The sequence below is a fragment of the Macaca mulatta genome, chromosome 9 (genome assembly GCF_049350105.2).
Source record: "Macaca mulatta isolate MMU2019108-1 chromosome 9, T2T-MMU8v2.0, whole genome shotgun sequence".
In the NCBI taxonomy this organism is placed as follows: Eukaryota; Metazoa; Chordata; class Mammalia; order Primates; family Cercopithecidae; genus Macaca; species Macaca mulatta.
Window position 1 is genome coordinate 144,542,032 of NC_133414.1, and position 55,260 is coordinate 144,597,291.

Sequence of the window (55,260 nt, forward strand, 5' to 3'; positions counted from 1 at the left end):
GCCAGGGCCTCGTCTGCATCTGACTCGCCCACACCTCTTCCCTGAAGCCCGGGCAGCCAGTCTACACGTGTAAAACATGCCCGTCCCGAGATGCACAGCCCAGCCCATCCCTAGAACCGCCCGCTAGCCAGCTTTCTGCATCTGTCTCCTCTTCTGTTCTCATTACAAAAATCGCAGGTGCTCACCGCATATTATTAAGAAAATGTAAAAAAATCTGAAAAGAACATTAGAATTACCCATAATCACCCCCACCGGAGATAAATCCATTACCTCTTTGGTATATTTCCTTTTGGGACGCACACATATAAACCCGAATGTTTATACGTAGACCAAGTGAGAGTGGTGGGAAGCACCTGGCCTGTTACATTCTGTGGCACTTGCACGTGCAGGGGCCTGAGGGGCTGCAGCGTCCTCCCTGCCTGGCACAGCCAGCCACAGGGCCTCCCTCCTGCAGCAGGGCAGGCAGGACCTCCTGCCCATTCGCTCGCCCCAGTCACTGCCTCTGTCCCCGCCCCCTGCTGGGTGCACCCATGAGATGCATGCCCGAGGGCAGCGATGCGCGGCAGGCCCATCCCCAAGGGCCCACAGCACAGCCGCAGTTAGAAAAGGGACTTCTGACGCAGCCAAGCTCATGCCTGCAACAGACTTCAGGGTCTGGAGAGGGTTGTGTTTGCGCTCCTTCTGGAAGCATCCTGCTTGGACCCTGCCAGTCCTGTGGTGGCCAGAGGTCCTGGGGCCAGGCTTCTGTCTTGGCCCTCAGGTACGGGCATTTGGGGAGAGGTGGCAACAGCAAGGACACAGTCAGGCCCCAGCGTGTTTGTGTCCTAGAGAAGCGGAGCCGGCCCTCCCTGGAGGCCACTCACGAAGCCAGACATCCCTGGGGCAGTGGATAAATCTGGAGCAGAAGTGGGCAGGTGCCCCATCCACCTGCCCATGCAGAGACAGATGGGACCACCCAGGAGGGCCAGGCCAGGCTCCTTCCTCAGGTTCAGGCCCAGCCCAGCACCCTTAGTCTGGTGTGCTCTGGCCCATGACACAGACAACCAGAACCGGGCTGCTCACTGTCAGCGGCTGGCCAGGAGCAGACCCACTCCAAGAGTCTCATGACCCCTCTCCCACCAGCACCACTGCCCCCAGCCCTACAACACAGATCTTCCCATCTTCTGGAGCTGGTGTGGCTCTGATGGTGCGTTTCCAGAGCCAGCGCCCAATGCGGGCTTCTCGGCACAGTGTGGGTGAGCCCCAGGGGGTCCTGCTGGCCCTGGGCTCTGCTATTGCTGAGCAGTTGACTCTGTCCCTAAGAATAGGAGGAGACGAGTGCCTGGAGACCAAGCACAGCTGGTCACCCCAGAGCGCAAGGTCAGTGGGCCCCGTTTCCTGCCCGGTGAGTCTGGCTGTCCCGGTGGCCTCTTCCTGCCTCAGCAGCCCTGGACTGAGAGCAGCACGTGACCAGCTGGACGTGGGGGAGGGACTGTCACTGAAGCAGAAGCCTCTCAAAGGCTGTGTTCAGCTGAGGGCGGGTTCCAGAAAGTGACAGAATCTTCCAGAAAAGATGCCACCAACATCCCCAGAATGGCTGTGGTGAGTGTGGTGGGCTTCTGTGCCACCAGCATGGGCCTTGGCCAATCCGAGCTCCAAGGCACACCCAGAAGAGCTCCCTGAAGTGCCCACAGCACCTCTGTCTGTCTCCACAGAGACCCCAGAATGAGTCATGACACTGCGCTCAGAGGTGACCAAATTCCATCCAGAGCACATGCGATGCGCATGTGTGCCTGCGTGCGGATGTGTGTGTGCCTGCGTGCGGATGTGTGTGTGCCTGCATGTGGATATGTGTGTGCCTGCATGTGGATATGTGTGTGCCTGTTGACCTGTGTGTGGATGCGTGTCCGTGTGTGCCTGTGTGGATGCATGTGGATGTGTGTGTGTGCCTGTGTGTGGATGCATGTAGATGTGTGTGTGCCTGCGTGTGGATACTTGTGTGGATGTGTATGCCCATGTGCATGTGTGCCTGCATGTGTGTGTGCCTGCGTGAGGATGTGTGCCTGTGTGTGGATATGTGTGTGCCTGTTGGCCTGTGTGTGGATGCGTGTCCATGTGTGCCTGTGTGGATGCATGTGGATGTCTGTGTGTGCCTGTGTGTGGATACTTGTGTGGGTGTGTATGCCCATGTGCATGTGTGCCTGCATGTGTGTGTGTCTGTGTGTGGATGTGTGTAGATGTTCATGTGCCTGTGTGCCTGCATGTGGATGTGTGTTCACGTGTGTGCATGTGTGCCTCTATGTGGATGTGTTTGGGTGTGTGCCTGCATGTGTGCATGTGTGTGCCTGTGTGTCAATGCATGTGTACCTGCGTGTGAATGCATGTGTGTGTGTGCCTGTGTGTGGATGTGTGTGTGCATGTGTGCCTGCATGTGGGTGTGTGGGTGTGTGTGTGCCTGTTGGCCTGTGTGTGGATGCGTGTCCGTGTGTGCCTGTGTGGATGCACGTGGATGTGTGTGTGTGGATGCATGTAGATGTGTGTGTGCCTGCGTGTGGATACTTGTGTGGATGTGTATGCCCATGTGCACGTGTGCCTGCATGTGTGTGTGTGTCTGTGTGTGGATGTGTGTAGATGTGCATGTGCCTGTGTGCCTGCATGTGGATGTGTGTGCACGTGTGTGCGTGTGTGCCTATGTGTGGATGTGTTTGGGTGTGTGTGTCCCTGTGTGTGGGGGTGTGTGTGTGCCTGTGTGTGGATGTGTGTGTGTGTGTGCATGTGTGCCTATATGTGGATGTGTGTGGGTGTGTGTGTGCCTGTGTGTGGATGTGTGCATGTGCGTGTGTGCCTGTGTGTTGATGCATGTGTGCCTGCATGTGGACGTGTGCGTGCATGTGTGCCTGCATGTGGATGTGTGTGCGTGTGTGCCTGCGTGTGGATGTGTGTGTGTTCATGTGTGCCTGCGCTGCCTTGGCCTGGGACCCAGAAACACCCCAATTTAGTGGAAACCATCCCGTCTGGTCTCTGAGAGATGCATTTCAGACCTGCTGAGTCTCTGGCCAAAGTGAGTCATGCGTGGGAACGAGAGCTGGCCTCTGTCTGTCCCGCTAGAAGGTCCCGTTCAGGCAGCGCTGGGAGCACACATAGGATCAGTGCCTGCGGCGGCTGCCGGTGGGTCCACCCCTTCTCAGGGCTCAACCCAGCTGGGCTGACAGCTCAGAGCTTCGTACTCAACTGTGGGAGCCGGAGCACAGGCAGGGCGCCCTGACGCTGAGGCAGGAGTGGAGGAGAGGCCTGGTGAGGCAGAGAAGGCTTCCTGGAGGAGGGGACTGGAGCTGGCTTGTGCAGGGTCAAGCCAAGGTGGGCCGGGCATTTTGACAGGCCCACCAGAGCTGGGCCCAGAGCGGGAGAGCATGTGGCTCTGGGGCGGGCAAGAATGGGAGGGCTGTCTGGGGAGGTGACGCTGGAGGGTGCATCAGAGGCCCTGGCAGGTTCAGGCACCATCCCCGGGCTCAGGGCATTCATGGACGCATCAGTGGAATGTTGCCTCATGGTCACAGAATGGCTGCCCACTTCCAGCATCCCATGTGCATTCCAGGCAGAAGGAAAGGGTGAGCATAGGGCAAAGACCCTGCCTGCCGTGTCAGCCCCTCTTTCAAGGTGATTTCCTGGAATTCCACTGGGCAGACCTGCTAACATTGACTGTCACTGTCTTGTGTCTGTGAGGGAAACTGGGTGATTGTTTTCACTCCCCACCCCCAACCCAGCGGTACTGAGCCTCTGTGATGAAGAGGAAGGACATAGGCATTCACTGGCACCAGCAGCCTCTGTCCCTTCCCTCCCAGCTCCTCGCTCCGCTGTGGTAGGTCTGATGGGGCCTCCTCTGTCCTCAGGACTCAGCCTCGCCCAGCAGGACAAGCCCCTTCCTCCCCACTGCAGCATCGCCATTGCTGGGGACTCTGTCCTTGCTGCCCCACACTCATAGCACATGACGATGTGGGCAGAGTCCAGGTGGGGACCACGGCGACCTGCCTGCTCTGCCCAGCAGGCTCTATGGGAGAGGAGCTCCCATCAGGGGCAGAAAAGCCCCCTCCCTTTGGCCCTCTTTCTCCTTTTTGCCCTCACCCAGGGCCAGGAGGGTGAAGCCTGACTGTGGCCCCACCCCTCCGTGTTTGTTGGGCACCAGACCCTTCTGCCTCCCCTTCCTCTCCCCTTCGCTGGCCTGCTGTCTCCTGAGCGCTCACTGTCTGGCTCTGCGGCCGCCCCCAGGTGTCACCATGTCCTCCTCCATTACCCTGGCCTTGGCGGCCTGGGCTGTGGGGGCTGGTGGGGAGGACCGGGGGGCATCCTGGGCGGAAGGCAGTGGCCTGGGGAGGGTTGTGCAGAGGCTTCCGGAGAGCTGGTGGGATGTGACACCTTGGCTACAGTCCTACAGTCCTTCTCTGGCGTCCAGGCTCCTCCCCTGGTGACAGGGAGGACTTCCTGGCCTGTGAGACCCCTGGATGTGTGAGCCTTCGCCGCTGAGGAGCTTTCTCCACTCTGCCTGACACAGCAAATGAGGACCCAGGGCCCAGAGAGTGCCCAGGGCCCCTGGGCAGGCCAGGCTGACACGAGCCTCTGGCAGCCGAGGCTGCCTCGCTGTCCCTGAGGCCGGGGTCACCTGACCTGCTGTGGCCCCTCCCCTCTCATGCCCAGCCCCCATGCTCACTACAGGAGTGGGAGCCCCTCCCAGACCCTCTAACATCTCACCTTTCCCAAATTAGGTCCAAAGGCTGGGACTCCCCCCTCCCTAAGGGGACACCCCGCTTGCTGCAGGTACATCCTGGGATGCTGCTCCCTGGCCCGTGACCCAGCCCAGCACCCACTGCCCATGGATGGGTTTGGAGAGGCAAGGAGCAAGGGCAGGAGATGGGGCCTTCACCCCACCCCACCACCACCTGGCACTCCCGGAAGAGCTGGAGCGCTGCCCTCACCTCCCACTACCCTCACCCCCAACACACGGGATCTGGGCCCACTGTCTCCCCCCAGCACACGGGATCTGGGCCCACTGTCTCCTCAGCAGTGTCCCTGGGCCACCCTGTCTGTGGCCCCAGGCACCACTGAGGTACAGGCCCTGGCTCTCAGGACCTCCCTACCCTCTGCCATCTGCACTCCATGGGTTCCCTCACATGGGGCCGAGTGATGCCCAGTACCAGGAGTCTTTGCAGGGCCCAGGGCCCCGTTCCTCGAAGATGGCTCAGGACCAGGGGTGGTTGTGTGGCAGGTGCCAGGCCTCTTGAATCGGCCTGTAGAATGCTGCCTGCGGTGGGACAGGGCCTACTCCGCCAGCCCACGGCATGTGTACCCTCGAGGCTAGTGGAAGAGAAAGGGAAGTTTCATGTTCTAATTTTGATTTTTGTCTAGATATACTCATAAAAGTGAGAACTCAAGTAGCATAGGAAAGGCTGGGGCAGCACTTCCTGAGCCCCCATGTCCACTCCTCACCCAGGAGCCTCTCCCTGAGCCCGGTTTCTGGTCCTAGAGCCTTAAGCCTGGCAAGACACTTGCCCCGCCGCTCCTGCCCCACGCCTCTGGGGGTGTCGGGATGCTCCACTTTGAGCCGGGCTGAGCTCATCTCCACCTGTCCTCCCTGCACTCACGTCAGCGGCCTTTCCAGTCCTGCCGTCCTGGTAGGGTGCAGTGGCCCAGGCTCCTGACTGGCTAATGCACTCCCCAGGCAAACGGTGCAGCAGAGGGGATCACAAATGGCACAGCCAAAGAAACGAATTCCAGAAACGTGAGCTGGTGGTTGGAAACACTCATGTGAGCAATTGAAAAGACCATGAAACCATTACCAAAATTGAGAGCAGAAATGGAATTTAAAATGAAAGTGCGTAAAACCCTGATCCAAGATTTCTTTTTATTTTTTAAGCTTATTTGCTTATTACAAAATGAATCTACTTTTTACAGAACAATTACAAAATATTGACAGCCAAGCATGGTATTCTAATCCAGCCCACCCCTCACACATTCAGGGGCAGCTCCTGTTAACCCGGGATCCCCTCCTCAGGGCTGTTGGCAAGTGTGTGTGCATGTGAGTGTAGGTGTACGTGTGAGTGTAGGTGTGCATGTGTGTGTACGAGTGTGCATGTGCATGTGTGCACATGTGTGAGTGTGCATGTGTGGATGAGTGTGTGCACGTGTGTCCACATGTATGTGTGTGTAGGAGTGCATGTGTGCATGTGTGTGTGTATGAGTGGGCATGTGCGTGTGTATGTATTCCTGTGTGCATGCATACATGTATGTTAGTGTGCATGTGTGTGCACACGTGTGAGTGTGCATGTGCACACATGTGTGTGCATGTGTGCGTGTGTATTCTTAACCCAAGGGAGTTGCTGCTTACCACTGGATCATAACCAGATGTTTAACCAGTCTCCGGAGGGAGGACATTTAGGTTATTTCCAAATGCAGCAGGGAGCAGGGGCACTGGGGAAAGGGGAAAGGAAAAAGCGCTCAGCGCAGGGAACTCGTGATCTTGTAGAGACAAACGGAAACATTTACACACCAAGGGACAGCAGCAGAATGCGGGGGACGGAATGGGGGGCTGGAATGGGGGGCTGGGATGGGGGACCGGAATGGGGGGGCTGGAATGGGAGACTGGAATGGGGGGCTGGAATGGGACGGCTGGAATGGGAGGCTGGAATGAGGGGGCCGGAATGGGGGGGCCAGAATGGGAGGCTGGAATGAGGGGGCCGGGACGGGGGGCCGGAATTGGGGGGCTGGAATGGGGGTGCCGGGACAGGGGTTCAGAATTGGGGGGCCGGAATGGGAGGCTGGAATGGGGGTCCGGAATGGGGGTGCCGGGACGGGGGTTTGGAATCGGGGGGGCTGGAATGGGGGGGGCCGGGCCGGGGGGCCGGAATGGGAGGCCAGAATGGGAGGCCGGAATGGGCGGGCCGGAATGGGGGGCCGGAATGGGGGGCCAGAATGGGAGGACTGGGACAGGGGGCTGGTATGAGGTACTTGACTCTTCCTTGTGTGGGGTAGGACACGTCCATAATAAAATGTTTAAAAAGAAGGGAAAGGACCAGAGCACTTCAGAAAAAACGAAGGAAACCACGTGGGAGACGTCACACGGTGTTGCCCGCCCCGTGGGCTCCCAGCCAGCAGGCAGGGCAGGGTACACACTTCCTCCTGCCTATCCGAGGGCCCCGGGACTGACCACAGGTCCACATGGGCAGCCAGGTGGTCGCGGGAGGACGGGGCCTGAGGATCCAGCCCCAGACGACACTGCAGGCCCCGGCAGGGGAGGGTGCCACTCTCACCTCTGCTCTCTCACCTCCGCTCTGCCTGGCCCATGGCTCTGTAGGCCTCCGTCCTCTAAGGACTCAAACTTTTTAATATAAAAATAAGTTGCAGGCCAGGCACGGTGGCTCACACCTGTAATCCCAGCACTTTGGGAGGCCAGGGTGGGCGGATTACCTGAGGTCAGGAGTTCAAGACCAGCCTGGCCAACATGGTGAAACCCTGTCTCTATTAAAAACACAAATTTTAGCCAGGCGTGGTGGTGGGCGCCTGTAATCCCAGCTACTCGGGAGGCTGAGGCAGGAGAGTTGCTTGAGCCCGGGAGACGGAGGTTGCAGTGAGCTGAGATCGTGCCACGGCACTCCAGCTTGCCTGACAGAGTGAGACTCTGTCTCAAATAAAATAAAATAAAATAAAATAAGTTGCAGTGACAGCAACGAGTTAACTCTTTAATGGGGCTTTAATTTTTAAATGAATATTTCTGAGCTGTTGGCGAGCTCAGCTGAGGTAGGGTGGTTGCCACGGGTCCCTGATTCCAACCTGGCTGTGGGCTGGGACACGGCTGCCCCTAGTATGAGTAAGGCTCAACAGTGAGGGATGTCCAGTGCCCAGCCAGCAGCTGGGGTATCTGTGGGGTGGGGGGCTCCCCCATCGCCCTTCCCTCCCCCTCCCCTTCCTTCCCTCTCCTCTCAACCCCAGCTCCTCTCACCCTTCCCCCTCCCCCCACTCAGGACTCCTCCCCAGCTCACTCCCTCCCCCCACACTCCGTCTCCCCTCTCCTCAGGGCTCCCTGGCTTCCCACCTCTCTGAATTCCCCTCCTCCAGATCCTCGAGGCTCCCTGCCCATTCCCTCTGGGGTCCTGAGGTCTCCAGGGGCCACTCTGGCTTCCCTCCTGCAGACCCACTCTCCTAGGGGAGCAGGGCGACCCCACACAGATACTGATGGGACAAGAGAACCGGCTCTGCTAAAAGCCTCCTGGGGCGGGGGCCGTGGGGGAGGTGAGAGCTGTCTCTGGCCTCGAGGCTGAGCAGCAGCCCCCAAGGTGTCCTCTGCAGAGAGGGCCAGCTTCAGGCCTGCCACCCTGCAAACCACAGTGACCGGTTCTGAGATTCCTCCATTTCTGAACACGAGCCCAGCAAATGATGGAGGTTCTGGCCCCAGCCCCAGCCCCAGCCCCAGCCCCCGCCCCAGCCCTTGCCCCGGCTCCGGCCCCAGCCCCAGCCCCAGCTCCTCCTCAGCCCCAGCCCTAGCCCCAGCTCCAGCCCCGACCCCAGCCTTAGCCCTGGACCCTGCCCCAGCCCCGGACCCTGCCTCAGCCCCAGCTCCTCCTCAACCACAAGGGCATCTCCAATTCCTCCTGAAGAATTCAGTTCCCTCCTCTGGGCACCTCTAGGGCCCAGCTGGGCCCAGGGTGTGTTCTACAGTGGGGGGTGGTGGGGAGATTTTGTGACCCCACCCTCTCTGCAGGGCACCGCTGGTGGCTCTGGCCTCGGCCCCATGCTGTGCCAGACACACAGAGAGGCTCGGCCAGTTATTTCCAGGAGGCCAGGTAGGCAGGAAAGGCCCAGGATCCGCCAGGACTGGGGAGGGAGGCAGGAGGCTTCTCTGGGTATAAAGCAGCTGAAATGTGGAGTTTCCTCCCAGGAGCCGAGAGGCAGCTGCAGGGCGAGCTCCGGGGGGAGTGTGCAGCCACTGGAGCTCCATCCTGGGCAGGGGTGGTGACGGCTTGAGGATGGCAAGGGCTGATTTGCTTTTAAAATTGTTGCTATGTGCTGTAGTTCCCCTGTTATTCCCAAACTCTCAGGAAGCACCTACTGGCCACGAGGTAGTCTTGCTTATGGGGCTGGGGATGAAGAAGAGTCAGGTGCAGGTGGGCGGAGCTCTGGCGGCAGGAGGCTGAGGGCGGGGTGGGGAGTAGCAGCAGGGGATGGGCACCAGGCCCCTTCCGTTTTGGAAAGAGCCGCGCCCCGTGGGTGCCGATGGTTAGGAGACGTCTTAGTCGCATGCCCCCAACGATTGTGGCGTTTCTCTGTAGTGCGTCCATGGGCCCAGCGCCTGGCATGCCCTCCCTGGGAGCTTGCTGGACCCATGACCAGGGGTCTGGGAGGGCAGAGGACAGGCGGGTCCTGGTGGTAGGTTGGCTGCTGAGTTTCCCTATGATGTTTGTCCTGCTGGTGCCCAGAGCCCCTTCAAGGTGCCCATCATCAGGGGAGAAGTGGAGCCACAAACTGCCTTTTAACCCTGGGGTCCTGCCAAAAGGTCTGGGTGTCCTGGGGCCTGTGGCCTGGGTTGCAGACGCAGCCAGTTCCCTCCAGGCATGGCCACCAGCCCTGGGCTCCCATGCCCGGGTTTCCCTGCCTGCCCAGCTGGTCAGAGGAGGGAGTCCCTCTATCCACTCTGCCTCACATTAAGGGCAGAGACTGAAGAGGTGGCTGCTTGGACTGTGGAGGCCCAGGGTGGGGGGCCACTTTGGCCAGGACTTCGGTGCTCCCTTAGAGAAGGCTGTGCTCACCCCCTCTTTCCTGCAAGTACCTGGGGACCTAGATGGGGGCAAGGGATGCCCAAAAGGGCCTGGACACCTTCCATGGCAGTCCGCCCTGACAGGGTCTGTGGGAGGGCGTGTCCTCCCTTCCGCAGGCCTGGCGGGCAGTGAGGCCGTGCAGCTACAACTCACCCCTCACACCCGGGCCAGGAGCTGACTGAGGCCCAAGGCTGAGCCTCCACTTTGGACCTGGGACATCTGGGCAGAGGAGCCCTGTGGTGGGGCCAGGGCGAGGGGGTAGGGGCCTCAGGGTGGGCCCTGGGACCCCTTGACCTACAGAGCAGAGGCGTGTGGGGAGGTGCCAGCAGCTTCTTGGAGAGGCCCAGGGTAGAAGCACTGGCAGGTAAGCTATTGTGGGCCTTGGCAAGGCCGGGCCTTGAGCTGGACGGCCCGTGGCACAGTCCAAGCCAGCACTGCCCCAGCTTGGAGGGGCTTGTGGGTGGTGGAGCACCGAAGGTACCCAGGCGGTAAGAGGAGGAACAGACGAGGGCTAGACCCAGGCAGCAGGTGCAAGTTGGCCCCCGGCCTGGCCCAGACAGGAGGGTGGGGTGGGCAGGAGGTGGGGGTCCTGAGGTCAGTGCTTCAGCTGCTCGAGCTGGCTGGACGCCCACCCTGCTGGGAAGGAGCCTGGCCTTTCTCCAGAGCCACAGCAGGGGCCTGGGCACCCCGCACTTGGTCAAGGCTGAGGAGGCCTCAGCTGCTGGGTGCTCTGGAAGCAAAGCGGCCTGGGAGGGCCTGGAGGAGCCTGGTCTCTGTTCCCTGCTGCCTCACCGTGGGAGGGCACAGAGGAAGTGCAGGGTGGGAGCTGGGAGAAGTGGGAGGAGGAGGAGAGACAGGAGAAGGCGCAGGAGGAGGGACAGGAGGAGGGACAGGAGGGGCAGGAGGGGGGACAGGAGGAGGGGCAGGAGGAGGGGCAGGAGGAGGGGCAGGAGGAGGGACAGGAGGGGCAGGAGGAGGGACAGGAGGAGGGGTAGGAGGTGGGGCAGGAGGAGGGACAGGAGGAGGGGTAGGAGGTGGGGCAGGAGGAGGGGCAGGAGGGGGGACAGGAGGGGCAGGAGGGGGGACAGGAGGAGGGGCAGGAGGAGGGACAGGAGGGGCAGGAGGAGGGACAGGAGGAGGGGTAGGAGGTGGGGCAGGAGGAGGGACAGGAGGAGGGGTAGGAGGTGGGGCAGGAGGAGGGGCAGGAGGAGGGGCAGGAGGAGGGACAGGAGGGGCAGGAGGAGGGACAGGAGGAGGGGTAGGAGGTGGGGCAGGAGGAGGGACAGGAGGAGGGGTAGGAGGTGGGGCAGGAGGAGGGGCAGGAGGGGGGACAGGAGGGGGGACAGGAGGGGGGACAGGAGGGGGGACAGGAGGAGGGGCAGGAGGAGGGGCAGGAGGTGCCAGGTGCTCTCTGAGCAGGACCTTCCACGTGGCTCTGGGGGGCCTCTGGCATTGGCAGGTCAGGGGTCAATGAGAGGAGGGAAAGGTGGCCAGGAGCAGCTGCTGGGCGGGAGGGCAGGAGTGCACGAATCAATGCATGGGCGGGGGTCCCTGGGAGAGGCCCATGGGAGCCCCGGAGCCCAGCCCCTGGTAGAGGCGCATCAGGCCCAGCTGTGGGATTGTGCCTGGGATTCCTGCATCTGGGACTTCCTGAACCCCACCCCCCGGCCTTAGCTTTGAATATGAGGGTCATCAGGAATCAGTTCCGGGGCCCGATGGCCAGAGACCCAGGGACTGGGCGGAGGGCCTCTCCCTCCAGCAGCAGGGGTCACCTGTAGGCCCAGAAGCCAGCCCTGGGGCCCAAGGAGGGCTGCCCCAGGCAGTGGTGCAGACAGGCTCTCAGCCTCCACGTGGACCAGACTTGGGTTGGAGGCACCGCATGTTGGGGCGCGGTGGGGCCCTGGGGAAGCCAGGCTGATCTTAGCCTTGGTCACATCGAGGGCCTGGCTGTGGGCATCCAGGTGCTTCAGGCAGGGCCTGGTGGGGCGAGGTCCACTGGGCTTTTTCCTGACGGGGTGGGGGGTGGGGGAGCTCCCAGTCGGGCCCCTTCTTGTGTGCAGCCTCCTCCCTCTTCTCTCCCCTTCCCTCCTTTCTTGTCTGAATCAGTGTCTCCCTCTCGCCCACTTCCCCACCTCTCAAAAGACCACAAGCACCCAGGATAGCTCAGCACACACGGGTTCTCAGCTTCCCGTTCATACAGAAACCTCAGACAAGAAGCACGTTGCCCATTTTTCTTTAAGACCAACCCCAGACCACGAGAACGCTTTCTCTGCGGCAGCAGCACTCCAGCGCCCCTGCCTCCAGGCACCCCCGGCCTCCGCACTCCAGTGGCCCGGACCTGGCTGAGGCAGCTCCTGTGGTAGGTCAGGCCTCATAGACGGCTGGAAGAGCCAGTTCTGGGCTGGGCCTGTGCGAACAGGTGTCTGTTAGTCAGGGTTTTAGGAATGCAGCCTTTGGAGCCTGCAGCAGGGAATGGCGGCTCTGGGCCCTCAAGGGGCAGCCGGTGAGCCTGGGAGGCCAGGCCGGGCTGACCCAAGGGGAGGACCCTCTCTGCCCACTGCTGCTGGCCATGGGCAGGTGTAGATCCTGGGGGTCCCCCAAGGCACAGTCCCTTATCTCCAGGAGAAGGCAGAGGCAGGAAACAAATCTCCTGTCAAAATTCCTAAAATACTAAGTAAGCGATGGTTCCAGGCTCAGACACTGGACACTGAGAGAATGAGGGAAAATCAGCCTGGACAGCCAGGGCTAACAAGATGGTTAATTACAGCAGGAGAAGAACGTTAACAGTATTAATTCTAACCACAAAGGAGGAAAAGGGAAGACCCAGTGAGAAGGAGGAGGGTCCCTCTCCCAGATGAGGCTGCCCCCATTGCTGGGGCCTCAGCCCCTCCCAGGCCTGAGGGAGCCCAGGCCTGCCTGGCCCCACCCACCTCACCCCAACCCTGCCTGGCCCTGCCCACCTTTGCTCCAGCCCTGCCTGACCCCTCCCACCCTTGCCCCAGCCCCTGTCTGGTCCCTCCCACTTGTCCCAACCCTTCCTGGCACTGCCAACCCTTGCCCCAGCCCTGCCTGGCCCCTCCCACCCTTGCCCCAGTCCTGCCTGGTCCTGCCCACCTCACCCCAGCACATCCTATGGGGCTCACATCTTTGTCTTGGAATTTGGTTTTTAAAATAAATTATAAGTTTTAATAAAATAAAGTACTAGAAAAGCTATTCATTATGGAAGATGTAAAAATCTGAAAAGAAACTTCCATTTGTGAGGAGAAATGGAGAACGGAGTCCAGGAGGTGGAGGAAGGAGGTAGAAGGCCCTGGGCCCTGGAAGGTTCTGTCTGTTCTCTGGGAACCCAGCTTCCATTTACTCCCCTAAAGCAGAGGGAGGCTCTGGGAAGGCAGGTGTGGGGCCCAAAGGGACCCTGATGAGGACAGGTGGGGTCAGCAGGGGCGGGGGCTGCAGCTAGAGCGGGCACCAGGTGTGTGCCCCCCTGTGCCACTCGGGTCTTCAGCATGTGGATGAGAAATGCAGCCCCTCACAATGTGGATCCCATCTTTAAATTGGGCTGCATTTCAGTCTATAAAATATTCAGTGTCTTTCTAAATAAGTGCATTATTTATGATGCCGCTCGTGAAATATTCATGCCTGACTTCAACACGGAGCCAGTGTGCCCATGCAGGTCCGTGGTGATGGGCTGGCCTTTCCCAGGTAATAGGAGGATGCAGGGCTGCTGGGGTGGGGGGTGGGGGTGCTCGGGAGTCGGTGGAGCTCCTTGGCAGGTGAATCTCACCCAGGAGCCAGGACCCACCCCACTGGCAGCATCCGGGCCTCCTTTGCTGGGGAGCTCATGAGTGGGTGGGTGGGCACTGGCTCCCCAATGCCCGATCCTCATGATGGCCACTTCGAAGCCCTGGCAGACTGGGGGCACCCCAGCCCCCACGCCAGGCCCACTCCAACCCCCAACCCAGCTCCCAACCAAGCCCACACCCCAGCCACCACCCCAGCCCCCACCCCAGGCCCACCCTAACCCCCACCCCAGCTCTGAACCCAGCCCACACCCCAGCCGCCACCCCAACCCCCACCCCAGCCCCCACCCCAACTCCCATCCCAGCCACCACCCCAGCCCCACCCAACCCCCACCCCAGCCCTCACCCCAGCCCCCACCCCAACCCCCACACCAGCCCCAACCCAACCCTCACCACAGCTCCCACCCCAGCCCCACCCCAACATCCACCCCAGCCCCACCCCAGCCCCACCCCAACCCCCACCTCAACCCCCACCCCAACCCTCACCACAGCCCCCACCCCAACCCCCACCCCAGCCCCCACCCCAACACTCACCACAGCCTTCACCATGGCCCCCACCCCAGCCCCCACCCCAACATCTACCCCAGCCCCACCCCAGCCATCACACCAGCCCCACCCCAGCCATCACCCCAGCCCCACCCCAACCCCCACCCCAGCTCCACCACAGCCTCCACCACAACCCCCACCCCAACCCTCATCCCAACCCTCACCACAGCTCCCACCCCAACCCCCACCCCAACCCCAGCCCCCACCCCAACCTCCACCCCAGCCTCCACCCCATCCCCACCCCAACCCCCACCACAGCCCCCACCCCAACCCTCACCACAGCCACCACCCCAACCCCCACCACAGCCCCCACCCCAACCCTCACCCCAACCCCCACCACAGCCCCCACCCCAACCCTCATCCCCACCCCCACTCCAGCCCCCACCCCAACCTCCACCCCAGCCCCCACCTCAACCTGACTGAGGAGGCTGCTGGGTCATGGCTGTTGCCCTGAAAAGGCCCAGAGGCACCCCCACCCCCACTCTTCACCGCCCAGGGCCCTGCCAGATATCCCAGCCTCCACTGTGGACCCTGGAGAAGGTGATAGAAGGAGGGAGACAGAGGGCAGGCTCTGGGTGTTCGGGGGTCTGTGTGTGGGGAGGGACTCTCTGGGGGTCTGTGTGTGGGAAGGGGCAGCCTTGGCCCCAAACGGAGGCCTTTGTCCTCCCTGTGGATTTTGAGGTGTGGCCTTTGTGAAGGGAGAGTGGGGGCCAGGGTGGTCACCCTGGGTGTCCCCTGAGAGGTCCCCTGCCCTCACATCAGCTGCCCTGGACTTGGAGTCCAGGCTTGTGCCCCCGTCCCCCACTCCTCCTTGCCTTTCCCTGCACACCCCCCTCCTTGAAGGCGCAGAAACCACCTAAAGGTCTTGCTCATTGTCAAGGAGGCTTGGTCTCAGGACCCTGCAGCTCAGGGTGGAGTGGCAGGAGTGTATCCAGCCAGCACAGACTCAGAGGGTCCCACAGATCACTGGACATGGACCTGGGCCAGCTGAGGCAGGGCTGACCTCTGGGGCCCCCCGCATGTTCCAAAGCCCAGGGCACGGCTCCCAAGTCAGGTGGATCAGCTTCCTGGAGGTCCTCAGCCGGGCCCACCCTTTACAAGGCCTGGCCCGAGGAAATGAAGGGGCGGCCCCTGGCTGAATGGCGGATGGTCCTTGGAGTCTGAGCGTCTTAGAATCCCTGGGGATGTGCGGTTCAGTCCTATAGTTTGCAGATAGGGGAATTGAGTCCTGGAAACAGGCAGGGCGAGGGGAGGGCCCGCCAGGCACTGCGCCCCACTCTATGCCAGGCCTATGTCAGCCCCTCCCTTCCCCTCTCAGAGCTCAGGGTGCATTTTCAGCCCACCTGGCCTGGAGCAGGCAGGGCTGGGGGCTGGCTGGGACCTGGACAGGGCTCAGCTGCAAAGGCGGCTTCCCCCAGCACCTCCAGGCTCTGGCTATTCCAAACCATGCTCCAGGCTCAGATGGGCTTGTGCCAAAACAGCTGAGCCACTCCCTTCACTAGACAAGGGTCCCCCAAAACACAGCATTTCGGGGGAATGGGTGACCACCTCGTGACCGCCCCTTGCCCCCTGCTGGCCCCATCCTAGGCAGGGGAGCAGCTCTTGCCTCTAGGAACCTTCTCCCCAGAGACCATGCGCAACAGAGGGATGGCGCCTGGCGGGTCAGCACGCTGACTTGCCTCACCTGCGGTTGCTGAATGAGTGAGTTAGTGGGTGAGGACCTGCAGGTGGCCCCTGGCTGACACTTTGACTGTGGAGGAAGAAATCAGGATGTTCAGGGCCAGAGGGGAAGGTGGCAGGGAAGGCAAGAGGGGAGCATCTCCCTGTGGAAGGGTAGGGTGCTGGGCAGGGCATGCTGGGGTGCTGGGACCCCCCCGTGCTGGCTGTCACAGTCCAGCAGGGAGCACGCTGCAGGCGGCTGCAGGAGCTGAGCACAAGGGGACAGCGGTGCGTGTATTGGAGAAAGGGGACAGCAGTAAGTGTGTCGGGGAAAGGAGACAGCAGTACGTGTGTTGGGGTGGCCCCATATACCCTCCACGTAAAGCCATGCACTGTACCTGGGGCATGGCCCTTGAGTGGCCACTGGAGCCACCTGGGCCTGGGGGTGGGGTGGGGAGCCCATGTCAGGGTCCAGCCAAAGGTGCCACAGGGCTCCAGCACCAGAGGCACCCAGCATGGGCCTGCCTAGCCTTAGGGCCCTCTGCTGCCCAGGGACCCAACCCTGCAGTCTCTGGGTGATCGGTGCTGCCCTGGAGGGGCGTGACACCCTCTGCTGGCCCCACACAGAAGGACACAGCTGCCACCCAGCATGCAGCTCCCCCAGGAACTAGGTGCCCATGCTGTACCCAGCAGCTTACACTGCGCTTTGTCGCCCACGCTGCACCTGGGAGCCGGCACTGTGCCTAGACGCCCATGCTGCGCCTGGGATCTCACACTGCACCAGGTGCCAGTGCCACTCGGGCAGACCACACTCTCCATGTGTGACAGGATCCGCCAGGGAGGGGCACCCTGACCCTGATCTCCCCAGGCAGCTCTGGAAAGGCCTGTGTCCTGGCTGGGGACCTCTGGGAGGCCATGGAGCTGGGAGGCAGGGACTGGAGGTCTGAGGGATCCAAGTGGCCTGTCCTGCTGCACCTGCCAGGCCCCTGTCAGGGCTGGCCATTAAGGCTAAAGGATGACCCCTCACCTCCTGCCCCTGGGGGCTGAGCCCTACGTAGGAACCTGAATGTTTCCAGCACCCAGTCCTGGCAGTCCCTGCTAGGCAGATCCACCCAGCACCACGCAGGAGGCCCCAGGACTGAGCCCCGCAAGGAAGGTTTCCCAGTGCCCACAGCCCACCTAGGGGCCAGTCCACCAGGGACTGGGGGGCCCTGGGAAGGACAGGGGAAGAGTGAACCACCAGGCCCTGTGTGGTCACTTCCCAGCAGCCAGATTTAAGGCCAGGTTAGGAGGAATCTCTTGTGCCTCGGTTTCCCCTTCTGTACTCCAGGATCACATTACCCACCCCCCCCAACACTCTGTTCTGCAGAGTGTGCAGACAATTGCAGGTGGTGACGCTTCTGCAAACAGCAGAGCCCTGGGCACCTGTCCAAGGCGGTTCCGGAAGGCCCCGTGAGTCCCGTTGCGCGGGGACTTCCCAGGGGCGGGGTCGCGGGGCAGGGCGGGCGCTGGCTCCGCCCCCTGCTGGTGTCGCAGGAACAGGGAAGGGGCGAGACGGTGCAGCGGCGCCACCTGCCGACACTTCCCAGCATCGCGCCCTCGCGCGGCCGCGGGGCGGGGCCTGGGGGGCCCTTCGGGAGTGGCCTCGGCAGGGTTTACACACAGACGCGGCAGCTGCCAGAGGGGGACACAACGACTTCTCTCTAGCGCAGGGACTTAGAGAACCGAGTCTTTATGCATGCATGTACCTGCATAACCACTGCTAAATCGGGCCCGGAAGGGGCTCATAGGAAGGTGTAGGGGCCGGAGCCTTCTCCTGGCTTTGAGCAGCCAGAGTCGAAGCTGGAGCTTTCCCAGGTGGAGAAGACACGGCGAAGACCAGGGCGGGACGGCCGGTGGCAGGTGCCGCACAGCGCGCCGTGGGCTGAGGGACAGGTCGGGACCCCAGGCACAGAGGTGGGTGGCCAAGCCCCGGCTCCCGGGCCCCTCCCCGAGTGAGGCACCAGGGCGTGGTCCCGAGTTTGGACTGAGACGAGGCCGTGCAGAGGCTGTCTCGTCCCACACAGGCGCGCCCCTTTCACGACGCGTCACAGAATAGCCCCACGACAGCCTCTGAGTGTCAGTGGAGGGAAGAGTTGCTGGTCTCTCGCTTTAAATCACAAGCTGGAAATGGTTAAGCTGAGTGAGACAGGCAGGTCGAAGGCCAAGGTCGAAAGCTGGGCCTCTTGCACCAGTGAGCCAAGTCATGAACACCCAGGAAACGTTCTTGAAGGAAGTTAAAATGCTACATAAATGCTACAGTGAACATATAGTCGCCAACCAGTGAAACTGCCTCCTTGCTGATGTGGAGAAAGTTCGAGTGATCCGGACAGAAGCTCAAACCAGCCACCACACTCCCTTAAGCCAGAGCCGCATCCAGAGCAAGGCCCTAACTCTCTCCAGCTCCACAAAGATGGAGACGGTGGGGAAGCTGCAGAAGAGGAGTCTGAGTCCGCAGAGGTCTATTCATGAGGTTTAAGAAAATAAACCGTCTCTGTAAGGTGAACATGCAGCTTCTTCGCAGGCGCCAGGGGGAGGCTGCGCCAGGAGGGGCTGCGTCTGCGGAGCCATCCAGGAGCGACGGGCAGCGTCTGTGGGTCTAGGAGCGACGGGCAGCGTCTGCGGAGCCATCCAGGAGCGACGGGCAGCGTCTGTGGGTCTAGGAGCGACGGGCAGTGTCTGCGGAGCCATCCAGGAGCGACAGGCAGCGTCTGTGGGTCTAGGAGCGACGGGCAGCGTCTGTGGGTCCAGGAGCGACGGGCAGCGTCTGCGGAGCCATCCAGGAGCGATGGGCAGCGTCTGTGGGTCTAGGAGCGACGGGCAGCGTCTGCGGAGCCATCCAGGAGCGACAGGCAGCGTCGGTGGGTCTAGGAGCGACGGGCAGCGTCTGTGGGTCCAGGAGCGACGGGCAGCGTCTGCGGAGCCATCCAGGAGCGACGGGCAGCGTCTGTGGGTCTAGGAGCGACGGGCAGCGTCTGTGGGTCTAGGAGCGACGGGCAGCGTCTGTGGGTCTAGGAGCGACGGGCAGCGTCTGCGGAGCCATCCAGGAGCGACGGGCAGCGTCTGTGGGTCTAGGAGCGACGGGCAGCGTCTGCGGAGCCATCCAGGAGCGACGGGCAGCGTCTGTGGGTCCAGGAGCGACGGGCAGCGCCTGCGGAGCCGTCCAGGAGCGATGGGCAGCGTCTGTGGGTCTAGGAGCGACGGGCAGCGTCTGTGGGTCTAGGAGAGCGATGGGCAGCGTCTGTGGGTCTAGGAGCGATGGGCAGCGTCTGTTGGTCTAGGAGAGCGACGGGCAGCGTCTGTTGGTCTAGGAGAGCGACGGGCAGCGTCTGTGGGTCCAGGAGCGACGGGCAGCGTCTGTGGGTCCAGGAGCGACGGGCAGCGTCTGCGGAGCCATCCAGGAGCGACGGGCAGCGTCTGTGGGTCTAGGAGAGACGGGCAGCGTCTGTGGGTCTAGGAGAGCGACGGGCAGCGTCTGTGGGTCTAGGAGCGACGGGCAGCGTCTGTGGGTCTAGGAGCGATGGGCAGCGTCTGTTGGTCTAGGAGAGCGATGGGCAGCGTCTGTGGGTCCAGGAGCAACGGGCAGCGTCTGTGGGTCCAGGAGCGACGGGCAGCGTCTGCGGAGCCATCCAGGAGCGACGGGCAGCGTCTGTGGGTCTAGGAGAGACGGGCAGCGTCTGTGGGTCTAGGAGCGATGGGCAGCGTCTGTGGGTCTAGGAGAGCGACGGGCAGCGTCTGTGGGTCTAGGAGCGACGGGCAGCGTCTGTGGGTCTAGGAGAGACGGGCAGCGTCTGTGGGTCTAGGAGCGATGGGCAGCGTCTGTGGGTCTAGGAGAGCGACGGGCAGCGTCTGTGGGTCTAGGAGCGACGGGCAGCGTCTGTGGGTCTAGGAGCGATGGGCAGCGTCTGTGGGTCTAGGAGCGACGGGCAGCGTCTGCGGAGCCATCCAGGAGTGACGGGCAGCGTCTGCGGAGCCATCCAGGAGCGACGGGCAGCGTCTGTGGGTCCAGGAGCGACGGGCAGCGTCTGTGGGTCCAGGAGCGACGGGCAGCGTCTGTGGGTCCAGGAGCGACGGGCAGCGTCTGTGGGTCTAGGAGAGCGACGGGCAGCGTCTGTGGGTCTAGGAGCGACGGGCAGCGTCTGTGGGTCTAGGAGAGCGACGGGCAGCGTCTGTGGGTCTAGGAGAGCGACGGGCAGCGTCTGTGGGTCTAGGAGCGACGGGCAGCGTCTGTGGGTCTAGGAGCGACGGGCAGCGTCTGTGGGTCTAGGAGCGACGGGCAGCATCTGTGGGTCTAGGAGCGATGGGCTGCGTCTGCGGAACCATCCTAGGAGGGACGGGCAGCGTCTGTGGGTCTAGGAGCGACGGGCAGCATCTGTGGGTCTAGGAGAGCGATGGGCAGCGTCTGTGGGTCTAGGAGCGATGGGCAGCGTCTGTGGGTCTAGGAGAGCGATGGGCAGCGTCTGTGGGTCTAGGAGCGATGGGCAGCGTCTGTGGGTCTAGGAGCGATGGGCAGCGTCTGTGGGTCTAGGAGAGCGATGGGCAGCGTCTGTGGGTCTAGGAGCGATGGGCAGCATCTGTGGGTCTAGGAGAGCGACGGGCAGCGTCTGTGGGTCTAGGAGAGCGACGGGCAGCGTCTGTGGGTCTAGGAGAGCGACGGGCAGCGTCTGTGGGTCTAGGAGAGCGACGGGCAGCGTCTGTGGGTCTAGGAGAGCGACGGGCAGCGTCTGTGGGTCTAGGAGAGCGACGGGCAGCGTCTGTGGGTCTAGGAGCGACGGGCAGCGTCTGTGGGTCTAGGAGCGACGGGCAGCGTCTGTGGGTCTAGGAGAGCGACGGGCAGCGTCTGTGGGTCTAGGAGAGCGACGGGCAGCGTCTGTGGGTCTAGGAGCGATGGGCAGCGTCTGTGTGTCTAGGAGCGATGGGCAGCGTCTGTGGGTCTAGGAGCGATGGGCAGCCTCTGTGGGTCTAGGAGCGATGGGCAGCGTCTGTGGGTCTAGGAGCGATGGGCAGCGTCTGTGGGTCTAGGAGCGATGGGCAGCGTCTGTGGGTCTAGGAGCGATGGGCAGCGTCTGTGGGTCTAGGAGCGATGGGCAGCGTCTGTGGGTCTAGGAGCGATGGGCAGCGTCTGTGGGTCTAGGAGAGCGATGAGCAGCGTCTGTGGGTCTAGGAGCGATGGGCAGCGTCTGTGGGTCTAGGAGCGATGGGCAGCGTCTGTGGGTCTAGGAGAGCGATGAGCAGCGTCTGTGGGTCTAGGAGCGATGGGCAGGATCTGTGGGTCTAGGGCAGCGTCTGTGGGTCTAGTGGTGAGGTCTCCAGTTCTGAGTCTCCAGGGAGAGGTGCACAGGGAGCCCGGGACCACCGCCCCCGCCCCCCACAGCACACAAACCTGTATCTCCCCCGACCTGCACCGACCCCCTGTGAACCACAGGACTACGTGCGATTATTCTCAGCTCAGAGATTGGCCCAAGACCAGAGCCCAGCTGCACACACCTCAAAACCAACGTCCGAGGCTCCAGGGCACACACCTCAAAACGAATGTCCAAGACTCCAGGGTTGCAGTCACTCTTGGACGAATTCTAAGGTCACCCCAGTCCTCTTAGGGGAGAGGGCACAGGCTGCAGGATCAAGTGACCAGCGTGAGTCCAGTAGGGTAGGGCCAAGGGTCAGAGCCACCACCCCAGCCACCTCAGAACCAGAGCAGCCCTGGGGGTCCCGCTGTGGGCCTCGAGATCCCAGCATGATTCCGGGTAAAGAATTTCCACTGTCAAGAAGTGTAAAAATGATTGTCTGGGGTGCGATGGCCATATTTTCAAAACCAAACTTCAGAAGGGGCGTGGCAGTACTGAATTCACCTGGTCTGGTTTTTCCAGCAGCAGCCTCCCCTCCCCTCCCCTCCCCTCCCCTCCCCTCCCCTCCCCTCCCCTCCCCTCCCTTCCCCTCCCCTCCCCTCCCCTTCCCTTCCCAACACAGAGTCTCATTCTGTTGCACAGGCTGGGCAGCCTCAACCTCCCAGGCTCCAGAGATCCTCCCACCTCAGTCTCCCTAGTAGCTGGGACTACAGGCATGCGCCACCACGCCCAGCTAATTTCTAAATTTATTTTTGTAGAGATGAGGTTTCTCTATGTTGACCAAGCTGGTCTTGAACTCCTGGCCTCAAGTGATCCTCCTGCCTCGGCCTCCCAAAGGTCTGGGATGGCAAGCTCGAGCCATGGCCACCCTTGACCGGGTTTCCCATGGGCCTGGGGTGTGCTTGTCCCCAGCGGCTCCAAAGCGCTTCTCTTCCAACTCCACTCCAGTTCCAACAGCACAGAGACCCAGGCGGGCATCCATCCACGCTGGGGTTGGGCCCATGCGCCAGGCTCCTCTGAGTAGCCTGAGTCCTCAGCCATGGTGACCCCACATGGAAAAGTCTCGAAACTGACATCTCAAAGAGGATGATGTGTGGGTGACCGTGACAGTAGCACAAATCCCAGGTGTACAGGACACTCCGGCTGCCCCGAGGGGCCGAGGACAGGTTAGCATCATCTGGCATTTTTGTCGGTTTTGGTGGCAGGTACGCCCAGCACATAGGGGGGGACGGGCCGCCCACAGCCGGGACTGGATGACCCAGAAGTTCCAGCCAGGATAACTTGGGCTGGCTTCCCGAGTCCCTCCCAGCTGCGGTTCCCTGGCCCCCACTTACTCAGTGGCCAGGTGAGGGAGGAGCCGGCAGTCCTGTGCCAAGGGAGCGTGAGGGGCTTGTGGGGGTGGGAGGCCGGGTTGAAGGCCGTCTTTCGGTGCAGGGAGGGAGGGACCCGATACCACCACCCAGCAGCAGAGGAAAGGCCAGGCCGGGGGTTCGAGGCCAGAGATCTCAGACCCTCAGGAGCCAGCTGCTAGTCTGCATTTCAGGGTGCCAGGAGTCCCTGGAGATGGAGATGGAGCCCTGTGCGTGGAGATAGCGGGACTTCAGGTTGCCAATGTGGCCAGGGTGCTGGTGCTCAGGGTCCCAGCTGCGGGGGTCTCAGGTCTCCCAGCCCTGCTCCCAGGCTGGCCCTCCAGGCCGGCCCCTCTCTGTAGGAGGTCTGAGGAGGGTCCTTATGGAGCACAAGTGGGGCTGGGGAAATGGTGGGACACGTCTCCGCACGGCCCCTGTGCCTCCTTTGCTCCGGAGAGCCTGCTCCTTCACAGAGGGGGTCTGATACAGCCTGAGAGGGGCACTGTGGGGGTCACAGTCATGGGGGGCGGTCCGCAGGGAGTGCATTCTGCCGGCAGCCACAGTCTGAGGGGTACGGTCCATGATGGGCACACTCCTGGGGGAACACAGTCCTGGGTGCAGTTTGGGGCCTGCTCTGCCGCACGCCCTGCGCTGAAGCAGACGGCCCTGGCTGAGACCAGTCCCCATGTCAGGCACATCCACGTTGCATAGAAAGTCCTGTGACCGGGGCCCACAGACCACAGAGGGCGGCTGAGCCAGGCGGCCACCTTGGCCAAGGCCTCCCAGAGACACGACATGCTTTGACGTATGAGTTGGTGCTGGCCCTGGCTTGTGGCCGCCACCGCAGTGCTTCCAGACCATGAGGCCCCTCACATGCCTGTGGCCAGAGTGTCTGCACGGCCCAGGGACAGGAGCGTGTGCCCTCCAGGAGGCTGTTCTGAGGCTGCGTGGCAGGGCATGGTGTCCCCTCCACGGGGGGCGCCCTGTCTGGGCTGCGAGGATGCGGGGTGTCGTGGGTGGAGCCTGGATGGAGCAAGGACCATGCTGTGTCCTCCATGCCGGGAGCTCTGGTTCTGGGAGAGGAGCAAGGCTCAGGCCATGCTGTCACTCGGAGGTGACAACTTCATTTCCATAGCAACCGCAATGCTTGGCAGGTGACGGCGATGCTGGGAGCCAATGGGACATGCGTGGACAAACCACGCAGACACCCACGTGTGCTCAGGTGAGAGCCAGGAGGCCATCGTTTCCTGGGTGTGACCCTGCATGAAGGAAGCTGCCTTGGGGTCTGGGCCATCCAGCCCACCTCCCTGTGGGCTCTCCAGCACTTCCAGACCTTTACACTCACGCCAGCGGGGCAGCCAGTGCGCAGCAGGTGCCACAGAACCTCGACAGCCCATTCAGCACTTCCAGTCAGTGGAGGTGGCTCCTGGGGGTGACTGTGGCCCCGGCAGGAGCCCAGAGCCTCTGTGCAGTGTCGCTGGGCCAGGGCCCTCATCCTCTACCCCTGTGGACGGCCTGGTCTAGCTCAAGCCCACTTCACCTGTGGCCTGGCTGGGTTGCTGAGTCTCTGCAGCCCCTTGGAGGTCCCTGGAGGGGGTCAGCATCCCTGCCAAACGCTGCCCTCAGAGTGTGGACAGTGACGCTGGGGTTCTCTGCAGGATCTCAGTGCAGGCAGGTGTGCCAACCCTCTGCCCACACCGGATGTTAGAGGCTGACGTTGGGTGTAAAAGCCAAGGTGATTGATTGAAGGGGAAACTGAGGCAGGGTGGCTCGCCTCAGGTGCCGCCTGAATTCCCCAGCCAGCCCCATGTTCCCAGCCAGCCTCCCTTTTGGAATGTACTTCCCTGCAGCAGCCTGAGGCAGGACCACCCCAGCCCCCGACCCACCTCAGCATCCGGGAGGCAGCCTCTTCAGAGCCCGGAGCACCGTGGGTTTGGGCCTCAACACCTGCCTCTTGCCAGCCTCAGGCTCTTTTTCACATCCTCAGAAAGCTCTCACCCCAGCGGTCGGCAAGCGGGTAGCAGGTGCCCGGGCAGGGAGGGCAGGGGAGGAACAGCTTCACAGGCAGCCACCAAGCGCAGGAGGTACCAATACCCACCCCCGGAGGGGCCTGGAGGGTCCCAGGAAGCCACCACTCCACCGAGGGACCTGCCTGTGCCACATCGCCAGGCAGCACCTTCAGGACCCCTCCCTCCCGCCTCCACCCGTGAGTGGATGTGAGACGGATCCCACGGGGCCCGGCCAACCTCGGCCTTCGCCTCCTCATGGTGGGGGGCTGCAGGCTCTGCCCTGACTGGCTGGGGTGGAGGAATGCGCCTGGGCATCCCCAAAGGGAGGGGCATGGGTACACAGAGGTCTCGGGGCCCCTCCTCTCCTCACCATCTGGCCCTGTCTGTGGCTCCTGTCTGCCAAGGAGGCTGTGCTCATGGCAGGAGCACAGAAGGCTGGGTGCCAGCGGAGGCCCCGCGATGCGGGGGGAATGTGGACCCTGGTGATGGTCCCCGCTGGCATGGAGCCTGCGAGGCTGAGCCTTGTGTGGATGACAGGCACCTGCCGAGGGGGTCTAGTAGAGGCCATCCCACCCTGATTCCAGAGCCTCAGCCCAGGGTGTGCCCGGGACCCAGCATGATCAGGGGCTTGGAAACCTCCTTGACACCACGGAGCGCCTGAGCAGTGCTGTCCACCCGAACGGTTTGATTGGCAGCTCTGGGCAACAGCATTCCCGAGGGAGCATCATCAATGCCAAGTCCGTCTCTCAGAAAAGATCAAGGTGGCACTTTTCCTGGGACTCCCATCCTCAGATATCAAGGGCCCCCAAAACAGGGAGTCCCCAGAGCTGGCAGGTGGAAGTGGCTCCTGGGAGCAGCTGGAGGCCGCCCTGAGCAGTGTGGCCAGAACGCTGCCTGCCCCCGCACTCCCCAGCTCCTGTGAGCCACAGCGCAGCCCCCTCCGCCCAGCCTGCAGCGCCCAGCCTGCCGCCATGCCCACCTCCACCAGCAGAGGGCACCCCGCCCACACAAGCAAGTGCCCAACCCCCCTGCGCCCTGTACCCTGTGCCCCGAGCCCCGCGCCCTGAGCCCCACGCCCATGGGAGTCTGTCCCTCCGCACCCACTCCCACTCCCCTGGAAACCGCCCTGGAGCCAACAGCACCAAACGCTTCTCCAAAAAGACCCTCTGACCCAAAGCCACTGGCACTTTTACACAGGACGTGGGGTTCACAGGCTAAACACCTGCCTGGGCCGTCAGCCTGCGGCACGGCCTCCAGGTGGTTTCCATCGCTGGGCTTCACTCCCCATCGTGGAATGCGCGGGCCCCTGCCAGGTTTCCTGCCTCCAAGGTGCGGTGCTGTGATGGCTGCCGTCCCTGCGTCCTGTGTACGCGCCGGCATCATCATCATCCGTGTCGTCATCAACCCTCCCGGAGTCTGGACCCTGAGCTGAGCACCAGGGCGGGGCAGCCCCTTTCCACACAGTCCGGGGGGCCCTCCCGGTTCCTGGAAGAGCCTGGGCTGTGAGCTTTTAAATTGGGCAGGATGTGACTGCAAGGTGTGCTGCAGTGGGAGAGGACACAGGGGTCCCCCCATTGATCTCAGCCCCCAGCGTGACTCGGCACACCACTGCAGTCCAGCCGTGCTCCTGCCGCAGGCCCTGGCAACCCTCCCGCCAGGTGAGGCCTGGCCCTGCAGCCTCCGAGACCTCCCAGGCTGTCTGCTGGCTCCAACTGGGGCCAGGAGGCTGGGTAGAGGCCCCTGTAGACCAGAACCTCAGCAGGTGGCTCTGCCACACTCAGGCTTGGGACCCACACACAATTCTGTCTACAGAACAACTCAGACCCACCGCAGGTGCGTGGTGACGGTGGGAGCCGTGTTGCCTGTGGTCTCGAAGTGCACAGGCCACGTGCTCCTTTCTCTGCTGGCCTCAGGCCTCGGAAAGGCGGTGGAGGCGTCACCTGTGGCTGCTCTAACTGATGACCACAAACTGAGCAGCTTGAAAAGTCCACATGTGGGCCCACAGTTTGGAGGTCAAAGTCTGACTCAGGTCTCACCGGGCTGAAACCAGGGTGTGGGCAGAGCTGTGCGTTCTTTAGGGACTCAGAGAGAATTCGTTTTCTTGCCTTTCAGCTTCTAGAGGCCACAGCGTTCCCGGCTCCTGGCCCCTCCTGCCTGGTGAAGCCAGCAGCAGCCACCATCTGAGCTTCCACCCTTGTGTCTCCCTGGACTCTCGTCTTCTGCCTCCCCGCTCTCCTTTTCAGGACCCCTGTAACTCGGGGGACCCACCCGGATGATCCAGACAATGTCCCCATGTTAGGTTCCCTCTGCCATGCAAAGTAACATATTTGCAGGTCTCAGGGTTTAGGGCATGGACGTCTTGGGGTGCATCTCGGGCATGCCCACCACGTGGGGGTCTGTTCCCAGGGTGGCGTTGCGCTCACACAGTCTCCGAAAGCATCCCTGTGCCTGCCGCCTCCCAAGCCTCATACCCCGAGTTGAGCTTTGCGGTGGGCTCCAACGGTGCCCGTCCAGCTCAGGGTGACCTGTGGGTGACCAGCACAGGGTGGGGGCTGCAGCTGAAAAGTGGGGCCAGACGCTGAGAGCACAGACCTGGGATTAAACCAGCTGGCCAGGTGAGGGGCCGCCGGCCCATGCTCCATGCAGCTGCCCAACCGCTTCTCTGCTGCTTCTCCTCTGCAACCACAAAGGCCCTGCTCCCTTCCACGGGGCCCCTCCCCTCTGCAGCCTGGCATTGCCGAGGGGAGTGCTGAGTTCAGGCGGTAAGGACAATGAGCCATGTTGCAGGTGGCCCTGGATCGGTGGTTTTGGCTCCATGTAGGTTCAAACTTCTCCAACAGCTGCTCCTTGAGCAACAGTGAAGAATAACCACTGTTTTGTGGTTATTCAGGTTTTCCCAATTGTGGAACTAGTCTAGGATGGACTTTGGGTCTGCTCAGCAGCCCTGGAGGGGGGCAGCATCTGTGCGGACCTGCTGTGGGACCCCCTGGGGGAGAGGGTCTGTCTGGGCTCGGCCAGCACAGAGGTGGACAGAGCAGCTGGGTTCTCACTGCCCTTGCTTCTGTCTCCCAGGGGCTCTGTCCACACCGGGCCTGGATGGAGGTGGCCACAGACTGTCTGGGCTTCCTCTGCTTTCCCCAGGCCAGGGAGGGGCCCTCCTGGGATGGAGGGGACGCTCCAGGCTGTGCCCGACCTGCAGTCCCATTAGGTCCTAGCAGGACCTCTCCATGCCCTTGGAGCCTGGGGTTCTCCCCAGAGTGGTCCCAGGCGGGAGGAACGGTGGCTGCCAGAGCCTCAGCCACACCAGCCTGGCCCTGCCTGCTCCAAGGCCGCTCAGAGCCCCTGTGCCTCCCCTGGACTCCAGAGGAAGGAAGGACAGGCTGGCGCTCACCTTGGAGGTCACAGCAACACCAGGGTCCTGCACCCCAGGCCTGGCCTGCTCTCAGCTCTCTCCCTCCACTGTCAAGTTCCCTCCTCTGCCCTCCACCCTCCTCCCTCCTCCTTCATCCTCCTCCTCCCTCCTCCTCCCCTCCTTCTCTCCCTCTGCAGCTAACAGTGCTTTCTGTCTCATCTCCTCTCAGGAGCCCTCCTGTCTCCTCCTCCTGGCAGCCCCTCCTGCCCTTCCTTGTTGCCGCCAGCCCCTCCCTCTTGCTTCCGTGGCACTCTCTGGCCTGTGCACACCTCCCTGGGGACGTGGCTGGCTCTGCTCTGTGTCCAGTGCTACTCCCCTGTGGCCATGTGGCCACGGCTCTGGAACAAAAGAGGAAGAGCCATAGGTGTCCCACACCTGGGTGGGGCCTGACTGGCCACTGCGCCCCACACCAGGTATGGTAGCTGAGCACTCAGCATGGCCCAGGGAGACGAGAGCCTGCGGGACGTGCAGAGGCCGTTCAAGCAAGGCTGTCTGAGGGCTGGCGGTCAGGGCGGCATGGGCTGGGTCACCAGGCTGGGGAACTCTCAGCTTGCGACCTCTTTGAGGTGCCGTATTTTGCTGCAGCAGGAGCCTGTGTGTGATGCAGCCTCCCCAGTGGGGTGAGGTCCAGGGAGTCCCAGAGCGGCAGGTGCGAGCCACTCCTGTGAGGCGTCTCCTGGTTCCCTGGGCGAGGTCCGAGGCTGAGGGTCCAGCCTGCCCTTTGCCACCTGCCCTGGCTGGTTTCAAGCAGGTGTGGGCTCAGCTGTTCCGCCACTGGTGGCTGTCCTAGCAGGGTCCAGCCTGCGGCCCTGCAGCCGGCACCCGATCCAGCTCCCCCAAGCTTTCCTCACCCTGCCGGGCCCCTCCTTGGGGCTCGGGTGAAATCAGGTCACTGGGCTCTTCCTCCGGGGAAGCAGAGCAGCCTCTGGAACCGGGACGGGCAGTGGCGCTCCCTGGGGAGCCGAGAATGAGATTCTTCAGGTCGATTCTAAATTAGACAGAAGGTGTTTGGACTCCACGGGCCCCGGAACCACGGGAGCCACCAACCCAGGGGTCCCAGCAGGAAGGTGGTTGGACTCCACGGGCCCCGGAACCACGGGAGCCACCATTCCAGGGTCCCAGCAGGATGGGGCCTGCAGTTTCTTCTTGGAAGGCCCAGCTGCTGGGGTGTGTGGGCCCTAAATAAGGAAATAATGGTGCGGGGGTTTGGGGGACAGAATTGAGGAGGGGGTGGTGGGGGGCTTCAGCTCAGGGAGGGACGGCGAGGGAACAGGAAGGCCAGGCTCAGGGAGGGAAAGGGAGGCGCTGGCACCCAACCCCTGACAAAGTAGGGAGACCCACAGGGACAGGCCAGGCCCTGCAGGCCTGAGGGGCCCCATCCCACAGGAGGCCCAGCCTCAGCCCATGCCTCATTTTACCTGGGAGAGCTCTGGGTCTCCAGACCACAAAGACACTTGACTGTGAGCAGGACTCTGGGCTCCCACCCTCCAGTGATGAGCACCCAGAGTGGCCGCTGTAGCCCGGGACGTGGCGGTCAGGGCAGCCGGGAGGCGCCTGCTGCCTGCGGAGGAAAGGGGGAGTCCTCAGTGGGCCCCGCGCTCTTCCTGTTCCAGTGGCCGCCGGAGCTGGTGGGCAAAACCCAGAGCTCCATCTGGAGGCCCAGGCAGGGAAAGCAGGTGCGCCTCTGACTCGCCACAGGGACAGCGGCTCAGGAAGTCACCTGCTGCTGGTGGGCACGGATCGCTGTGTGGAGCCCATAGTCGCTCGGCTTCCCAGCCCTTTAGACCGAGCCCTGGCAGAGCACAGCTCATGCACACCGTGGCGCTGGAATGCCAGGTCCACACTGCAGAGCCTGGGTGCCCCTCCCCTGGGGCGCCTGATCTCTCCCTCCCCTTCCCTCTTTCTCCCTCTTTAGTCATCAGCAGCTGCACAGATGTCTGGGAGAGGGGCCCTGGAGTGGAGCCTCGGGCTGGGTGAGAGCATCAGGCTGGTCCGAGGCTGCCCGGCGTGGCCAGTGGGGATCGGGTCAATTCCATGAGGCTCCACATCTTTTTCTGGAGAGTGGGGTGGTTCCCACCCCCTGAGCAGGCCCCAGGGGCAGTAGCCTGCGCTGCTCTGCCGGTGGCCACCTGAGGCTGGGGTGCGGGCCATGGCCAGACTCTGGCCCGGGGCCCCAGGCAGCGCTGGACAGGGTGGAAAGCCAGGCCGCCAGAGCAGCCCAGGGTGGCCTGTTGCATCACTGCCACCCTGAGCCTCTTCTCCAACGTTGCCTGGCGGTGGGGGGCCGGGCCCCAGGGCCAGAGTCCCCAAATCCTGACAGTGCCCTTGGCCAGTGACTTCTGGGGCTCTGCTCTGACCAATATAGGATTTTCTAGAGGGTTCTGAGCATATTCAGGTGGGAACAGACTACCCTGTGCCAGCCACTGACCCCACATGTGGGCTTGTCAGCGGGAGCACAAGAGCTTTCCTGGTCTGGGTGCTCCACAGCCCTGGCCCAGCACAGTGCGTGTGCTGCCATTTTTATGAGCAGGCAGGTCCTGGAGGGTTTTGGCCACAGGAGGGGGTGACCAGGACGCCTCTGCACCTCGAGAAGCACGTCCAGCCCCATAGGCCCAGCCCCATGGGGCTTCTGTGGACCAGGAGCCCATTCCCCTTGCAGGGAAGCGGTCCTGAGGGGATGGACTGGACCTGCCCAGACCCCACGGTGATCATGGGAAAGACCTGTCCCAGGAGTGCGTGGCCCGGCGATGAGGCCCTGACAATGCCCAGGGCAGGAGGTGGGTGGACCTGGGCCGCCCACCCCAGGCTGAGAGGCCCTGACAGACAGCGCCCAGCACCCGGCGCCCAGGGCAGGAGGTGGGTGGGGCTGGGCCGCCCACCCCAGGCTGAGCTACTCACAGGCTCCCTGGAGCTGCGTCACCCGGGGCTTTGATGGTGCCCATGCCGCAGATGGGGAGAGTGAGGAGGAGCCATTCGCCGAAGTTGACGGACGTGCGTGGCAGCGCTGTTCAAACCTGGGCGGTCTGGAACCCTGATGCACCCGCAAAGCTCCAGGGCCTGGCGGCTGGAGATGCCCCAGCCTTGAATGCATCCATCGCCGAGCTGGGGGCAGCGACCCCCCTCACTGGCTACCCACATGCCCCCAGGGACAGCCTCCCTGACACAGCGGCATGCCTCCTGGCAGGCCCACGGGGGACCTGGGGCCAGGGCTGCTCAGCCTGCCCACGTTCCTTGGAAAGGCTGTCACTGGCTTGGCCAGATCCTCATGTTCTCTGCCGGAGTGAAAACCAGCTCGTTCTGTCCAAGCCTGGAACCGGCCCAGGCTTCCAGGAGGAGGCCACACCTGCCTGCCCTTGGCCAAGGGGAGCCAACAGACCTTCCTGGTTCCAGGGAACCCCATGCTGTCTGCTTTGCCCGGAGGCCCTGCTCCCTCCCTTAGAGCAGGCTCACAGCCGCCTGGGTGTGGAAGGGGTGGCCGGGCCTCCCTTGGACAACGCTGGCTGGTTCTCTTCTCTGGCTGAGAGTCAGAGCCCGTGCCTGCCCCAACCCAGAAGCTTCCAGGATGCTCTGCCTGAGCCAGGCCCTGGCCAGGGCCAGCGAAGGCCCCACCCTCCCGGCCAGGCAGGGCAGGGAGCTGAGCCCAGGATGTGGATCATGCAGGCTTGGATTAGCCGAGGGCTGGCCGTGGCTCAGGGCCCTCATTGGCCTCTCAGAGCCTGTTTCTTTCCTTGTGAGGTGGTGACAGCAGCCCTGATGTCACAGGATGGAGCAGGATCACATGAACAGCAAGTCCTGGCTCACAGCAGGCACACGCAGGGGTCAGGACGTTGGCCCGCACTCTTCCCTGGGGGATGGTTGCTCAGGACCCAAGGCTGGCCTCCCTGCTGGCACCAGAACCCAGGGCCCCCTGGGCACAGGCCAGGGAAGGCTGAAAGGAGGGGTAGCCTAGCACAATCCAGCATGGAGAGCCTCAGTGCCTGCCCCCAGCAGGGTCCCCAGCCCTTACTCCCACACCTTTGCTGGGCGGCAGGTCCCCCCACAGGGGTTCAAAGGCTGATGGCCTTCCCTGAGGGTGCAAGGCTGGTTTTTGCAGAGTCCAGGTTGAGTGCTGGTGGCTTTGGGCAGTGGCTGGGGGCCCTGCAGATGCTCTGTGGACACAGCCGAATGGGCAGCACAGAGCCAGACCCTGCCCTGCCCTGCCTCGCCCCATCCCACCTTGCCCTGCCATCCTCAGGGTAGGGTCCCGCAGGCCACAGCCTCCTTGCCTATAGTCACCAGGCAAGGACTGCTCCCCAACAATTCTATTCTCGCTAGTGCCCCCCCCACTCCCCGTGCTTACACGGCTGCAACTTCCCCCATCCTTCCAGCCCCAGCCTGCCCCAGGACACACTCCCTTAGGAAGGTGTTTGCTAATGAATGGCTCGTTGGCCCTCACGGCCCCTCAGGTGCGTGTCCCACAGCCCCTCTGGAGACTCACAGCCCGGCCTCTGTGCCTGGCTCAGAGCCAGAAGAACTCTGCAGCCTCCATCAGTCACACCGAGCCCAGCCCGGGGAAGGCCCCAGAAGCAGGGATGTGCAGCCTCGCAGACCCCCCTGGCCCTCCGCTCGGGGCTCCCTAGACTGCGTGCTCAGAGCCGGAGGAGGCGGCCCAGGCTGTAGCCCCTGCTCAGGAGGCCGTGGAGAACTGGCTGGAGTCCCCACCACGCCCTGAGTGAGGGAGCAGCAGGAGCGAGGCGGTTCTGTCTCCATGATATCAGGAGGGGTCCGGCCGTGCTCCCAGTGAGGGCCCGGGGGGCGGAGCAGGAAGACACAAGTGACCACAACGCCAGGTGTGGCACTGAGCACCGCGTGCAGGCCTGCCCGGTGACCCTCACAAGCCCAGCACAAGGTCAGGGCTGCACTCCCATTTTACAGATGGGGAAGCCCAGGCACCCGGACCTTGCAGGGAGCATGTGGGGACTGGGGCCTTGTACAGGGCAGGGGTCATGTGTGGTCCCGTCCAGGTCACCTTACAGGTGAGATGCCCGGGCCCGCAGGTTGAGGCCGGCCAGCACCTTCCCCACAGACCCCCTTGGTGGCTCTGAGTGAGGGCTGGCCAGGGACAGGGCCTGCGGGGCACCACTGGGACCCAGCTGGAGGGTGTTCAGGAGCCATGAGGACTGCAGTCAGGCTGGCCCTGGGACGCCAGAGGGGATGCAGCCCTCACCAGGCCCCTCCTGTGGCCACAGCACAGCCCAGACCTGCCCGCCCCAGACAGGCTTCCAAGGCCTGGTTCAGGCCAGGGTACTGGGCCGAGGTTGTGCCCACACTGCCACCCCTCTGCTCTGGGTGCCCAACTCAAACCCGCCCGGCCCTGCCTGCAGTCTTCCAGCTGAGACCCTCTGAGGCCCCTGGCGCTGAGGGATTAGGGTGCCCCCGTGTGTGGTTTGAAATAAAAACAGCACTAAGCCGTCGAATGGGTGAAAGGTCAGAGTTCTGTTCTTTCCCACAGAGACGGCCTGGATGCCTTTTTTGAAATAACAAATATCAAATCCTTTCTAAAAAAGTCACACATGGCCCCGCCTGGTTGATGCCCAAGGATGTGCCCGGCTCACCCCGGCACCCTGCGGGCCCTCCCACCGCCGCCTGGCCTGAGCCTGCTGTCCTCGGCCCCCAGGAAGGAGCTCCGTTCTGCTCAGAGGGCTCCGGACCAGCCGGGCTCCATCACACCCTCCACTCCGCCTCCTCCCAAGGCAGGCTCTGCCCCTGGACTGTAGAGAAGGCCCCAGAAAGACCCACCCCCAGGACTGGAGACCCAGGAGAGGGATCCTACCCTGTGTCAGGCCTAGACCAGGGGTCCACCCTGTGTGCCCGGGGAACAAGAAAGCCAGTGGGGCCAGCGCCTTGGTGCAGGTTCAACGGGAAACGGGTCCTTTCCCGACGGGGAGGGAAGAGGTGCCAGGCAGATGGAAGTCTCGGTTTCCCCACAGGAGCCATCGGCCGGGGGCTGGAGGTCCTGCTTCCTTCCCCACCCCAGCTGGCGCTGGAGCTGGATGGCAGGCCCACCACAAGCCCTGAGAAGCTGGGCGGCTGGGCCAGCCCAGAACTGCCCTGAGCTGCCCTTCCTGTTGCACTTGGGTGCTGGACAGGAAGACCCCTGTCCTCCAGCCCCCTCCGTGCTCTCAGCTGGCCAGGGCCATGTGTCACCAGCTGAGCTGGGGAGCCCTCCAGGTAGGGACAGGGCAGGGCCCACGCAGGTAACACCTGGGTGACAGTTTGAAAAAGGAGGCCTCAGGTAACCAGCTGTGGACCGTGGCTGTGCCCAACACTCAGCCGTTTGCCGGCTGACCAGGCAGGGGCATGAGCTGAGCAGGGGAGGATGGGCCCGTGTGATGCTCTATGGGGGGAGGGACCCTCGGCAGAGGACATTTGACTCAAGGAGGGGGCGCCTGGCCCAGGCTCGGTTCACCACCCAGCCTGTGTCCAGTGTCCAGCCAAAGCCAGCCTCTGCTCGGGCCGAGGCTGCCCTCCCAGGTGTGGGGAAGCCTTGGCCCCATCTGCAGTCCAGTCTCCCCAGGCTGCTCTCATCGCAGTGCCCCAGATTTTGCTTCTGGAAATACACTGGCAATTAAATCAAAAAGCCCTTAGAGCCGCCCAGGGAGGAAAGGTGAGCACTTATGCAACAGCTCATTACTGCGGCTCCCGAGGGCCCAGGAAGATGCCCGCCCGCCAAACCCACCTGTCCAGGACTCTGCTGAGGAGCAGGAGGAGGGCAGTACGCCAGCCACCTCTGACCTGCAGCCCCTCACGTCCTCGCAAGGGAGGATATCCCCTCCAGGGCCAGCCACGGTTCAACGCAGGTGCACGGGCACAAGGGCACAAGGTCACAAGGTGCTGGGCGGGGCTCGGGGGACGCCTGTCTCAGGCTCAAGGCTAAGGAGGGGAGGAGCGCTGCTGAGCACAGAGCTGTGCGGCCCCAAGGCTGGCTCCAAGCAGGGAGGGCAAGGGAACAGCTCCTGGGAGGCTCCAGGGCCGTGGGGGTGTTGGGGAGGTGAGGGACAGGGTATGCCCCGGGGGTGGTCAGAGGCCTGCTGGGCTGGCGCTGATAGGACTCAAGTCCACTTCCACACCCTCAGATAAGGGGAGACTGAGGGTCTTCATGCCCATTCATCCCCCTCAACACTGAAATGAAAGGAGGAAAGGAAAGAGGGAGAGAGAGAGGGAGGGAGAGAAGGACCAAGGGAGAGAGGGAAGAAGGGAGGGTGGAGGGAGGGAGGGAGGAGGGAGAAGGAGAGGGAGGCGGAGGGGAGGGAGAGTGGGTGGAGGAGAAGAAGATGGAAAGGGAGGGGAGGGAGGCGATGGGGAGGAGATGGGAGGCGGGGGAGGGGAGCGGGAAGATGGGATTGGAGAGGAGATGGAAGGCAGGAGGAGGGAGGGGAAGGGAGGGGAGGGGTCTAGTGGCACCTAGAGAGTGTAAGCAGTGCTGGCTGTTCTGAAGGGGCTGCAGCAGCTCCCCGAGTCTTTTCTGGGGCCTCTTGGGCCTGTTGACCCTCACACGGTCCTTGTCCCTGGACAATGGTGGGGGTGTTGGGGGTTGGGGGTCTGTCTGCCACTCACCAGGGCCTCAGGAGGCTCTGGCAGCACTGGCCCCTTGCCCTGGGCCATGGGACACTGCTGGGCTGATGTTCGCAGCCCCGTGGCCACGGCTGTTGCAGCCCCTGCCCCCTGCCCAGGGGTCAGCAGGTCCCAAGAGCCGCAGAGTCCCCTCCACCGTCTGCCTCAGTCCAAGCTCTGGCCCTTCCTTCACGAAGAAGAAAACTCAGTGGGCTCTCTTGATGCTTGTTCTCCCTGAAAATAATAATAGTAATAACAATAATAAAAATAGCTCCTGACTTATTTAATAATAAAATTGTAGAACATTTATGAAATAGAAGAAAACCACAGTCTTCAAAACCCCAAACTCAGAATGGGAAGGCCGGTGGCAGCATCTGCTTGGCGCTTCCAGCCCGTCCCTGGCACGCTGACCCTGCTTGGGACTCTCCTTGCCAGATCGAGCCTGCCCTGGGGCACCAGGGGACAATAAACCCGTGAAAGGTAGGATCGGTGACCAGCGCTGCCCAGCGAGGATGAACCAGGGCTCAGCCAGGAGGGCCAGAGCAGCGGCAGGTGTCCAGCCATGGGGTGGGGCTGGCTCAGAGAGGCCTGTCCCAGGAAGGGAATCAGGGTAATCCCTGACTGCAAGGCCTCAGGCAAGCGCAGGTGGGAAACCTCTGCAGATCCCAGAGGCCAAGCCAGGGGGCAGTTTGGAGCAGGCAGGGGGCTGGAGGGGAAGAGCAGGGGCTTGGTAAGGCGACCTTGGCTTTCACCAGCCTGGAGACCAGCCTGCAGAGTGGGGCGAGCTTTGCTTTCTGGATTCTGACTTTCAGCGGCGGGCCCTGTGTTCTGGTGGGCTGCCAAGCCCCAGTGAGTTTGTCTCCAGGGGAAACTGCCTATTTGTTTAGGAAAATATGTTAATGGCCTTTTGGGTACTGGAAGGAAAATCTCAGGGCACTGTCTGAAATCAACAGAGTCAAAGTGGCTCACAGCACAGGAGGGGCGTCCCACTGGGGCAAGGGGCCGCCTCAAAGGCGGAACTGTCAGGGGCCCTCAGATTGGACCCAAGGGGCAGGGGAGAGGGAATTTGATACAGGATAAATTGTACCTAGTTTTAATTTAATTTATCTGATGACTAGAGATGTTAAGCATTTCTACTTTGGACATTTGATTTGTTTCATTTAAATCGTCTTATGCTGGTCTTTCTCCATTTTTTACTGGGATATTTGTGGGTTTTTTTTTTATTATTACTAGTTTTGTAGTTCTTCATCTGTGGCAAATACTTTTTCCTGTTTGTCACTTGACTTTTAATTTATTTAAGGTATTTTTATAAATAAAAATGTTAAAATTCTATGCACTCAAATTTGTCCATATTTTCCCTTGATGAAGACTCTTTGGTTTATGCTTAGAAAGTTCTTATCAAATTCAAAATTGGTGCAATACTTATAGATGTATGCGTTCTTATTTATAGAATGATTTGCTTTTTTATTTATTCTCTAGCCCATCTGGAATTGATGTATGTGAACACTTGTCTAGGAATATAACTTTATTTTTTCCCCAAATAATGAACCCGCCTTCCTAGGACACTTGTGGTGTTTCATCCTGTGGCCGCCTGGGCCCTTGTGGTTTTGTGCTTTGAGTGGTGCCTAATGAAAGGGCCCCTGGAAGTGTGTGCAGAGCTTAAAGGAAACTCGGAAGACTGAGCCACTTCTCGGGACCGGGGGCGTAGAGCTGGCACCCTCCTATCAGGAACCCTGGGAGGCAAGCTGTGGCCAAGAGACCCCCAGTGGGCAGCAGCCTTGGGTAAGAGATGGGCCCACCCAGAGCAGTCTGGTGGGGGATCAGGAAAGAGAAGGCCTGACCTTGGTATCCTCCCATCTCCATCTCCTACCAGTTCCTCCCTTTGCCAAACCCAATCAGAAGGCAAAGGGCACAGGAGTCCCCAAGATGGAATGAAAAACTCATGGAGAGTTCCACTTCCACATGCGAGGTGGCAGCCCATGGCAGGCCAGTGATTCTGCAACCATGACTAGAAAAAGCCAGGGCACGTGTGAGAGTCCTGCCTCTAAGGGCATCAGAGAGCTGCAGAGACAACTAGGCAAGGGACAAGCGCCCCCAGGCTGAGCCGAGTGTTCCCCAGCCGCCCGCTGGCTGAGCCGAGTGTTCCCCGGCCGCCCGCTGGCTGGGCCGAGTGTTCCCCGGCCGCCCACTGGCTGGACACTCGTTTGGCCCAGACAAGAGGCCACTTCTGGACAAAGAGAAATGGCAAAACTTTTGGTGCTTGCCACAGAGCTAACGGCCAGATTGGAAACTCGAGGGGCTCAAGCAAACCACTGGTTCTTCTGAGGGGCATGTGCTGAGTCTGTGGTCACGGGGGAGGCTGGGAGGTGGGAGCTTAGCTAAGTCCTAAGGCACAGTGGACTCTCTGGCCCTCCCGTCCCTGGGGACAGAGTTCCTCAAGCACATCCTCTCCACCTCTGTCGAATCATCCATCTGATTACAAAGCCGGGAGACACAGAAGGCTGGAGAGTTCAGCTGGAACCTCCAAAAGGCAGAGCCAGGCCTTGTGCAGACCTTAGGGAAACTGAGGCCTGCCAGGCAGGCAAGGCCATACCCAAGTGTGGGTAGACCGAGTCTCATTCAAATTGCAAGCTGCCCCTCCCAGCACAACCCCTGGCTGGAGGGACATGGTGAGGCTGTGCCCTCTCCGCCCTAATGAGGAAAAGAGGCCCTTGCTGGTGCAGGAGTCTCACTGGCTCTTTTATACACAATGTTAGGCATATAATCAACAATCTTCAGACATGGAAAGAGGCAAGAAAATATGGCCAATAACTAAGAGGAAAAAATAGACAATAGAAGTAGACCCTGCAGTGACCCAGACGTTACAGTTTGCAGACAAGGACTTTAAATTAACTACAGTGAATACATTTGTATTAGTTCATTTTCACACTGCTATAAAAAACTACCAGAGAGGCCAGGCACGGTGGTTCACTCCTGTAATCCCAGCACTTTGGGAGGCTGAGGTGGGTGGATCACTTGAGGCCAGGAGTTCGAGACAAGCCTGGCCAACATGGTGAAACCCCGTCTCTACTAAAAATACAAAAATTAGCCAAATGTGGTAGTCCATGCCTGTAGGCCCAGCTACTCCAGAGGCTGAGGCAAGAGAATCGCTTGAACCCAGGAGGTGGAGGTTCCAGTGAGCTGATATCGCACCACTGCACACCAGCCTGGGCAACAGAGTGAGACTGTTTTAATTAAAGAAAAAAAAGGAACTACCTGACCTCGTGACCCACCCGCCTCGGCCTCCCAAAGTGCTGGGATTACAGGTGTGAGCCACTGCGCCCGACCAATTTAAATCATTAAGAAATCAAATGGGCTGGGCGCGGTGGCTCAAGCCTGTAATCCCAGCACTTTGGGAGGCCGAGACAGGCGGATCACGAGGTCAGGAGATTGAGACCATCCTGGCTAACCCGGTGAAACCCCGTCTCTACTAAAAAATACAAAAAACTAGCCGGGCGAGGCGGCGGCGCCTGTAGTCCCAGCTACTCGGGAGGCTGAGGCAGGAGAATGGCGTAAACCTGGGAGGCGGAGCTTGCAGTGAGCTGAGATCCGGCCACTGCACTCCAGCCTGGGCGACAGAGCCAGACTCCGTCTCAAAAAAAAATAAAGAAAGAAAGAAATCAAATGGACATGCCATAACTATGATATTCAATATCTGAAATTAGCAGCTCCATCGATGGCTTTAACAGCAGTTGGACACAGCTGAACACCAGATTGGTGAGCCGGAAAATGGATTAATAGAAAACATTCAAACTACAGCGCAGAGATTGTAAAAACAGATAAGAAGAAAACCAGAGAAAGCTGTGAGGGCGTGTGGAGCACGCTCCGAAGTTCCAATGCACTCATCACTAGGGTCCTGGAAGGAGAGGAGAGGGCAAATGGGGCAGAAGCAATGTGCAAGAGGTCATGGCCTAGAACTCAAGAATGAACTCACGAATTCAAAAAGCTCTGCAAGCCACAAGAGGAAAATCAAGCTAATGAAAAACAAGGTGGCCGGGCACAGCGGCTCACGCCTGCAATCCCAGCACTTTGGGAGGCCGAGGTGGGAGGGTTGTTTGAGCCTAGGAGTTTGAGACCAGCCTGGGCAACACAGATAAATCCCATCTCGACAAAAAAATACAAAAATTAGCCGGGCATGGTAGCACGTGCCTGTCGTCCCAGCTACACAGGAGGCTGAGGTGGGAGGATTGCCTGAACCCAGGAGGTGGAGGCTGCAGTGAGCTGTGTTCATGCCACTGCACTCCAGCCTAAGCAACAGAGGAGACCCTGTCTCCAAGAAAAAAAGAAAATGGAAAAAAAGAAAAAAAGAAAAAAAAAAGAAAGGCAATATTAACACATGCCTCCATAATATATGGAAACTATAGTTATACAACAAAGGAAATGTAATCAAATTTTATGTCATAGCCCAGATCTGAGTGATATTTACCTAACATAAACACTGACTTTGATTTGATGAAAAATTGTGGCTGGGGGCAGTGGCTCACGCCTATAATCCCAGCACTTTGGGAGGCTGAGGTGGGCAGAGCATGAGGTCTGGAGTTGGAGACCAGTCTGGCCAACAAAAATACAAAAATTAGCCAGGTATGGTGGCACACACTTGTAGCCCCAGCTACTCAGGAGGCTGAGGCAGGAGAATCACTTGAACCCAGGAGGCACAGCTTGCAGTGAGCCAAGATTGTGCCACTGTACTCCAGCCTGGGCAACAGAGCAAGACTCTGCCTCAAAAAAATAAAAATAAATAAAAATAAAAACTAAAAGTTGTGATTTATCCCACAAAAAGTAGGAAGAAGAGAAGTTCATGGGTCTGTGTGTTGGTGGAGGCCATGTAAAAGAACTTAACTTTCATCTTCCCATCTACAGTCAATAGATAATATACAAAACTGAAAAACCAAGCAATGACAAGGTAAGTATGTTATTTAGAAATACACTGGTAAATACCTGAAAAAATTTCTACAAATAGCTGAAAGTGGTGGCCTCTGAAGAGGAAGAACTTTCTAGAAGTAAGACAGATTAGGTAAGGGGCTACAGCATTTGGTTATAAGCCTTGCCAAACAGTTCAAATATTAAAATTAATTATGGTTTTGATTAAAATTAAGGTTAATGGATATCAAACATTATCAAATGCCTTTTTGTTATCTATTGATAATCAAATGATCATATTTCTCATTTAACCTATTGATATAATTAAGTTATTAGATTTTGTAACATTAATTCATCCTTGCCTTCAAGGAATAAATTCTGTGAATTTGATGTATTCTTTATTTAAAATGGTGACTGAATTTATTTTAAGAATTTATTTGGAATTCTTATATCTACATTCATAATTGAGATTATATTATAATTTGCTTTGTGATACTCTCTTTGCCGGGTTTTAATATCAAAGTTATACTAGGTTCATAAAGTTAACTGGGGAGCTTTCCAAATATTTCTATGAATTCTCAATTTATATGGCATTGGAACTCTGATCCTTAAAAGTTAGAACTAATCCACCTATAGGCCGGGCGCGGTGGCTCACGCCTGTAATCCCAGCACTTTGGGAGGCCGAGACGGGCGGATCACGAGGTCAGGAGATCGAGACCATCCTGGCTAACACGGTGAAACCCCGTCTCTACTAAAAAATACAAAAAACTAGCCGGGCGAGGTGGCGGGCGCCTATAGTCCCAGCTACTCGGGAGGCTGAGGCAGGAGAATGGCATGAACCCGGGAGGCGGAGCTTGCAGTGAGCTGAGATCCGGCCACAGCACTCCAGCCTGGGTGACAGAGCGAGACTCCGTCTCAAAAAAAAAAAAAAAAAAAAAGAACTAATCCACCTATAAAGTTGTATTGGTCTGGCATCACGTATGGAAATAATTCTTTGGCAAAACCCTTTCAGTTCATTCGGTGGTTATTCAACTCTTAAAGTGTTCAGGTTTCCTTTTGAGACAATTTTTGGAAAACTGCATTTTCCTGGACCTGGAAAATTGCCCCTTTCTTTGAGATGTACAAATGTAATAATGTTGTACATTATTTCATTTATAATTCTTTACTACTATGTAATTTGTAAGAATTGTTTTTGATAGTTAACTCTGTTAGGTAACCAAATACAATTATTTCAACCAATGACCTGTTGAATTTATTTCAAAACTCACCCTGAGTTTTTAACTTCCAAGATGCCGGTCATGGTGTCTCTGACCTCAGGTCCGCTCTCCGCTGTCCTTGGCGGAAGCAGGCTGAACCTCCCAGCCCCACGGCAAGCGCAGGAGGCATCTATGAGCAGATGTTTCCTGGCTCCCCTCATGCACATCCGCTTTGGAACTTAAGCTGAAGGTGGCCATGTACCCAGCCCCTGGCCACCCTCACCTTCACCTCCTGTGGCCACCGGCCATGGTGCCTCTTGCATTCCATCCAGGTGTCTCTTTTCCTGAGCCTGATGGAGAGCTGGGGCTGAGGTGAGCCCCCTCCTGCCGTCACGCAGCACCTGCTGCAGACCAGGCGCCCAGGTGCAAAGCTCCTCCCAACTCCAAAGCCCATTTCCAGCTGGGCTGTGTCCTGGGAACCAGGTGCAGAGCTCCTCCCATCTCCAAACCCCGTTTCCAGCTGGGCTGTGTCCTGGGAACCAGGTGCAGAGCTCCTCCCATCTCCAAACCCCATTTCCAGCTGGGCTGTGTCCTGGGAACCCAGGTCCCAGAATGGACACAGACCGGGGAGCTCCCCAGGGAATCCAGCTCAGGTCTCCTGGGTCCAGGCTGGGACGCCGGGTCCCCCACCAGCTGTCTGAGACCCCAGGCCTGGCCCCCTTGGGACGTGCCGTCTCCATGTCTGTGCTGAGTTTTGGGTTTCTGCGCGCTCCCAAGCTGATCAAGAAGCTGCTCACAGCTGCAGACAGGCGAGCCTGCGTGCTGGGCGGCCCCTGTGGCATTTCACTGGAGACGCATTAATCAGCCCGACCTTTGCATCTGCCAGTGGCCTGGCTTGTGATGTGCATTTAAAGCCAGGGCTTCCAGCCTGGGTCAGAGACGCCGCTGGCCGCTGGGCTCATCAGCTTGGGTTAGATGCTTCCATCAACTCCCTCCTGTCACCCACTCTGCAGTGGCCACAGGAGCAGTTGCAGGACTCATGGGGCACGCAGGGTCCCCGACAGCCTGGGGAGGAGCTGCTGGTGCCAGGGATGAGGGCGTGGGGACCCCAGGAGATGGGGAGTGGGGCCCTCCTGGATGCCCACATAGTTCCTTTCTCCAGCTCGGCCCCCCTTCCCTGGTCCTGCTCCAGGGTCTCCTGAGTCTCACCCACTTCCACACACACCTCTAACAAGTGGGTCCTCGCCTCCAGCCTCCCCAAAACCTTTCTCCTGATACCACAGCATCTGATCACTCATCCCAGGGTCCTCCACAGACTCCAGTCAGGGCCTCCAGACCCCAGCTCACAGCTGTACCTCCTGCCAGCTCTGGCCTCTGCCCTCCCCCGATCCAGAGGCTGCTCCTCCTTCCTGGGGTCTCAGGCCTCACCTCTTCCAGAAAAGCCTTCCCCAGGCCAAGCGGGGCCCCACTGTTTGCCTGCTTCCCCCATTGGTTGGGGGCTCCAGGAGGGAGGGAGAAAGCCGGTGGGGTAGAGGCTGCAGGGGCAGGTGCCCTGGGGTTGCCAGAGGGAGGATTGCACCCACTTCCTGGGGTTTGCAGGCCTCCTCTACCCTGCCCCTGGGGCCCAGAGGACGTGACCCTGAGCACTTGGGAGGGGCAGCTGCTGGGTGGCAGGAACCCCCGCTGCATGGTTTGAACCCCACCTCTGCCACTCCGCCACCTCTGTGCCTCAGTCTTTCCATCCATACAGGAGGCACTGAGGCTCCCATCGTTCCTTGCTCTGTGCCCGCACTTTTTTCTACTGTCTGCACCTATTAGCTGACATCTGTCTGTGAAGAAGAGCCTTCCTTTCCCGACCTCTGCCTCCACGTCGGGCCTCCTCATTGCGGAAGTGCCGGTTCTTCCCTCACTCAGCGCCAGCCTTTGTCTTTGATCCGCCCGATTTGCCTTTTATTTTCTATTTCCTGAGTTTCTGCTCATATCTTTACCTTTGTTCTGCTTTTGTTGGTTTAGCCTCTTGTTCCTTTTGTCACTTATGTTGGAGGCTTGGCTCATTGATTTTCATTGTTTCCTTCTTTTAAATCTGTCTAATTTCCAGAGTGAGTTAGCTGCACTTTGCAGTATTCCATATGTACGCGGAGAGTTTCACGTACTCATACAGTTCCTGCCCCGAGGGTGTCACAGAGCACCCAGCAGGAGACATCCGCGCCTTGGGCTGTGCCCCTTTCAGTGCTCCAGTCGGTGTCCCAGGGCTGTTGCCACAGAGCCAACACGCAGGTGGCTAAGACATGTGTTTGCTCTCACAGCGCTGGAGGCCACGTGCCTGTAGTCAAGGTGTCAGCAGGGCCACGCTCCCTCTGAAGCCTCTGTCCCTCGGGGGGGACCCTTCCTTGACTCTCCCAGCTCCTGGTGGCCCCTGGCATTCCTGGGTGCGTGCCTGCGTCACCCCAGCCATGCCTTCTCATGGATTCCTCTCTGTGTTCTCTGCTGTCGTTGTAGGGTCCATCCTTGGTCCGGGATGACCACATCCAGAGATCTCTAACATCCCTAACCCGTGACATCAGCAAGGCTACTTCAAATGAAGCCACATCCTGAGGTTCTCAGTGGACATGAATCCATGGCGCGCACTCCCTGGCTGGAGCAGGAGGAGCTGGGCAAGGGGCCCCACCTTGAGCCCCTTCCCACAGAAGGCAAAAGGTCAGGGCTTAGGGTGGCTGAGTGACCTCGTGGGGCAGTGCAAGGCTGACGGGCCTGAGGGTGGGTGGAGAAAGGAGGGAGACCCCTGCGTGAGCTGGTTCTGGAGGGGTCTTTTGGCTTGGACTCTAAATGCAGAAGATGACCCTCCTCACACTACAGAGGAAGAAGTGGCGCCCTCTGCAGGCCCCTCTGCATTGCCCCCCGGGAGCAGAAGATGAGCTCCCGATGGGTGGGGCTGCAGGTGCCACCAAGGCGACGCTGGGATGGGAACCTGCATCAGGAATCACCCTGTGGCTGCAGAAAGCGCTTGGTCTCCTTGTCCTGCAGGCCTGCAGGCCCACTCACATCCTACCGTGAACACAGCCCAACCCCTTGGTCTCTTTCTTGGTGTCCTGGGAGGAGCTGCCACCTGTCACAGGACACACGGAAATGTGTACACAGGGCTTCCCAATGTTGTGTGACCCACACGCTGGTGACCGAGAATGAGCTGACTATGGCCACTGGCCCAAGAACCCTAACCACTCAGGGAGGGATCAGGCGGTACCCCTGTGTCCTGGTGGCCAAAGTGCCATGCTGGTCCCCAGGACATGCACACGCCCTGTTCCAAACGCATCTTCGCAAACATCAGCTGGTATCTTCTTTCAACTTTTCACCTGTGCCAGCTCCAGTGTGAGGAGTTCACAGTCAGCACATTTGGGAAAACTCCCAGATGTGCCAAGACTGAGACCAAGACCAGACCAAGGCCAGCAGCCCAGGACGGAAGAGGGCACTGAGTGAGGGAAGAACCGGCCCTTCCGCAATTGGGAGGCCTGATGTGGAGGCAGAGATGGGGGAAAGGAAGGCTCTTCTTTATGGACAAATGTCAGCTAGTAGGTGTAGACAGTAGAAAAAAGTGCAGGCACAGAGGCAAGGAACGATGAGAACCTCTGTATATGAAAGTGCAGGGTGCCCCGAGGGAGGCCGAGGAAGGTTAGAGAGCTTGGGCAAGACTTGAAGAAGAGTCTAGGTCAACTGGAGCCAAGACACTCTCCCCGCTTGCCAGGGGCACTGGGGAAGTTGGCATCCTTCTGGGTTGTCGAGCAGTGCCCTACTGAGATGCTGAGCTGTGGTGTAGGGTTTCCTAGCTATGTGGACAAATGAATGGACATCCCTCCCAGGCTTGGCACCCTGGCAGTCCAAGGGACCTTCCTGTTCTCAAATGTACATGCGGCACTTGGGAAAAGTAGCTGCATATCCCCCAGGAAGTGAGTGAGCTGACTTCAGTCAGTTCATGCTGTAGCAAGAATGTTTCCTGACCAGGATGCAATGAGCTAACGGTCAACATGAGATCTTACGACTGATCTTAATAATTTGAGATAAGAAGAAGAACCTTTCAGGGGCCAGGCGCAGTGGCTCAGGCCTCCCAGCGCTTTGGAGGCTGATGTGGGCAGCTCATGATGTCAGGAGATCGAGACCATCCTGGCTTACACAGTGAAACCCCGTCTCTACTAAAAACACACACACACACACATTAGCCGGGCGTGGTGGCAGGCTCTTGTAGTCCCAGCTACTCGGGAGGCTGAGGCAGGAGAATGGCGTGAACCCGGAAGGCAGAGCTTGCAGTGAGCCGAGATCGCGCCACTGCACTCCAGCCTGGGCGACAGAGCAAGACTCCATCTCAAAAAAAAAAAAAAAAAAAAAAAAAAAGAACCTTTCAAAATTACCATTTATTTGGAAAATAAAATATACACTTCTAAAAGAGGCGTGAGTTAAAGAATAACACATGATAGAAACGAGAAATGCTGAGAACCGGATTATAGTGGATGCACTGCTATAATCTGGTTGTGTATGAGTAGGTGAAACTCTCTGGTACATATAGAATATTGAAAGTATAGCTAACTCACTCTGGAAATTAGACAGATTTAAAAGAAGGAAACAATGGAAATTAATGAGCCAAGCCTCCAACTTAAGTGACAAAAAGAACAAGAGGCTAAACCAATAAAAACAGAACAAAGATGAAGATATGAGCAGAAACTCAGGAAACAGAAAATAAAAGGCAAATCGGGTGGATCAAAGACAAACGTTGGCTGACTATTAGAAAGACGAAGGTGACAGGCACCACTGGCAAAAACAGAGAGAGAGAGAACCCAGTCAGTATTAGGAATGAAAAGGAGAATCATCGAACATAAGCAGAAGTTTAAAGATAAACATATCAATCATGAACCAGTCCGTTTGAAATCTTTTCCAAAATGGGTAAGATTTTGAATGGATACATTCCCAGAAAATTGTGGAAAATGAACACATTCACAGAAGATTATGACAAAAAATTGATTCAAGACGGAAGAGATGACCTAATAATTCTACAACCATTAAAGACATTTAACCATTGATTTAAAATCTTCCTATAAGAAAACTCAGGTTGACAGGTGTGGGAGACCAGAATGCGCTTCCCGAAAAGCAGGTCTGTGGGGCTGAGGGCCTCTGCGAGGAGCAACTGAGGGAGAGCTCCCAGTCCCCACTCTACACAGGACATGGGCTTATAAAGACGAAGGAATCCTGCCCCTCTACCAGGGAGAACAAAGGTTAACCACCGAAGACAGCTTCAGACCCTCATCACCTGCACCTGAAGATGGTTCCAGATTAATCTACACCAACAAGCTTTACGAAGGAGCCTTTCCTCAAGGTGCTGCTACAGAGACTCCAAGCCTTTCTTTTTTGCCTGGAACTTCTCTGAAAATCTATCATTCTTTGTTAAAGATGCTCCACAAGCCGGAATTCAAAGCCGCCTCGTTGAGAGTGACTCATGCCCTGGCGTCTCCCACACATACGTGAAACACACATGTTAATAAGCCCCTGCTTGCTTTTCTCCTATCATCTCTGTTTTGTAAGAGGGATCTGTCCCAACTAAAAACGCACAGGGTTCTTATTTTCCCCTGCCTAGGGTTGCACAGATGTGCTCTACCCAACTTTCAAGGAACAGAACACTCCAGTCTTTTACAAACTCTCCCTGAGATTAGAAAGGAGGGAGCACTCCCTGAATCATTGTGAAGCTGTTACAATCTTTAAAACAAACCAGACAAGAATAGTCCAAGAAAAATAATGTTTCAGTACAATCTCACCCTCGAACAAAGACATACAAATCCTAAACAAATCATTAGCACACTGAACACATGGTGTCTATTTTTAAAAGGTGATGACACTCATGACCACGTTGGGATTTGTTGGGATTATCCCAGGAATGTGAGTGATTTAGAATTAGAAGATCGACAGCTTTCATTCACTGCATGAACAGATTAAAGGGGAAAACATAGGCTCATCCCAGTGGATGCTGAAAATCACTCAATACAACTCAAAACACACTCAGGATAAAGGAAAGAAACTTTTTAAACTAAGAAATGGGAAACGACCAAAAACTGACAGCATACTGGAAATGGGGAAACACTGGTGCGTCCCCTTTAAAAATCCAGAGCCGAGGCCGGGCGCGGGCTCACGCCTGGAATCCCAGCACTTTGGGAGGCCGAGGAAGACGGATCATGAGGTCAGGAGATCAAGACCATCCCGGCTAATACGGTGAAACACCATCTCTACTAAAAATACAAAAAAATTAGCCAGGCATGGTGGCGGGCGGCTGTAATCCCAGCTACTCAGGAGGCTGAGGCAGGAGAATGGCGTGAGCCCGGGAGGTGGAGCTTGCGGTGAGCCGAGATCGCGCCACTGCACTCCAGCTTGGGCGACAGAGCGAGACTCTGTCAAAAAAAAAAAAAAAATCCAGAGCCCAGGCGGGATCACTGTCCCCTCAGTGGCAGGGCCGAGACCCAGCCGAGACCCAGCCGAGACCCAGCCGAGGTGTAACGCGGACAGCCTCACACCTTGTCATTCACTGGAACAGCAGTGAAGGGAACCAGGATTGGAAAGGAAGAACATAATTCACAATTTCCAGGCAATGATTATTACAAAAACAAAATGAATCTGTAGATAAATCACTAAAAGAAAGTGAGCAAGGTAGCCAACTTACAAGATCAACATAAAAAGCCATTGTATCTCTTAACATCAGCAAACAGAAAACAAAATTCAAATAAAGATAGTTACAATAACAATAAATTATAACAAGTGACACGATATAAAAATGGACAAAGTATTTGAACAGTCATGTTCCTCACGAAGGTATACACATGGCCAATACACTCAGGAAAAGATGCTCAATGTCGTTAGTCGTTAGGGAAATGCAAACAGAAACCCCAACGAGACACCACGTCCTACCCATAAGGACAGCTGCAAAAAGGAATCCTAAGACAAGGAAAATCACAACCGCTGGTGAGGATGCAGAGGAACCAGGACTCCCACAGGTTACTGGTGGGAATGTAAAATGGGGGTGAGGATGGAGAGGAACCGGGACTCCCACAGTTGCTGGTGGGAATGTAAAATGGGGGTGAGGATGGAGAGGAACCGGGACTCCCACAGTTGCTGGTGGGAATGTAAAATGGGGCTCCGCTGTGGACAACAGTTTGGTGGTTCCTCAAAAAGTTAAACAAGCTGAACTCAGTGGCTCACGCCTGGAATCCCAGCACTTTGGGAGGCCAAGGTGGGAGGATCCCTTGAGCCCAGGAGATCGAGACCAGCCTTGGCAACATAGTGAGACCCCGTCTCTAAATAAATAATAAATAAATAAATGGCCAGGCGTGATGACAGAGCCCTGTAGTCCCAGCTACTCAGGGGACTGAGGTGAGAGGATTGCTTGAGCCTGAGAGATCAAGGCTGCGGTGAGCCTTGGTTGTGCCACTGCACTACAGCCTGGGTGACAGAGCTAGAACCTGTCTGAAAAAAAAGTTAAACAGAATTACCATGTGATGCAGCAATTCCATTCCTAGGTCTATACCTTAAAGCCACATATTGTATAACTTTATTTATTTATTTATTTATTTATTTATTTATTTATTTATTTTGAGACAGATTCTCACTCTGTCACCCAGGCTGGAGTGCAGTGGCACGATCTCTGCTCACCACAAGCTCTGCCTCCTGGGTTCACACCATTCTCCTGCCTCAGCCTCGCGAGTAACTGGCACTACAGGTGCCCGCCACCATGCCTGGCTAGTGTTGTGTATATCTAGTAGAGACGGGGTTTCACGGTGTTAGCCAGGATGGTCTCAATCTCCTGAGCTCGTGATCCGCCCACCTCAGCCTCCCAAAGTGCTGGGATTACGGGCGTGGGCCACTGCGCCCAGTCTGTATAACTCCATTTACATGAAATGTCCAGAATAGGCAAATCCATAAAGACAGAAAATAAACGAGTGGTTATTGAGGGTAGGGGCATGTGTGGAGTTTCTTTTTGGAGTGATTGAAATGTCTAAAATGAGAGTAAGGTAATAGTTACCCAACATTGAATATACTAAACCACTGAATTGTGTGCTTTAAATGGTTAAAATGATGAATTTTATGTGATGTGAATTTTATCTCAAAAAATTTATTGAACCATAAGGTACCTAGGAATAAACCTATATAAAGACAGAAAAGACCTACATAAAGAAAATACTATGACAGAAACATAAACAAATAAATGGAGATATACCATTTTAATGGATACAGATACTCAAGCTGTACAGATGTTCCACCTCCCAAAACTTATCTCTCCATCCAGTACAGTTGCACTCACTACCCCAACAGTTTTTGTGGATTTAACAAGCCAATTTTAAAGATTACATGGTACAACAAGCGGAAAAGAACAACCAAAGACATCCCTGAGGAAGAACAAGCAGAGGGTGTGTCCTGCCCGATTCGTGTCGCTGAGCTAGTGTGTCACTGCAGAGAGACAGGCTCGCCTGCGAAACGGAGGAGGACTCCAGTGTAGAAAAACATAGCCTTGTACAGGCTCGCCTACGAAACAGAGGAGGACTCCAGTGTAGAAAAACATAGCCTTAGAGATTTTGGAGGAAAATATCTGATTGTGAACTTTCTGACCTTGTAATAAGAGAGAATTTAAGCAAGACCTAAAAAGGTCAACCATAAGAGAAAATATTTCCTAAAGTGATGTCTGAGTCTGCTCCGGCTGCCATAACAAATACCTTAGACTGGGAACTGATGAACAGTAGAAGTTTCTTGCTCATGGTTCTAGAGCTGGGAAGTCCAAGATCAAGGCCCGGCAGTCTGGGTGCCTGGCAGGCGCTGCTCTATGCTTCAGAGGTAGCAACTCCCAGCTGTGTCCTCACGTGGCTGAAGAGCAAAGGGGCCCCTTCAGGCCTCTTTTTAAGGACACGAATCCCATTTATAAGGGCAGAGTCCCCGTGGCCGAATCACCTCCCAAAGCCCCGCCTCTTCATTCCCACACATTAGAGGTTAGTGTTCAACACACGGGTTTTGGAGGAACACAGATGTCCAGAACATAGCGAGTGACTACATTAGACTTTAACGCTTCTAATCATTAAAGACCATCACGTAAACCTACAGGCCGCTCACCAGAGGAAGATATTTGTAAGGTACATAAATTTCAAATGACCACTATTTAGGGTGTCTGTTTGTTTGTTTGGAAACAAGGTCCCACTCTGTCGCCCAGGCTGGAGTGCGGCGGTGCCAACACTGTTCACTGTAGCCTTAAACTCCTGGGCTCAAGTGATCCTCAAGCCTAAGCCTCCAGAGTAGCTGGGATTATAGATGTGTACCAGCACTCCAGGCTAACTTTTTTATTTATTGTAGTCTTGCCATGCTGCCCAGGCTGGTTTTGAACTCCTGGGCTCAAGCAATCCTCCTGCCTAAGCCTCCCAAAGTGCTGGGATTACAGGTGTGAGCCACTGTGCCCAGCCACTATCTAGGATTTTAAAAAGCGCATTACTTAAAGTATAAGAAAACTCCAAACAGGCTGGGTGCGGTGGCTCATGCCTGTACTCCCAGCTACTCAGGAGGCTGAGGCAGGGGAATCGCTTGAACCCAGGAACCAGAGGTTGCGGTGAGCCGAGATTGTGCCATTGCACTCCAGCCTGGGTGACAGAGCGAGACTCCGTCTCAATAAAAGGAAAGAAAACCCCAAACAACCCAGTGTAAAACTGTGCAAAAGACGCGAACTGCCGAGGAGGAGCCACCAGCAATCCGCTGCCGGGAGAGGCCCTCCGCTGTCCTTCATCAGGTGGGAATGTAAGTTTGCCACCCAACAGATGGGCAAAAAGTGAGAAGCGTGACAAGACCAAGTGTTGGATGGAACGCCACGTCCACACAGAACTCTCCCGCACCACTGCTGAGAGTGCAAACTGGCACAGCCTGTGTGGAAAACTCTCCTGGACCAAGCAAATCCCTTCTGAGACAGGAGCTGCCTCCTTCACCCCTTCAGGCTTTTCTTCACAGGCTCCACTCGGTGGACCCCCGATCACCAGTCACAGAGGGGAACGTCCCGCCGACACAGAGATTCCTGCAGAGCCCATTCTTGACCCACACAATGTTTCCTGTCTGTTCCTGGCCTGATGTGTCCCCTGGGATGTCAGCTTTTGGGGGCTCAGATTTGTGTGTTAGGTTTGCTGTTGCATCTCTGTGGCTCAGACAGCCCTGGGCACAGTTGCCACCCAGCAGAGGGCTGTGAGGAAAGGAATGAATGAATGGTGCAGGGAGGGCGCTGGCTGGTTCTGTTGTAGGCATGTCCCCAAATGTCCCCTCCACTCAGGCCACCCCCACGCCCAAAGCTGCATCAGCCCGGCCAGATCCCATCCTCCTCCTCCCATCTCCTTCCTGCGGCCCAGACTCTGGGACCACCTCCTTCAGTCCTCAGACGTACCGTGGCCCTGGGACCCGAGCGCACAGGACACCTGAGACAGCTGAGGGCACCTTAGGGGTCTGTTGACTGAAGGAAAATCCAAGTTAGTTCCATTCGGAAGTCTGACGGAGGCTGGTAGACCGAGGCCTCCAGCTCGGGAGCAGCTCCGTGAAGTTGCGCCTGCGCGAGTTTCAGTTCGCAGTTTACCTCCAGCTGGTGAAGAGTCGGAATGTGCAGAATCACATCAGGTGTGCGTGAGGAGAACGTCTGGTTAGAGGTCAGAGGTCAGAGGCATCACCCCCCCAACCCCGGCCGATGTTATCTTGTGTGTGGAGAAAGGCAAGGACTGGGCTCGTTCATCTTTCAAGGAATGTGGTGAGTCAGGCAGGAGACCGGGGCCCGGCGCTCCGTCCTGTTTTGTCTTCGATGCTTCTCTCCGGGAGCTGCAGGTGGCCACAGAGTCAGGCTCGGGAACTGTGCTGCAAGCAGGAGTGAGTGGATGGGGCTTCTCACGCGGCTGCTTTCTGTCACAGGTGCCCACCCATCCTGTGCGTGAGGCCCTGTCGAGGTGAGCTCCGTTCTGCCGAGCGTAGGGACTTTGCCTCCGCCTCCGGGGTTCCACATCCTTCCAGTAGGATGCAGGGAGCCATTGGCTCGGGAGGCTGAATTTGCTCAAACAGCAAACACGTGATGAGAGCCTGGGAGGGAATCCAGGCCAGGGCAGGGTGAGCAGACGCTTCCAGAATCAAATCAACAAGCCCGTTCAGCATGAGCATAGCTCTGGTTTGTAGCAGAGGGAATTGGATCAGAGGCCTGGAGCCCAGGGCCAATGAGATTACAGTCAAGGGTGCCACGGTGGGGGGCACCCCACTGCATCCCAGCCTGGCCAGCGGGGAGGGCGCCATCGATCCAGCTTTCTGGTCAAGACATGCTTCTTCCTAGAGGGACAAAGCCCCAAGGCAGTGAGGACTCACTCTGCCCCTGTGGCTTGGCTGGGCCCCACACTCCTGTCCCCGAGAAGCCCACTCAGGGCACTGGAGGCGGGGGCACACCCCAGGTGGTTCCTCCCGTCTTCCAGGTGAGGGCCTTCCTGGATGGAGGATGGAGGATGGAAGGCCAGGAGTCCCAGCTCCAGCCAGGCCACCCCTGGAGCAGCAGGAACTGGGACAGGTTTGCTCCCCCGCTGCAGGGGTGGGGGTGACAGTTTCTGTCCATCATCCCCTTCAGCGTCCCTGCTTCTCTGAGGCTCTGCGGGGTCTGGGGTCCCCTCACAAGCAGTCAGGCTGCCTGTTCCCAAGCAAAAGGTGGTGGACAGTCCCAGAGCAGCAGCTTTGAAGACGTCAGGGTGGGAATCGGAGGGGATGGTGGCCCTTCCAGAGGGAAAGTGTGAGAAGCCCGTGGAGGCTCCTGTGTCCTCACAGCCTCTGTGTCCACGCAGGAGACCTCAGGAGGGCCTTGGAGGTGGGTGGGGTGGGCTGGGGGACAAATGCCCTCAGGATCAGAGGAGCAGGTCACTCGTGGGACCTGTCCCACCCACTGCATGCGCCTCGTTGTGGGCTGCTGGGCTCCTTGGAGGAGACCTCCCTGCTTTGGAAGGGCAGGGCAGAGGCTGGTGGGGCTCTCTGTGCAGAACAGCATTTTGCAGTCCCCAGCGTCAAGTGCGAGGCAGCCCGGTCCAGGCAGAGCACGCCGACGCCCAGATCTTGGTCTGACACCATCCTCTCCACAGTCCTCACTCCCAGAAGCAGCGAACCCAGAGACAGAGCCGCAGCGCAGAGGCTCCACGCGTCATTTCCGTGTTTGGGCTGTGAGGTTATTTTCTTCTAGAGAGACCAGCATGGAAAGAGGGGAGGGGTCTTTGCAGTGGAGAGACCCAACGCACACCTCAGCCAGGTGACCCAGCCTTGGGGGGGTGGGGGTCTTCCCTCAGGATGGCCTTGCCCCCAGCCCTCCCCTGACCGTGCTCCTGAGCCCCTGCACCACTGTGTCCACCCTCCCCGGGAGCCCCTCCGGCAGTGAGACAACAGCCCTGTCCACGCCGTTCCCTGTTGGGTCCCCTCCGCTGGTTTGCACGGCTGCCCAGCATGTCTGGCTGCTGGCTGACCCTGGCCTGGCAGGGCTGAGTCACACCCCCAGCCCCACCGTCCAGGCAGACGCCCAGCAGGGAGCCTGCCGTTCTCGGCCTCCAGCCTCAGTTTACCCCCAGGAACACTTTTGGCATTGCTTGAATGGCACATTGGCTGGGCCTGCCCACCCATTACCACCCACGGTGCCTGTTTGCAGGAGGTGCCCTGAGGTTCCATCTGTCCTGCAGGGCACCCACCGAGCACAGTATGGTGCCTCCGCACTGAGCCCGTCCATGTCCCCACTGTGAGGCTGGGCTGCGCCTCTGAGAAGCGGCCCTGTTCCCACCCAAGGCCACGCCCGCAGACCATGGCCACGTCCCCAGACAGGGCCCCGAGAAGCTCTCCCCAGACGCCGCAAGACGGCGTCCTTAAATGGGGTCTTCCTCTCACCTGCCTCGATTTGGTTTTCAGTTTTAAACTAAAGCGAATTCCACTTTACAAGTAATACCACTTAACTGTAGAAAATTGGGAAATATGTAAACTAGAAAGAAGAAATTCTTCCGGGCCTCGGCACCCGCCCCCGCCACGCTCGGAGGAGCCCTGCAGGGTTTTACGCCCAAGTGCGTCTTTACTTAGAGGTCAAAGGGTGCCCAGGCAGCACTGAATTCACCCACTCAGATGCTCCTTTCTGGTTGTAAAAGTGAGATGTGCTCCTCATCGAAAGCTGGAATTCCCAGGAGAGGCCAAAGAAGGAAACCCCCGTCGGGGAGGGGCAGGTCCCACGGCTCCGGGACTTTTATGGCTCTGGGGACTCTCACAGCCTCACTGCAGCCCCGTCCCTTGGGGATGGTCAGGGGGCCAGGGCAGCGTAAAAGCATCCGTTGCTCCCGGTGGAAGATGAAATGCGGAGCCGGGTGCCGGGGGCCTGGCAGTCATGGCTTATTGTTCTTTATGAACAGAAATGAACAAGAAAGTCCACACGCTTCAACCCGAGGTTTCATGATGCAGGGAGGCACCCTGCACAGTTTTTCAAGGGACACAGACACCATCACTCTCTCCGCAGCTCTGCGGCTGAGCAGGGGGTGCACCCAAGAAATGCATCTCCCTGAACTGGGGAAGGGCAGCAGGGCCACCGGGCAAGGCATGCAGGGTTGCAG

The 55,260-nt window shown here is 58.8% G+C and overlaps 1 protein-coding gene and 2 long non-coding RNA genes across 5 annotated transcripts; 2 read left to right on the plus strand and 1 right to left on the minus strand.

The window, feature by feature from the left end:
• Positions 1 to 8,631: 8,631 nt before the first annotated feature.
• Positions 8,632 to 12,584, plus strand: LOC100426706 (chromosome 9 C10orf91 homolog). Its single transcript, XR_013398517.1, has 3 exons — positions 8,632 to 8,915; positions 9,297 to 9,380; positions 11,925 to 12,584. It is a non-coding gene; the product is annotated as a chromosome 9 C10orf91 homolog (long non-coding RNA).
• Positions 12,585 to 21,908: 9,324 nt separating this feature from the next.
• Positions 21,909 to 31,553, minus strand: LOC114670083 (uncharacterized). 2 transcript variants are annotated; one of them, XR_013398458.1, is made up of 4 exons: positions 30,840 to 31,553; positions 29,360 to 29,502; positions 23,866 to 28,929; positions 21,909 to 23,779 (listed from the first exon to the last, which is right to left on the minus strand). XR_013398458.1 is itself a non-coding variant. In XM_077947895.1 (3 exons), the coding sequence occupies exons 1-3, from the start codon at positions 31,030 to 31,032 to the stop codon at positions 28,831 to 28,833; spliced, it is 435 nt and encodes a 144-aa protein (XP_077804021.1). In that variant the 3' UTR covers positions 21,909 to 28,830. The 2 variants fall into 2 exon arrangements, 1 of the variants encoding a protein (XP_077804021.1); XM_077947895.1 differs by having other exon boundaries at positions 21,909 to 28,929; positions 30,840 to 31,032.
• LOC114670082 (uncharacterized) lies at positions 29,496 to 33,465 on the plus strand. Of its 2 annotated transcripts, XR_013398459.1 has the most exons (3): positions 29,496 to 29,914; positions 30,601 to 30,718; positions 30,891 to 33,394. It is a non-coding gene; the product is annotated as an uncharacterized LOC114670082 (long non-coding RNA). The 2 variants fall into 2 exon arrangements; XR_013398460.1 differs by having other exon boundaries at positions 29,496 to 30,718; positions 30,891 to 33,465.
• Positions 33,466 to 55,260: the final 21,795 nt, after the last annotated feature.

Bases quoted from the DNA above. Each gene is read 5' to 3' on its own strand.
- LOC114670083 (XM_077947895.1), bottom strand. From the start codon at position 31,032: ATGCATTCAAGGCTGGGGCATCTCCAGCCGCCAGGCCCTGGAGCTTTG. The intron at 29,503-30,839 runs GTGAGTAGCTCA...TTTCCTCCGCAG, and splicing joins GACGCAGCTCCAGGGAGCCT to GCAGCAGGCGCCTCCCGGCT. The intron at 28,930-29,359 runs GTAAAATGAGGC...TGTCTAATTTAG, and splicing joins GAGACCCAGAGCTCTCCCAG to AATCGACCTGAAGAATCTCA.